The sequence below is a fragment of the Anticarsia gemmatalis genome, chromosome 6 (assembly GCF_050436995.1).
Source record: "Anticarsia gemmatalis isolate Benzon Research Colony breed Stoneville strain chromosome 6, ilAntGemm2 primary, whole genome shotgun sequence".
Taxonomy (NCBI): domain Eukaryota; kingdom Metazoa; phylum Arthropoda; class Insecta; order Lepidoptera; family Erebidae; genus Anticarsia; species Anticarsia gemmatalis.
In genome coordinates this window covers 11,866,501-11,927,448 of record NC_134750.1, presented here as the reverse complement: position 1 = coordinate 11,927,448, position 60,948 = coordinate 11,866,501, and the positions used below count along the sequence as shown (strand labels likewise).

The 60,948-nt window shown below is 35.3% G+C and overlaps 2 protein-coding genes across 3 annotated transcripts in view; one reads left to right on the top strand and one right to left on the bottom strand.

Annotated features, from left to right (window-relative positions):
- Positions 1-672: 672 nt before the first annotated feature.
- Positions 673-42,984, bottom strand: superdeath (Suppressor of ER stress-induced death). 2 transcript variants are annotated; one of them, XM_076115758.1, is made up of 14 exons: positions 42,853-42,984; positions 23,805-24,519; positions 21,233-21,388; positions 20,563-20,856; positions 18,706-18,889; positions 18,034-18,190; positions 17,407-17,666; positions 16,176-16,377; positions 15,625-15,905; positions 9,603-9,802; positions 7,570-7,737; positions 6,163-6,306; positions 4,406-4,484; positions 673-4,059 (listed from the first exon to the last, which is right to left on the bottom strand). In XM_076115758.1, exons 1-14 carry the CDS (start codon positions 42,872-42,874, stop codon positions 3,913-3,915), a joined length of 3,009 nt encoding a protein of 1,002 aa, XP_075971873.1. In that variant the 5' UTR covers positions 42,875-42,984; the 3' UTR covers positions 673-3,912. The 2 variants fall into 2 exon arrangements, with proteins under 2 accessions (XP_075971873.1, XP_075971874.1); XM_076115759.1 differs by lacking the exon at positions 42,853-42,984 and adding an exon at positions 42,757-42,817.
- A 13,663-nt stretch (positions 42,985-56,647) lies between these two features.
- The window catches only part of LOC142973760 (V-type proton ATPase 116 kDa subunit a1-like), a 34,938-nt gene continuing 30,637 nt past the window's right edge, over positions 56,648-60,948 (top strand). Inside the window, exon 1 of the mRNA XM_076115753.1 lies at positions 56,648-56,780. The gene's annotated coding sequence lies outside the window, so the exon portion shown is untranslated. The remainder of the gene's footprint in view (positions 56,781-60,948) is intronic.

The following is a 60,948-nucleotide window of genomic DNA, read 5'->3' as shown; positions in this document are numbered from 1 at the left end:
TGAATTGCACAAATATTTATTCCGTGTGGGGATCGGACCCACGACTTTTCGATGCAATAGTAGTGGCGTGGTGACCACCTTAACCGTAAATCTTATAGAGCATCTTAAGGAAGATTTCCCCCAAAAAAATACACGTTTGTGAGCTTTATTACAGACGGCAAACGTGCCTATTATTATTTCACTGATATATAGTCCAGACAAGATAATCAAATTACCTACAGTTAATTGATTACCATTGAATTAGTGTTTTGACGTCATATTTGCTTCGTCATTTTGCTGTCAATAACCTGCACGTTTGGCGCAGTGGTTAACGTGGTCACCTCACCGCAATATCCGTAGAACTCGTGAAGCGGGTACGAATCCCACCCGGGACAAATATTTGTGTGATGAGCACGAGTATTTGTTCTGAGCCTGGTTGTTAATGTATCTATATAAGTATGAATTTAGAAGTATTTAAGTATGTTTATCAGTTATCTGGTTACCGTAGTATAGCTCTGCTTAGTTTGGAATCAGATGACAGTGCGTGAGCAGAAACGCTTTGCATGCATTTAGGCAGTTATATCTCTCCTATTTACCAATATTCGACGGCGCTGGCTAGTTTCATTGATACTAATAGTATATTTTTTTAAACCTAGATAAAAGGAAAAGGCAAATAAAACAACACAATTATAAACCACATATGTATTTTATAAACTTTAATTTACGAAAATTATTATAAGAAATAGTTAAATAGTACAAAGTTTCATTAGATTTATTTACATACATTTAATTGTCTAGGATAAGTTAAATAGAATATATCTATGTGTTACTTCGCTAACTTATTACTAGGGTGTATGAGATGATGTACTTAACGTAAGGATAATTGAAATGTACTGACTAGCCAAATGTTATTATGTTCAGTTGGTTAATTATTTATTGATAGGTACCTGTAAGATAGGGATTCCCTTTCTCGGTTGTTCTCGCAAACCATTAGTTGTGTATAACATTGAAAAAAATTGCAGTGACACATTGGTACAATATTGTAAACACTCGTATGTTAGGCTGTCGCAATGTACGTTAGTGTCGTCAAAGTAGGAAGAAAGTAAGCCTAAAGTGGGGAATTCACTACACGGTCGTGCCCACAGACAAGTCTGCAGACAAGCCTGTCGGACCTTACAACTATAGATTGGTTGGCGGGGAATTCATATAGGCATATATTATGTAGGCTTACCCGTGAATATATACGTCTAGTGAATTCCCCGCTTAAGCCACTGATGTTTTAAATTCAGATTTTTTTATTTCTCCGGTAGCCGTAAACCTTGCATACTCTACTAAGTTGATGGACTTTAACAGCGGTATTTAATTCACGGTACAAAGAACAGGTTTGTAATTTTGCACACAAAAACACATTAAACCAGTAATGAGACTGATATATTGATAAGGAAAGAAACGTGAGATTGTATCAATGACAATCTCTTGTAAATCCATGCTTTTATCTTAAATCGTTTTGCATATCGAGATTGAAGTGAAAGATTAATGAAATAGTAGGTTGTATGCTCGTGCCAGTGTTGTTTAATTACTTATTTGGCACAAAATCAGTACTATTAACTTAATGACTGCTTTTTATGAAAGAAATATTCGTTTTTTAGTACATTTCAAAACAAACAAATTAAGCTTAGACTACGACACTTCACAATATACTTAAGTGCGGGCTTAGAAAATTTAGATCCTTCGAAATACGGTAGGGGCGCTGTTCAATGCTACACACAACTATTCTGGAGCTCTCGGTAATGATATCGATTCGGGACTCAAGTTATAATTTCAGAACTCCTGAATAAGTATCGATTAGCTCGTCGTCGGGTGAAAGTTTGACAGTTGTTTTCATACATTTTGCTGCCATTTTATCTATTGAATAGGTTATCCGACACTTGTCCGCAAAACTGGCCCTTAGTATGTGACATTTATGTCGTAATCTAAACTTGGGTTCAAAAGAACTACATTAACTCGAACACAATACTCATACATGTGACTATCGATTATAACACAATGCAACAGAGTTTAAAATACTGTACACTTATTACGTTCACATGACGTCATAATGCAGGAACAAGTTTTTGCGAAAGCGACTTAAAACATTCTACTAAAATAAAAAGATTAATTGAATATGCAAATTTTAAAAGGACATTGTCAAGTCGTTCTTAATGATATATACTTGACTACATACACTGTCATACGCCTGTTTGCGCGTTAGTATAATGCCTTTTACCTTTTATACCATAAGGTTTAGGCAGATTTATATAAAATACTCTCGAATTTGCCGTAAGACAGAAGTAATCTGGGGGCACGGAAGTGCCCCCGCAAGTCGAGCAAAAAAAAGCGGCACGGCCGTAACATCCTTTTCTCGAAGCAATTCGGGCTATTTTTGACACCCCTATAATTTCGTTGTGGATAAAACAAGAAGCCTGGATTTTCAGCAACTAATTAGTCATTGTATAAACACGGTATATTTAAAATTTCAGTCAATTTGAACCAGTAGTTTAAGAATGACAACTTGTTAAAATTTTGAATTTTGTCACTCACTGATTCACTGATTCACTGACTCACTGACTCACTGACTCACCGATCATCAAAAGTCTAAGGTACTTCTAGCAGACTAAGAAGCTTAAAATTTAGAATACAAATAGGGTTTAGTGTCTTAATCATGGGAAAAATTTAATATTTTCTAATTTCGGTCCAGTTTTCTAAATACACCAACTGCAACTATAACTTTGTAATCCTATATAAATGTATAAGATTACAAGGTTACATTTGCAGTTAATGAATTATTATTACTGTAAAAAATAAAATAAATAGGTGTAAATAGGTACCTACTATATGAGGCATAACGGGAGGGGATATAGGGTGGGTAAGGGTGTTTAGCCCATGAAACTGAACAACATTCCCATAGAAAAATATGTTGAATTATGAAAAAAAACGTCTTTCCATACAAATTGGACTTATGTTCGCTCTACAAAAAGAAGTGAGATGCCATCAAAAACATTCTGTAAAAACCTCAAGTCTCGCCGTAAAAAGTTGTGAGATCTATATAATACCAAGTCGATTAATCAATTTAGTCACTACTTAAAGGACCTTCTGTCTTAAGTTATTACGTATGTTATTATCATGGCAATTAAAAAAAATACCTTTAAAACAAATAGATCGACTTGGTCATCGCAAGAAAACACAAATTCGCCATTAACATTTCAGGAGCATTAACTTCTCGTCGTGCTGTGTAGTGTGATACATACTTATAATTAAATCATGCGATGACCAAGTCGATCTATTTGTTTTAAAGGTATTTTTTTTAATTGCCATGATAATAACATACGTAATAACTTAAGACAGAAGGTCCTTTAAGTAGTGACTAAATTGATTAATCGACTTGGTATTATATAGATCTCACAACTTTTTACGGCGAGACTTGAGGTTTTTACAGAATGTTTTTGATGGCATAAGTTATGACGTTTGAACTAAGTAAAATCTGGTCCAAATTATCATGATGGTTCTTCTTCTCGACTCTACCTTTCAACTTAGCGATACATTTGCCAACTGCCATAATGTATTACCAACAAATATAAAGGATTTTCTTTACTTTCCTGAATACATTATTCAATTTTAGCATTGAGTCTAGATAAAAATAATTTAATAATTATAATAATAATTTCCCCGATACAAGCTGCGCCTAGTGGGGTTGTCGTAGATATAAGCATAATTTTGTAATACTGGACTGGTAATAAATGATTTTTATTTTATTTTTATTTTTAAAACTAAAAAGTACCACCAAAAATACCAGCATCAAATGACCATGTTTAGTTCCTGCAGAACCGTCAATATGAACGTCAAACTGTCATGAATTGACTATCAAACTAGAATGTTCTAGAAAGAGTTAGATACTTAACTAGTCTTGTCTGCGGTAAGAAGCCAGTCGACGATAGTTTGATAGTTACGTTCTCTCCATTGAACGTTCGCTGATATCGTTTCTAATACCTGTTGGACTGGACGCCCTAGGTCGCTGCATGATTCTGTTACGAATCGTTTCAGCTGTGAACAAGATTAGCTTGATTTAAAAAAGTTTTAAAAGTGAGAATTTACTCAGCATATATTTCTTACAACGAGATCTAGAAATACTATGATAATATACCAGTCCCGGAAATTGAACCTGAGACCTCGTGAGCAGCAGTTGGATTCACTACCGACCGCACTCAGAGTCGATTTTTATATTGACAATTTAATAAGATCTCATCTTTATGTGAGGGGGGACGTGGCTTCAATTACCACACACCTTAAGAAATATCCGAACATAATCGAAGAAAAACAGAGGCAGGAATATATTTACAGCACTATTATTATATACTATTATTATTTGTAAAAGATCAGAAATCATTACCTCTTCATACTCGTGCGCCTGGTTCAATCGTCTCGTCACAACTTTGACTATCAAGTTGATAGTCGATATAGACCCCACACTGTAACAAAATTTACATTCACAGCATCAATTATTGTGAAATCCTACAAACTACATGAATTCCTGGAAATATAGCTACTTATCTGAGAATCTACACTACTTATTTACATTAATATGTGAGGTCGGGGAAAAATTCTTGTTATGAAATCTCTTCTCTACACAAAAAAGCTCGATATTTGGGTACCTCACGAGCTCACTGAATAAATCTAATGAACCGTGTACTCATGTGTGATTCTTGAAGCCAAAGAGATTTTATTACACGTTCATACATACTATAATGCGAAAAGACTTTTTCCCCGACCTAATATTATATCATTTTTATACACAAAGAAACAACTGGTCTGCTTTATTTTCGGTATTTGTGAATTCTCCCGGGACCAGTATATTATAGGGAGAGGTGAGATAATTGACTAGACAACTTAGAAAACTGCTAACAAAACTCTTGCGCAGCAACAACAGCATGGTACGACAATAATTACCGAACAATGTCGAAAATAGCCGATCAACTAATAGGCAGTTTGTAATATGCCTGATAACTGTTCACAACCCGTCGCGACAGATCGTCCTTGAGATATTTGAATTAGATTGAAATAGTTTCTGTATGCTGGAAAACCCTAAAACATTTTATATCGGATTATTATTTAAAAATATAACGGTTTTTATAGGACGTACGACGAGCAACGATTCCAGATAGTAATCAAAACAAACGTTTATTAGGAATATTCGATAAAAGAAGTTAAGACCATTTTTATCACAGTATTACTGATTATAATATCCTTGCAATTCCACGCCTTTCTTTCAAAACAAAACGAAAGTACCAAAGTACATTGCGTTGATTGTATGCGACCAACAACTTACTGTTAAGACTATTTATGCTGAAAAGTCGCAAAGCATACATTATAAAACAGAAACACTAACTCTATCTGCCTATGAACCGTAGCCTTATTTATAAGTTTAGTTATTAATATGGTTAACTAGCTGACCCGCGCAACTTCGCTTGCGTCACACAAGAGACAAAGGGTAAAAATTTTTCCCGTTTTTGTAACATTTTTTACTGGTACTCTGCTCCTATTGGTCGTAGCGTGATGATATTTAGCCTATAGCCTTCCTCGATAAATGGACTATCTAACACTGAAAGATTTTTTCAAATCGGACCAGTAGTTCCTGAGATTAGCGCGTTAAAACAAACAAACAAACAAACTCTTCAGCTTTATAATATTAAGTATAGATATCCATGTGGTTAAACTAGTTTTTTGTCAAATATTTTGCCCATTCGAGACTACTTTTGTAATGATATTATCACTACTTTTTTAATGAGCCATGACTAATATTAAGAATCACACTAAGCTTGAATTTAGTCACTAATTACTTTACAAGCTTAAGTCCGGATCTGACATAAAACACATATTTTGAATAAAATATTTATAAGGCATCAAGTTTTAAACTGCCAACCAAAAAAGGGTGAGTAAAAATTAACAATACATTTTACACGTTACCTACACCTTAACAAAAAACCAGGACCAATTTATTCGGAGCGAAATTATTGTTGTGTCTTCTATGCTGCGCTTGAGTGAATACTACAGCTACTTTCATTTTGCAGGTCTAATTCGATGCCATTCATTGTAATTAACTCATAATTACAAAATCTAAAAATATTGAAAGTACTTGGTTATACTTACAAAGACCGAAGCCTCTGCCAATTAGCTCTGATGAAGTTGAAAGCGATGGGCTGTCCGATGGCAGTGCCGGCGACGGCTGAGAACACCCGCACTATATCCTGTTTGCGGATACCACTGTCGTTGCGCAGGGACATTTCTAAATACCTGATAGTTAAAGAAAGAAATTCACATACAGAAAATACTCATTACCTTTATTTCACAAAGATCATATTAAAAAAAAATCAATAATAACCCTACAGAAATATGTAGTCTACTCAAACAGAAACTAGTATATTGTTTGTTTTTAGTAAGCATTTTTTGTAGTACCCTATGCAAATACATTAAAGTGCACAATGTCTTAACCACTCGAGAAATATCGATAAATACTTGTAATGCTTTTTTTGATCTGAACTACAATCTAATTAAAGCCGACGCCCAGTACCATTCACTTTTCTTTCGTACAGTGACATTTGTCTTGAGACAAAGAGGTGACATTTGGACGATGATGAACTTAGCTGTTGACCTTGAAGAATGCAAATACCAGCTTCCTGGACCTGCACCGGTTTTAGTTAACAAGAGCGCCCTTATTAGTATAAATAGTGTGGGAGATGTGGTCAGGGCATCAGTCGTTCATCCGAGCAACATCAACCAACAATGTTCAAGTTTGTAGTACTCTGTGCCTTCGTGGCTGTGACGGCTGGTGAGCCAGGTGCGTTGATCCAAGCGCCTATCGCTCAGTACCCGTACTATGCGCAGTACCCATCGACCTACTTGGCATCGACACCGTACATCTCTACCGCACCGATACTGCCCAACACCGCTATCCTGCCTGCTGCGAGTCCCGCTCTGCACTTGATCAAGAAGCGGTCTGCTCCTCTGCTGCCTTACATCGCGCCTTCGATCTACTCTGCGGCGTCTCCGATCCTGCCCACCACATACACCAACGCTGCGTTGTACCCATCTGCTCCTTTGATTCCCTCCACGCCTTTGATCTCTCAGCCCCTGGCCTACTCCCATTTCATCAAGAAGCGCTCCGCTCCTCTCCTGACCAGCTACGTGGCCCCCACTAGCTATTCTCATCAGTCCAGATTCGAATACCAAGCTACTCACACTCCCGTCGCCTCGGTGGCGTACACCGCTCCCATCTCCTACACGGCTCCCCTCGCTTATTCCCACGTGTACTAAACGAGATACTGAATTCTGCAGTAATTCAGTCAGCATGTGAAACATCTAGCAGTGAGTCTATAAGTTCAGTTAACACCTGGTTGTATATTGTTTATACATGATAATGACCAATAAAACACTTTCTAGATGTAAATTATGTTGTTTTTGTCAACCCTTTAACTTCAACACTGGCACTTCAAATCAGGCAGTTATTTATCTATTTATTGAATGTAACTAACGCTTACAAAACTAATTAATATATACCTGTGTAACAAAGAAGGTGATCTAGTACATCCCAGTACAGAGAGTAGCCGGTGTCGTTCGGAAGGTGCCGTGGCTACCCTGAACCGATCCCAAGCGAAGGTCCATTCTCTAGCGCCGCCAGCTCTTACACCAATACAGTACACTATGCCACGGACGTCGACATGGATCCTATGGGAAAACATTCATTTAAATTAGATACATGAAGGAAAAATCCTGATGAATTGTCAGTTTTTGTCTCAACATTTTTTTTTGTTGTTTACAGGAGTATCACAGTTTTAAAGAACTTTGTGCTTTTTTACTCGTACGTAGTTAACTCATTTTTTTAAAATAAGTGTTATATTTATTTTGCTTCTTATTTTGTTCATCTTTTTCTTTGTGGAAAATCTCCGCCACTAAGAATTTCTCTTGTGTCGCGGGGACTTTTACAAACATACAAACAATGGACACAAAGTACAACCAGACCCGAAACAACTATTACGGATCCGTGATTGTTCCGTGTGGGAATCGAACCCACAAACTCCCGACACAATGGTGTGATGGCCATTTTAACCTCTGCGCCACTGAGGCCGCCAATTTAATTATTATCATAAATATTTGCGTGTATTAAAAATTAATCACCGCGGATCGTTCCATGTTCAAAGTCACTTTTACTTAATTTTCTTCGTGAATCATCAGTCTATCAATTGAGCATATTAGTGATTCAATATTTTAAGTATGTCATTACTGTTATCATAAATGCGGATGTCTTATAAAACCGTGTTTAAGACATCCTGTTTTTGTACAAATATTAAAATAACTGAGATTAATTTTGTATATGATTCATCAGAGATTATAATATGATTAGATTCAGCTTTATAATATTAGTATAGATTTGACATCAGATTATTTTTGTACTAACACTTCAATGACTGCAAGTGACCAACATTGAAAATATAGAGCGATCTTTATCTATTAACAACATACAAAATTGTTTAATGTTCCTTACTCTGCAGATTTTCTGAAAGTAATGTAACTAATCATATTATTTTCTCAGAATCTGTTTAGATATCGCACATAGGATTATTTGAGTAATAAAACTTAGGTTATGCGTCAATAAAAATGACCTTTTCAAGGGTGTTTACTCGTTCGTACTCACATCGGATGCATTATATTGGTCTATAAACTCATGTATTAGGTCGGGGAATAAGTCTTTCCGCAATCTTCTTCTTCTAAGCGTATGGTTAGTGGTCAACCTAGTGTCAAAGTTGCTCAAGCCGCCCGAAGGCCTTTGACGTGGCTTAACGACTGTTATCTTAATTGACAACAATCGGGACCGACTTTTTACGTGCCCTTCAAAGCACGGAGACGCCCAGTTCAAATACCACTATGCGGTCACCCATCTATGGAATGACCGCGCCAAGGTTGGCTTAACCCACATATCGTTAACCGACCGGTGAGTGCAACTGGCTATGGGCGCCTCAAATTGTATGTATGAACTTGTAATAAAATCTCTCCAAAAAAAAAACTCCATATTTAGGTACCTCACGAGCTCACTGAAAGAAACCTAATGAACCGTGTACTCATTTGTGGTTCTTGAAGCCAAAGAGATTTTATTACAAGTTCATACATACTACAATGCGAAAAGACTTTTTCCCCGACCTAATATTAAGAGGTCTCATAGGCAAGCGTACTGAAAGGCAGGTTTATAATAAAAGAGCATGCACCTAGCTTGCAGTTTTGTTTAACTTATATAATAATAATTAAACGTCAAAAGTACTTTCTAGTTGAACTTCCAGGTAATAATCCTGGATTCGCGAGTGTCACATATATGTCACCTTAATATTTCCAAACTTACACCAACAAATCATTTGATTTGATTTATTAATACTGCAACTTAAACTGAAGAGCTTTTTACGGGATAAAGTACTCTGTAATTTACCAACTAGCCACCATGGTGCCCAATTAACTGTCCATCCATCATAGGATACACCATCAAAAGCAACTATTCCAATCCAATATCAGAAGCAAAGTATAAAAGATCCAAATCAACTTACTCATTATAAGCATCAGGGTTTGGCGCGAGCATCCAGTTCGTATACATCCTGACAGCATTCTCTAAGCAGTCGGGGTGTTCGAAATGACAGGCTGAAGCGAGGAGGTCCACTCTGTACTGCGAGTATATAACGCTTTCGTCTGGTGACACCTTCCAACCGACTTCTTTTACTGCGTCGCTTAGGAGGCGAAGGACGTAACGCTGGAAAATAAATGAAGTTATACTATTATAATAATAAATAAAAATAAATTTAGCCCATTAATGTCCCACTGCTGGGCAAGGGTCTCCTCCCTTAACAAGGGAGGGGTTAGGCCTCGAGTCCACCACGCTGGCCAAGTGCGGGTTGGGGACTTTGCATGCCCTAATAAATTAATGTTTTAAACAAATTTATAGGCATGCAAGGTTTCCTCACGATGTTTTCCTTCACCGTTGGAGCATGTGATAATTAACTCTAATACACACATAACTTCGAGAAGTCATTGATGTGTTGCCTCGGGTTCGAACCTGCGACCACAGATGGAAAACAGATGAACTCATATTTATTATAGTGGTTTCACTTTGTTTAAACAGGCTTACTATATTTTACAGTAAGTTTGAAAGTTGCTTTTCAAGTCGGTTATCCATTATTTTGTGCTTCTTTCAGTATTTTGTTTTCATATGGAATGGAAGACAAGCTAGAGCGGCATATGTTAAGAAGAAACAATGGGGTTTAGAATTTGAGCTTATTATATTATACTTAAATGTTGACCAAAAAGTGAACCGTATATTAAGATGAATCATCTAAAATCAAATTATTCAAAGTGTAAGAGAGTTCGCAAAAAGTCCTAAAATCGTTTTCTTAATAATTAAAACTTTCATTATAAATACTACTAGCGACATCTGTACATGTAAAAAATAATTAAAGTCATATTTATCATTAGGAAAATACATAGATAAATATCGATAATTCTTAATCTAAATACACTGGAAATTCCCTAATGAATTAAGCTCTACATCTATAATATGTTCATAATGATACAACTAGCGACATCTATTAGCAGAATAGTAAACTACACTCAATGCCGCACGTGCCTTGATCAATGTTCATTGACTGATTGTGATTTTGAGATATTAAGATTATAGTTCTTACAAACGAATGTAATTTAATCTTCATCACTACATCTTTAAAAACTTAAGTATTTATAACTCTCATCCATGCACCTATCAACGTAAACTTTTAAACATTCATTAGCCAAATTTACGAGTATTCTGGCCTTGACAGGTGCACAGAAAAAAAAACACGACTTTTCATAAGAAAGCTTACTGATTGATTGAGTTATTTACAGTAGCTGGTTAGGTATGCGATTGAAATGATTTTTGTGGTGAAATTACCACCTAAAATTATTTTTTTGCAATACAAACCCATCTTAACCTTATTGTTCCTAACTCTTGTAGTAAATCGTGTAGTAATTTGACGTGTTATTTTTTTTTCAAATGGTGTTCAATTAAGACAAGTCATGACAATCTAGAAAAGTTATTTCATACTTTAGTTTGTAGTTGGATACTTTCGACTTTTGGGGTTGTTACAGAGATTGTAATATTGAAAATGTATTAACATCCAAACGTCTTCTGTAAGAACTCTTGCTTCTAGTAATTATAAATATGGTACTACAATAGATAAGAAATTGAGAAATTGCGTTACATACTTTCTACACACATACATAGTTACATGAGACCAAAAAAAGACACTCAGTACGATCCATGATCCATACAAACTTCCCTTCCTTACAAACCTCATTCACATTAATACACCTTGTCTTACGAGTACTACGCATACTTTCTAGTGTTTAAAAACTAGCTACTTAAGAATACATAGTTAGACACCCTTGAACGCCCTCGATGATTCCAAAGTAGAGTGCACTCAGTCAGAGTTTTTGAAATAAGTACAACTCAAGAGCTTGAAAATCTACTTGTCTAGTAGGTATAGGTACTTATTTCAATGCCATTAGGTATTTACGATTCGCGAACCGACGATTTATGTCGAGATAACGAAGGATTAATACAAAAACCGGATATGTTACCTATTGCGATAAGTGTAAGTACAAATACTTATAATTGTGAATTAGAAAATCCTATAATTGATTTAAGTGTATTATTGAGATAAGCTAATCTAAAACGTTTTAGACTATGTTTAGTTGTCAAGCTAAACAATTGTATTTTTTCTTAATAATCATGTTTGTTTGCGAAATGTATTGTACTTAATATGTGTGGTGAACCTAAACTCCACCTAAACTCCTTCTACTCTATGGTAGATGCCATATATTAATCATATAACGATTTGGCATTCTCTGTCAATAAATATATCAAACACGTAATGCTCGTATTTTATTAATACATAATATTGGCGACGAGGAAAAACTGAACCTAAATGGAAAAGCTACGTAAAAAACGGAGCACCCTACGTGGGATGCTCACCAGACTCGATACCTACATCGAGCAGAGGGCGACGATGTCTGACGAGGACATCACCGCTCGCTCCGCAGCCTTGAAGGACACCATAACAGCACTGCGAGAGTTACAAGAGAAGATAGAAAACAAAACCATAGATGATAACGATGAAACAGCGTATTTACACGAACAAAATTACGGCTACGAATTCGAAGAACTTCACACTATTTTAGTATCAAAACTTTTAACAAAAAAAACCATTATTCAAGGTCAGCGACAGGAAGACCAACATAGAATATACCAATACCATAAGATTATACCAAAAATACAATTTAATCCTTTACATGAATCAGAAACGTTCAATAACTTTAAAAAACGTCTGGAAGTGTACTTTAGACTTAATGAATTTACTTTACAAGATGGATGTATACTAAGAGGAACGCGAGTCTTAATCCCAAAAACATTACGCGAACGAGTGCTGGACGAACTACACCTCGGTCACCCGGGCATTGTGAAAATGAAGCTACTGGCCCGCAGTTTTGTATACTGGAAAGGAATTGACAATGATATCGAAACAAAAGTTAAGTCCTGTAGAACATGTAGATTACAACAAAATGAACCAGAGAAAGCACCACTACACCACTGGGAACACCCAAAGGGCCCCTGGCAAAGGCTTCATATTGATTTTGCCGGACCTGTTTACGGATACTATCTTTTAATAGTTGTAGACGCATTTTCGAAATGGACAGAGATTATACCTACTAAATCAACGACAAGCTCTTGGTGCATCCAAAAATTGAAAGAACTATTTTGCACCTATGGAACACCTCTACTCCTTGTCTCAGACAATGGCCGACAATTCGTATCGGGAGAGTTCGAAAAATTTCTAAAAGACTGTATGATTTCGCACAAAACCTCTGCTCCATACCACCCTGCAACCAATGGACAAGCTGAACGATACGTACAAACAGTCAAGAGAATCTTACGAAGCTTAGAGGGAGAAAGGGGTAATCTTCAAGAGAAACTTGTCATGGTAAAAACTCGCCTCAGACGGACACCAAACTTGAATGGTCAGACACCTTATCAGTTAATGTTTGGAAGAGAAGTTCGAACAGCATTACACTGCATGTTTAGAAACACCCATAAAAAAACTACATCAAAACATCAAGAGATCAAGGTCAGACAGTTGGAAGTCGGCGAACGAGTACAGGCCCGTGACTACACGAGTGCTAAGCACCATTGGCAGTTTGGTACTATCACAAGACGTCTAGGCCGACTTCATTATGAGATCCGCACCGACAACGGCGATGTCTGGCGCCGACACCTCAACCAGGTGTTGGCTGCATCTTATATTCAGCAGAACAGCTAAGAGGTTAGGAGGGGAGAAATGTGGTGAACCTAAACTCCACCTAAACTCCTTCTACTCTATGGTAGATGCCATATATTAATCATATAACGATTTGGCATTCTCTGTCAATAAATATATCAAACACGTAATGCTCGTATTTTATTAATACATAATAATATGGGTGACTTTAGTTAATGTAGTCCAACGACTTAGTAGAGAATTTAGCATGCACGTGTATTTTCCAAATAAAGTGGCTGTATCAAACAGACCACCGTCAGCTGCATGAACCTAAGGGTCACTGATGACGAAATTTTATATATCTTCGCCAGCTGCGAACCCTGCGTAAGGCTCTCCACTAAGTTGTTTGACCATTGTATTAAGGCCGTTATACTCATGTTATATCCCAAGTTATGCTATTGTTGCACTCACCGATTGCGAATTTCATTAGTGAATTAAGCAACCTTTGACGCTTACAATCTAAAGATGCAGAAGAAGAATATCTGTCTAGCGGTATTGAGTTAGGCATCTCCATGTTTCGAAGAACAAGTCGGTATCGGCTAAGCCATGGCAAAAATCTACGTGCCGACTTTGACACTGAGTAGACTGCTAACCATACGATAGGTAGGCATAATTACTTAGCAACATTTATTGAAAACCTAATATAAGCTAACGGTAATTCAGCCGTTACATTTTTATCAGAGAGTATTATGATGTTTTTCACGTTTATCAAAAGTAAATTATTACCTACATTACTTGCATTGGCACATTCAAAAAATCCCCGATAATGGACAATAAACGACAGGCCGTTTTCAATTGCATATTGTAAATACTTTCAAAGCTATATAAGTAAAATGTTGTAAACTGTATTTGTGTGTGACACGTGCACAACTTAAACGTGAAGTTCTAACTAGTTATGAATGTATAGAAACCTTAAAATACGGGTCATGAACGATCCGTTGAATTATTTTTTCTATCAGTTGTCAGTCAACTACAAATACCTATTTATTAAGTAAAGTGAGTTCTCATCAACTTGTTATTTACTAAGTCATTACGATAATGCTACTTATGAATTACAAAGGAAACCAAAGTTCCCTTAGGAGTAGTAATTATTATTAACCGACTTAAAAAAAACGAGGCGGTTCTCAATTAGCGTTCGTAACATTTTACTATTATACTAGTACGATCAAAAAGATCTATCGAAAATTCTCAATTCTAAAATCTTTTTACAATTTTCGCGGAACGACGCGAATGTTCGCATTCCATAAGTATTTTAGGGTACTACCTATAACATTTATGGCTCGCTAATACACGTTTTTTTCGTTATCGTCACGTAACGTACTTTACAATAAGATCTAGTTTTAGGTATTAGACGGAGTGTCCGTTTGATAAGTTATCGGTTTATTACAGAACCGGTTTGATACTATCTAAGGGATAAAGACAATGTTGCGCCCGTGCTTCTAATGATGATACTATCGAAAATCTATTGACGTCATTTTGATATGAGATGATACAATTTCAACGATTCAAGCACCATTCGATCTATAAGATAAACAGATATAGGCAATGAAAAAAATAATTAAGGGATAAGAAAAATTTAAGATTACCAATCTGTAAATTCATCCTGACAAGAAATTATATTTGCCGTTTGTTTGTAACTTCAAAGGCTAGTTTATCGGCTTATGGATAAGTGTCGGATAAACTAACCGGTAGATACAGTAACAGCAAATGTACGAAGATAACTGTCAACATTCCATTTGATAAACTAACCGATATTTAATCAGAAGTATTGAAATTGGTACTTTAAAAATTGACATTTTGAAACAGATTACGCCATCTATTGGTTTGTATGTATTACCAAAATTTTATTCTATTCGCCAAAGTTACAAGCAGCACCATCTGTCGAAAGTTTGTGTTAATAAAAAATATAATAAACTTCTAATCCTTTTATCATTGATGATTATTATAATCAGTATTATTTTTATCGTTCCAGTAATTCGGATCTAACTGGTTTCCTGATATTAATTGTACCTAAAGCCTACAGACAGTATTTACTGACAAGGACCTACTTTCAAAACCTTTGTACCTGTATAAATTAAATGTTGTAAAATAACTCGTTTTACAAACTTAAAGGTATTGGAGGAATCCATAACTTACTTCAGTTGGTGTTTATGAAGCTCAAAAGCACATACTAAAAGAACACAACCACAAGATACTACTAAATAAGTATTAAAACCTCAATATCACTCACCCCATACTCCAAATAATGCGCTCCTTTCGACAGCATAGTATCAATATACCCAAGAGCTGATAGTCCAGCCTTCCACGGCACATAGCTCCTCTCATGAGCCAAGTAACTTGTGACGTCTAGCGCAGTTCTATAGTCCAGTCTCCCTGTAAGAGCCAGGTTCATGGCATCGTCGACCATTTGCGCTCGATTGATGATGTGGATCTCTTGGAAACGTGATGGATCCTTTAAGATTTTGATGAGAAGCTCCCAATTCTTCTGGTCGTAATTCACGCGGTAGAAACCTGGAAATGTTTTTTTTCGTGTAGAATTATTTACAGCAATTTTCGTGTCATGTTGTTGTAACCTTATGGTGATTAACTAACTCATTCTTGGGTAAATAAGTAAAGTTAAAAATACGGTGTGACTCCCTTATTTGGGCGACCAAATACCTCACTCGGGAGTCACTTTTAACATAAAAGAAAGGAAAAGCAGGGAAGACAGTTTGGCTCTAGCTACATCATAGCAATACCTGGAGTTACCTGGTTTAATAAATATCATACTCATTTGCCTACCTGTCTGTTGAACATTAGCAATGAACCAATCATCCTTCTTCATACTGATATTGTGGACAGTCAAAGACTTTTCTCCTTTCAGCCAAATCTTGGGTCTGGTTGACAAGAAGTCTTTCTCCGCCGCAGTCGTGTATGATACAGGGATCCACCATATCGGTGAATTTTGGGACGCAAAAGTATCGTTTATGAGGACAAAACGTTCCTGGAAAGAACATTTAAGGTTTTTTAAACTTTCGTTAAATCACATGTTTGTTATAAAAGGGGCTTTGGGTTTGTATAAAAATAGGGTAATCCCCACAATGAGATTACCAATCAAGAGCTACAAATTTAATTACTGATCTTATTTAATTTTGATCATATCTTATATTAGTTACTGTTCTTATCTTTGTACAACTGTGGACTGTTTAATAAATGATTTTATTAAAATAAATGATTTCGTGATAGTTTCATAACTGTATGAAAGGTAAGTAAGGCAGGATTCAAACCTAAGGGAGGCAGCTTTACGACCTAATGCAACAGTCATTCTTTTCAACTGTGGTACTTAAAGTGGGTCCAGTTTAATACAAGACCAATTACATCTCACGTACAAATATATTTTTTTTCGAAGTCACCTTTTAATTTTTATGGAATTCTTAAATGTAACAACGGGATTGGATTTTGGTACCAAAGGATGCAATTGTTTGTTGTTTGTACTTTGGACTATTTTTTTATACAAAACAGAAAAAGCATCAGCATCGTGTGCAATATTTGCGACATATTACAACACGTACACAGACATACCTACACAATAAATCAAAATCATCGTTATCAGCGGCTAATGACTCAATAAAATAATGTTATCAAGTAATTATCTTCTAGCCAAATATCGATAGCAGCTGTTATCGCGATAATGTAATCCGTTTATGATGATTATTCAGACTAAATTGTATTAAATTGATCGGCACGTGAAATAAATTTAGCTTTATCGCGTGCCGAGTACACCTGCTCTATAGAAAAATTATTTTTGTAGTTTGTGCATAGTAGTGACATCTATCGTCCACGTATGAAAATTATCGTGTTTTATTGCACCGAGTCGCTTATGTTTACCAATAGATGGCGTTTTGTAAATATTTTACCTAGACGGCTACTAGCCTAAATACCCTTTTATAATTTTAGGTAATTCGATAACTGTTACATACAGTTAAAATTTATCTTCAGAAGATCGTGGTAAGTATATTAAAAGAGAACTAACCTGTGTAAAGAAAACAGTTCCATTCTCATAGTTCCTAGTGACAGTGAGTACAGGGAAGCCAGTCTGCAGCGTCCAAGAATCCATGACTATAGCGACATCCGCGTCGAAGTCTCCCGACATCCTAGCAGCAGTGGTGAGAGCACTCCACAAGTCCCTCTGTTCCGCGTTACCGTACATCTTGGAGTTTAGGTAGTTAGTGACACCGGCATTGAAGACGTCTGATGTTAGGATGTGGTTTAACATTCGAAGGAGGGCTGAACCTGTGATAAAAGAAAAAAAAGTTTTGCTTGACTTTAGCTAAAGAAACAAATCATTTTATATCAAAAATATTGAGGCTGATAGTACATTAGGACAAAGAGAGCTATGGAATAAAATTTGTAGATTCGATCAATAGTTTTCGCTTTGGATTAGATGCGCTCTAGGAAGAAGAGTAGACAGAGCCTAATGCCAAAAAAAATAGTATAAAGTTTGTTACACTAAATAGAGATAAGGTGTTGTCCGTGAACCCACCCCCAAAAATACACGCGTAAGAAATAAACTCTAGATCCACCCTTCTTTATTGTCTTATCCTTTTCTTATCCCTGGATAGACCATCCTTTTAAATATAATATATATTTAAGTAAATACCTTTTCCATAAGATATCTTGTCAAATATAGCATCGGTTTCTTCAGAGGCGCTGACGTCAACAGACAACTGATGCGAGGAGTTCAAAGCGTCCAGTTGGAACACGTTGTGCACTTGGTCCAGGATACATATCTCTGTTATATTCCAGGACTTCTCCACCTATAAAGGAAAATAATTTAATAAAAAAATACACAACATGATACAATATTTTCAAAATAATATTAACACAGACCATTGCCGAATTTGAATTTTTGTGTTAGAACTCATTTCTCCCGGAAAGAGAGTGATTTCACCATAAATCTATCATACTGGCCAAAAGCCGATTGAAGATTTCACAAACCATCAGAAGCTATTTATAGCTCCTCAAACATACAAGACTCCGACCCAGTATCATTCTTAACTAGGAACTAAACAATAATTTCTAATACAGACTTAACTTCACAAGTCAGTATTTTCCTTCATAGGTTCCTCCTAAGGGAAGGTTCATATCTGACGGAACATACGTCGCGTATTATCGGTCGCGCAACGCCAGAACAGACAAATGTATAGAAAAATACTCGACCGTTCGCACTCAACCGATGATGCGTCGCGTTGGAGCGAAACCCATACGACGCATCCTCCGTCAGATATGAACCTTCCCTAAATCCGAAGCTTAAAGTAGACTAGATACTCACAGCATCAACAGCTACATACTCCACGTAAGTAGCGAATCCTTCGTTCAACCACAGGTCTCTCCACCAGGACGGAGTGACCAGGTTGCCGAACCACTGATGAGCGATCTCGTGAGCCACCACAGTAGCCACGTGGACTTTATCTGTGCTAGCTGATACTCCTTCTTCGTACAGCATTGCTATTTCTCTGAAAGATCATTATAATAGCTTTAAAAAATGTAGAGATGTAGTGACTAGTTTTGAACTTCTTAACCTCTACGAAGGAATAAATTACAACAAATAAACAATTTGATTACTCAATTTGGTGATTTATTAATTTGCCTTTTATTGTTATATAATTATTAACTGTTTTCGTCCCAAAACAACTAATTTCAAAAATGAAACATGCTGGAAAGTATTCCTATTCACATTGAAAACGATACGAAACATTATTCAACGAAGAAGTAAGTATAAGTGAAGAAAAAGACAAAAATAGTAAACGTTCAACTGAAAAATATTCAAATTGCAACCAAAAATTCTCAGAAATAAGTAACAAAACCAAAATTAGTATCCGCAACCCCAGTAATAATAACAAAACTTGCTATTATCTGGGCCATAATTCGTCACGCTCGAATAAGCACAATATGTGCAAACGACCCTCACCCCAAATTAAAGGGATGATAGATTGTACGTCGGGCCGTATAATGAAGTGTGTGCGACTCAACCATCCATCAAGAGATTTGCTCTCACGAAACATTTATTTTATCCCAAGCTTATGGTATAAACGCTTTGGTTTAGGTGTTGAGCGGTCAAGAGGGATTTTGCTACGATTTATGTCATATCTCAACGTAGATACAGAGATAACTTTTTGAAGAATTTGGGTCATATTTTGATTTCAGGCTTGCTACACACACATTCGGTTCGGCGATATTTATCGAACAACAATTCGACTCGACTCATTGTTCGGCTTGTGCTGATCGGGTTCATCTACACATATACGGTTTTGCCGCCCGGCTAGGCCGATCAATGCCGAACCGAATATAATATGTGTAGCAAGCCAAATATTTTTTGTTAAAGACTTCTGTAATCATAATTATTATTTTTAGGGACTTTTATAAGGTTTAGCAGCGAACACATGGTAGAAAAAAAACCGCAACAAACTAGTGGATGATGGTATAATTTGATGGTAGAATGATAGTAAAATTTAATTGACTATGATAATGGTGTGTGTTTCTCTTTAGAATTGGATCTACGATCTACAGTCGCAGTTATACAAAGTCACTGAAATGTTTAACATAAGAAATTGTTACTTCATTTCAGCTTTGATAACACCGCACCGACACCTACTTGGATCGCAAGATACGTCTCTCTAAAACTCAGTTAATTAATTAAACATCTGTTCTTACCGCAGCGAATTTCATAATTAAGCCATCTTGAACTTAATCAAATTACTGTCATGGTACAGCTTTACTTTGGATAAAATATAAGGGTAGAGGGTGTCAATTTTGGTTAAAATATATAGTAATTAAAGGGGAACATAATATATATATATATAAAGAGTTACGATCCCGTGAAAATCGTTATATTTCTTTTTTACATTGTCATAAAATTACGGTAATACAAAGTTTTAAAGTAATATAAAAAAAAATGTATATTTTAAACGTAGCTAGTGTATTAACCCGAACCGCAGAATAAACAAAGCGTGCAAGAACCTTCCTCCCTAACATTATTTTTAACTAAGGTATCTATTTATTTATTTAGAAAAAATACGCGTGTAATATGGTTTTACCTGACTCACAAACTACTAAACAAATATTTTTTTTTGCCCTATCCATATCTCTTTTTCGAAAAAGCCTAATGTTATTATAATTAAACACTTACCTAAAAGTAAGCAACCCCCAATTCTCCATAGCTCCATTCTTGAAATCCGGTAACGCAATCATATCGATCTTTGGCAGAGGGAACTTTATCTTGTAATACTCTTCAAGGAACTTCAAGATCTTGGGGCCAATTTCTAGAGAGAATGCTGCAGACTCTATAGCTTCACTTCTAGCCCAAACTGAGAAGTTTTTATCAGACTTATTCTTGAAGTCCGTGATGGTGAATGCTACGAGGTATGTGGACATCGGAAGGGATTCTGCGTAGTGGTCCCAGATGTAGTTGTCTAAGGCAGTACTGTGGAAGAAGAAATTGATGATCAGTTTATGCTGCTGCCATTTTGATCCTATAGTATGTATCCCTAGTTAAGTAGCAAAATTGGAAGTAGGAGAATTGTAACTACTATGAATAAACATTTATTTTTTAAATAATTACTTCAATTTTGAAATTATTTTTATTTGTCCAGCTCAGCATAAATTCTCAGTGTAATTTCCTTCGAATATGAACCCACATGCAGCCAGATCATTGTTAGAGAAAAATATGACTATTAATGCTTTTGGTTTGAACAATAGGACAACAGTTTAGGCTAAGAAAAAAATCATTCTCGTTTATTTAAATAAAGGACCTTCAAAACCACAATCTAAATATTTTATTATATATAATATTTACGTACTGTGGTTCGCTCTTCACGATATTCATATTAGACAAGGACGTCATATTTTTGGGTCTCGCAATGCTGATGGTGAAGCGAGCTTTTAAAGCTGGCTCGTCCCAGCAAGGGAATGCTCGTCTTGCATCCATAGCCTGGAATTGGGTCACTGCTATCCATCTGGAAATTAAAAATGATATTAATGATAAAATTTCCACTGCAGTCTGCATGGCAGTTGACACTGCCGACATCTTTGAAAACAACCCCATAAATTAAGTTTTAAAAATTAGTTATAGGAGTGTAGAAAACAGTAATTAGCCATTACAAGCAAATAAAATTGATTTAATTTGATTTGATTACGTTTAATCTTTTCATTAACATTCATTCATTAATACTGTATAAAATTTCCCTATAGTGCCCAAAAAATCCTAACATTAAAAGTATGTTTTACAAATACATAATTGTCTTTATACATACATAATATTACGCCTGTTATACCCGAAGGTTTAGACAGTGAATTAAATACACTCACATTTTGCCGTAAATAAATAATTAGCTTCAATGATTTAGATCATCTCAATATCCACCTAATACATATAAATATAATTAACAGCAACAAGTAACCGACTATTACTTACAATTCCCTCTCTTCCCAGAATACGTTAAGTTAACGTTTGGAATTTCACCAAGGACGCGCGAAACTCCTTATGATAACCAAAACTCTATTAACTATAGACTGACAACTTAGTAGAGAGTCTTTGTAAGCACGATTTATCCTTAACACAGTAAACAATTCTATGGCGCGACCACGTATCTCAGTCAAAGTCGTTCAGGCCGCCCAAAGTCCTTTGACGTGGCTTAACGATTGTTATCTTGATTGACAACAACCGGGACCGACTTTTTCGTACCCTCCGAAGCACGGAGACCCCCAGTTCAAAAACCACTATGCGGTCACCCATCTATGGAATGACCGCACCAAGGTTTGCTTAACCCACAGAACGTTCTCCGACCGGTGAGCGCAACTGGCTATGGGCGCCTCTGCTGCAAAGCTGCGTAAAGTACATAAGCCTGCCGGTTACTGATGTTTTCAATTCTGAATTTTGTTTACCTCTACCAGCCGGGATCCTAGCTCTTTACTAAGTTGTTAGACTGTATCAAGGAAAGCTATTAGAAGCATAATTACACTCGTGACAATATCGTCACATAGTTTTATTGCTGTTAATCTAACATTTGTATTCACGGCACACGTCGATATGTTTAGTTTAGATACACGTGACTTTTGTATGAAGTTTCTATGTTGTGATCGTTTGAGTCTACGATTTAATCATTTTGAATTATTTTTAGTGTTTTATTACAGCTGGTTATAGGTAAAGGACTGGCTAAACGTTAGTGTTCTAAGCCCATAAAATAAGCAAGAGTAAGATTCATAATTCTATGTATTTTTAATATAATATTTAATATTTAATAAATTCGCTATATCATAGTACCGTCATACATCATGTAACAATCATCATACGACTACTGTTAGTTGCATAAACCTGTGGGTAACCTATGATCTAAAGTTTGAATTGTGTATACCTCCAGCAGACGTAAACCTTGCATACAGCCTTAATCAAGTTAGTAAAAAGCTTCATCTAATAGATTTTGATACAGTGCATTTAATTATGTGTTTGCGTAGCGTCTTGTTTTTAAGGGAAATACAAAAGCTTATCCATAGAGTATTAAAAATATGTACGTTTTTAGTAATCAGAAGAAAAACAACCTTATAGTTGTGTATGAAACGGAAGACAAAACATAATACCAAAAGCTTTTGTTAAGAACAAAGTTGTTTTTACGAACAATGGAGTAATATTTCTTATTCTAGAAAGCACTAATGAACTCCGAATAGTAGGCAATTTAGTGGACACAATACTTATTGTCTTAATAACATAACAATTGAAAGAATTCTGTAAACATAATAAAGTAAAAGTTTTTTCAGCTGTGTGGAAATATTATCGTTTGTTACTTTTTTACTCAAAAACTACTGAATAAATAGCGGAAACCTTTAAACCGCAAAATGTACATTTGTACAACTTATACAGGCACAAAATTTACTCATAAAAGAATATACAATCAAACATTAGCATTATATTATAATAAGTGACTCATTTATAATTGCGTTGATAGTAAAAAAAACTGCTATTCCTAGTAAAATAATAAGGTGAGTAAGATAACATGAGTCATTTGGTCCAGAGTTAATGCAGTTCCTGTGTTATATTACATAATTCTCTTTTGCCGGCTTTTATCTGTTAAGTGCATTAATCCTAGTAAGAGAACACGCACATACCGCCGTCACCATAGACTTGAACATTTTGTACTTGTGAATGAATTTAAGAAAATACGTTACGCTTTTACCTGAGCTAATATATTAACGGAAACGAATATATTTGAGAAATCATTACTTGTACTATTTGCAAGTCAAAGTGATAAACAAGCTATATCGACTGACTTAATTTAAAAATGTACGCATACCAAAGAAAATCAGAGAGAAAGATGATTTAATTTATCCTCCACTTTGAGCTGAAAAACAAATGCAAATAAATAAAAAAATACTTACTTTTTCTCTCCCTTATCTTCGTAAGAGCTTCTGTAGAAACCATGAAGATTATCATTAAGTATTCCAGTGTACGAAATATTCAATACATATTCCTTTCCAGCATCTATTTTACTCGCCAAAGTCAACACTTGGAAATGACGAGGCGCGTCTTCAACTCGCTTAACAATCTCTATTAGTTGCCCGTCTTCTTTCCCATAGAACTTAACATCATGTATAGTTAGTTCTACACCATGAAATGTGATCTCTTTCGTTTCGTTCAGTGCTACTATAACTACGCTGACCTCTCCATCAAAAGTGAAGTTACCTTCGTAAATGTACGGTGTTATTTTTAAATAGTATTTTTCAGGTTTGACGTTTGTAGGTAATCTTAGGTCTAGAACATCTGGTACTGGCGGCATCGTTGTCGTTTCTAGCGGGATTACATGTTTGCTACTTTCTGTGGTTAGCGGTAGAACTAAAAGTTTTGTTTGATCACAGTGACATAGATCATATTTTGTAAGGTTTGCTAGTTGATCCGTCGTTGGGCATGCTGCGTAGTTGTACACTAAGAGTGAAGCCGTGACCAGTGCTAGTATAAAGATCACCAGGATCACGAAGGCTAGACACTTGGAGAGGTAGATGCCCCGCTTGGTCTTTGTTGAGTAGTCTGCTTGTGTGTTGTCCATTATGTTTAGTGGTTCATGGGCTTGGGTCATTACGTCACCGTTTACTCGACCTGAGAACAAGAAGTTTATAGTTTTAACGAAACGAGGATAAATGGTTATAGAATTATGTTTTTTATTCAAGTCCATTGTGTGGTTGTTAGGCATGCTTCGTTATGTTTTCAATCCACCCACAGAGTCTATGGAGGAATAATATATTGAAGTCGTAAAAATCATCACTTGCCTACAGTTGTTTAAATATCAAATATTAAGTACATTTCATGACATATCGGTACCTAAAGACAAACTGCATCCTAGAAATCCAAAACCGAAACAGAGCGAACACAAACAACAGAATTGTACAGTAAAAGTTGCACTACAAACTAGTAGTTCAACATATATTCATGAAACCGTATCTGTGAAAAACTCATTGGAAGTAAAACAGTGTGAGCGCGGAACAACCGCATCACAATCACAGAGATATTTGCGGGCGAAGCGCGGCGAAAAGCAATTTCGACAAGTTCCACAAACTCATCAAACCGTTTGTTTGTTTGTACGGAACTTAATCATTCGCTGCGGCGTGTGTGTATTTACCTTTTTTACAGTTAACCTAGAGAGAATTTTCATTCATTTCATTGGGATTATCGTTATTTTTTTTCGTAAATCACATGATTTGTTTATATTTGCGAGTGTATCTTACTCAAATTAAACCACATGTTTCAAAGGAAAAAAAAATGTAAATGCAGGTGTATGTATTGTCAACCCTATATTAAATTTGCAACTTGACCTATATATTTCAAATTAATTTATTGCCATTGGTCAAAATTCTGATCACGAGCTTTCGTACTATAAACTGCAATAAATTATTCAGTTCAAGTAAATCGTTAATGTTTTGCACCTTAAGCAAAAAAATCAAAAGAAACATTATAATTGTAACCAATTTATAATCTTAAATAATAACAGTCAATCAACGATACTTGGCTTTAACAAGATTTCCTCCAAATAAATAAAGCAACTAAATTATCGCGTAATTCTGACATACGTAAACAATTTTCTTCAGAAATTCGTTTGGAGCTAAAAGAGGAATAAACAAATTTATTTTTAAACATATTTAACTATTATATAAACATGTTAACCCTGAGATATTTGCTCAATTGAGAAGCAAAAAGCATAAAGGATCGAGTATTGTTGCGCGTCATAAAGCAATTTGCGACAATGTAGCACTATAGTACTAGACTGGAAGACTTATACGATAAAATGACTGAGATCGTTTCAGTATACGATTGGTCTTTTTGCAGTAAACAAGGTATTAGTGCCTTTATAGAATAGTATAGTAGCGAAGTACGAGTTTTTAGTTACCAGAATTGTTTCGTCCTCATTGGGTGACGAGGACTACGGGTTTTCCCCATTTGAAAAAAAGTTTCTCGGAGTCTGTAATTGAGCTTGGTGATGTCAATTTTTTACCCTTTATTAACATAATTTCACTATTTAAACTCGTAACACCTGTACGCTCTATAAATAATTTGATATAATAGTTTTACGAAGAACCTACTTCAAAACCAACCCATACTTATATTAGAGCTATGAAAAATATTTTATACGATTAGTCTCTCGTATCAAACGATAGTACAAAACAAGTAATATCATAACATATTATAATGTCCTTTAATAAACGTATGTACAGTGTCAACTGGTGGTGCCACTCCCTTATACCTGCATCGTAATGATACGGCGAGGTTACCAGAGCCGATGACACGAATATGCCAAGTAAATATGTGATTCTAATATATTAGTCAAAGTTAGCAATCGAGCTAATAGTTAGAGGTATATTAGCTAGCTTGATTTTTAAAAAGGTACAACTTAAAGTAATACCTTACCTAAATATTACAGTTAATAGTAATACCTTAGACTAGAATTAACAGATTTTTGGCAAAGCTACAGGTTTGGACAGAAGTTACACCGCACTATTTGACTTTGTAAATTATAAAGGCAAGACATGGTAATATTGAACTTCATTCTAGCTCATTACCATGCTATCTTACTTCTTACTGATCAATACTATCAGTTCGAAAGCTTGCAAAAGTATCATACTGAATTTTAGTCGCATTTGGCATAAAAACAGTGTATTTTTCAACCCCGATAATCTTACCCACACGATCGAAGTCACTAGCAAAAGTTAGAAAGAAACTCTAAACGTTTTATGTTTAATAATTCCATGACCAAATTAACTAATGTCCCAATCGCCTTACACAATTTTCCTTGTAATAAATTGTATCTAAATTAAGTAAACAGATCAATCACAACTCTCTATGAGTAGGCTCTAGACTGGTTCAAAAATAGAGCAGCCTTGACTAAGGTTATGAGGCAATTAATTTAGCTACAACCATCAACTGGCTAGAGATAGAACACGTCTACTTACATCTTGTTTTCTTATCTATAAATCACTTGTAACTTATAGGGTGTATGTTTTTGTTGGCCTGATTTAACGGTAAGATATTATAAATGGTGAATTGATTTAGAATGGTGGTAGATATAATTATTGTTTTTCTACTACATAGTCAAAGTTTAGGGTTCTAAGGTTATCCCTTTTAATCATTTTGTTAGGAGACTCTTAACTTACAGTGGGACAGTAATAGGTCTTAAAATTTACAAAAAAAAATTGGGGTTTTTAAGTTATGTGTTTTAGTTTCAATGCACTCAAAGATAATTCTGCTTTCAGGATTAACTTAAGATGTATAAGAAATCGTTTCGTTTTACGTTTAGTCGTTAGGCTATAATAATATCTCCCTTGCTAAATAACTTTTTAAGAATCTTAATACTGGGGTATACCAAACTTGATATTTCACATTTAAAATCCGTTCAACCATAATCGTCTTTTAAACAATGCACCATGCACCCCATAACTCCACAAATCCATTAAATACCGAAAACCTGTAAAACCAGTTGCAAGTAATAATGTCAAAAGCACAGCATGGTGTTGATGGTGGTAAGGGCAGTGATGGTTTCAATTGTCATTCTCTAAGCTTCGGGACCGTTATGAAGATTTTGGAAGGGGTGAAAAGACAGGTGTTGAAAATGCAAGTAACGGCTTTTTGATAACATTACGAACCCTTTTAAGCCTGTAGAAGATATCTGATGCCCGGTGTCTGAGGTACATCTGGCGGTAGTTTATCTATTCAATAGCGTTTTTTTATGTGAGTTTTGACGCTATTGCATAGGTGAACTACCGCTAAATGTTCCTCAGAAACCGGGGGTGGTTTTGGTGGCCCGCCATCGACTTTGACCGTAGAAATATATACCACTGAAGACGTTCTAAGTACAAAGAAATAATTGATCGCATGGAGTACTTTAAACAAGCTAAGTTAGAGGCCATGCCTAGTTAAAATATTTGACATGATTCATCACTCATGTCTGCTGTATTATACTTCAAAACTGAGATGGACCTCAACAGCTTTGAATTTTTTTTGTTTCTAATTCTAACCTCACTATACTAAATACTTAAGAATGGTGCTTCATCAATTTGAGATGACACATCTAATTTATGATACAATATTGGAACTAAAACCAGCATCAAAAGAGCAAAGGGGGAGAGTGCACTAAACAAGTCGTAAAATAAAGAAGAGTTTGTACCACGCGCCCTCGTTCAGAGCGAATGTACTCGAGCGCCCTATTTCAGGCGACAACGCACAATCAACATTGTTCGGACTCTGATTGAAATCTGTACAAGTAATCAGTGTTAAAGTTGACTGTGGTACAAGTGACGAGAGATAAGAGGATGTATAGCAAATACAAATAATAGTACAGTGGCTCGAATTAACCATAACTATACGATCTTTCGTATAGAATAGTAACAAGAAAGCGTTGTTTGAAGAAATTTACTGTTTCCATGTCTTGTCATGGACTGAAAGAGAACACACAACATTAATTATTAGGTAAGCACGTATTCGAGCGAAGATCCGTACAAAAACCACACAATAAAATAATTAAACTATTTACCGGATTGCGAAATGACAAGATAGTCACATGAAGCTATCTTAAAAAATAAACGCATGCGGCATAGCTCTCACTTTTTTTTTACAATATCCCATAATACACTTTGTTTTTAAAACTCTAAGCAATGACAGTCCTAGTATTCAGTCTACTTCTTAACAATGAGCTGTACAATATAAATACATTTATATTTTCTTTTAAAAACGCTCACAGCTTATAGCTTGAACTCCCAAACACTCATCCGTTCCCCGCGTTGCATAGATGCAACTTAATACCAGTGAGATGAACGTGATGAAACAAACAGATCAGTGGCACAATGCCACAATACCGAGCGTGGTACTTACTGTCGGGTCACGGTTCAAACAAGGGTTAAGTCAAAGAATAAATAATGAATAGTATGAATTGGCTTGGGAAACATAATAACTTAAAATTGTGCGGTAGTGCGATGCTCTTCAGACGATGCTTTCGAGTATCGAGATTTTGATATTTGATATGTACCTCAAAAATAGTTTTTGCGATGACCGTCAGAGGTGCAGATCGATTGTTATTCAAAATTATCGATAGTTAGCCGGTTGTCAAGAACCGATAGTGGTAAAGATTCGGTGTACTAGAGCACAATTCTGTACTGTCGAGTATCGATAGTAGACATTTAAAACATATTGCAAAAATAGTTTGTACGACGCCCGCTGGAGGCGCTTACCGATTGTCATTAAAAAATTCTCGAAAACTAGCCGGTTATAGATAGTGGTAGAGAATCGAGCTACTGATCGGTAAACGATTGTGGAACAAGATGCTGCGGACAATACATACATATATGGTTGGTCAATTAGTGGTATTCGGACTAGAAGAACTTTTACACTAGGTTTACTACTAACTATACGATAAAAGATAAGCCTAAATTTATCTTATATACATCTGATATCTACAGGAACGTGATAGAATGAACTTAACAATATTGAATATGTAGACTAGAGTACCCTAAAGAGTGTAGGGTCACGATTTAAACAAGGGTTAAATAACGGCTTTATAATATTTAGACTAATTTAAGTTGAACGTTCAATGGATTGGCTGGGATATAAAGTTAATTGGTTTAATTTAGAGAAAGGGTTTATAGGATTGAGTACGTATTGGAGCTTGAATCAAAACTATGCTGAATATTAAAATGGATTTTCGAGATTCAAGTACGCGCAAATGTGTTTTATGAAATCAGGTTAAGAGTTATTATACTATATTTAATTGTATGTTTTAGTTGTGATTGGACCCTAAATTTCTTCTTATTCTGGAGGCCAGTGGTGGGTGAGTAATATAACTTAGCAGTAAAGGGTGTTATTATACCTTAGCTATACTTCAATCGACATGAGACGATACTGCATAAAAGGAATATATACTTAACTAGCTGACCTGCGCAACTTCGCTTGCGTCACCTTAGAGAATGGGTGAAATTTCTCCCGTTTTTGTAACATTTTTTACTGGTACTCTGCTCCTATTGGTCGTAGCTTGATGTTATAATCGATAAATGCGATATCTTTCACTGAAAGAATTTTTCAAATCGGTCCAGTAGTTCTTGAGATTAGCGGGTTCAAACAAACAAACTCTTCAGCTTTATAATATTAGTATAGATGTAAATTACTTAGGCAAAAGTCAAGCTAAAGTGCTTGGTACTTTACCTCTCGGCGACGTTGCCGTATCAATCATATCATAATCGATCACAAACGACATGTTTGATAAAATATAAAGAGTTTTTCCATTCATCCAATTACTATGTTAATATAAGTACTTAATTTTTATAAAAGATGTTTATTTCAGCTCTTATTCTCAGCCATTTAAAAGACAAACAAGCAGCATTTATTTGTAAGAGAGATCTAATTCGGTATTATTATGTCAATGTTACCATTTACAATAATTGTATGAATATGTTATATCAAATATTGCTATTTAAATAAAAGTTTATTGGGCTATACTTCTTCATAAGTATCCCATTAATAAAATGATGAAAAAACTTCAATATATTAGTATAGAAATTTTTTTTATAGTTCATAATGCAGGCCAAGTGCGGTTTGAATTTGGCTCCTTTTCAACAAAGGCCAAGGCAATCTTGTATCATTTCTATTTTCTAAAAAAATTAGAATATTTTAGCAATACGCCGGTTATACAAGACAGGAAATCTCTAATGCACAAAATCAAACATTGTCATGAATGTGAACAAAGTATAAAAGTAAAAAAAGCCTTGCGTGGCAAATGAATGGTTTAATCTATAACTATTGAACAAATTCCTTTGATTTACCCACGGTTTCTGAGTACATTTAGCGGTACTTTATCTATTCGATAGCATTTTTTTGTATGAGTTTGAAATGTACCTCAGAAACCGGGTGTTAACCGTTTACCGATTTAACCAAAATACCGGCAGCAATTCACGATTCAAGTAAAGTTATATAAAGTCCCACGTTCTCTGTCCCAAATAACATTATTAGGTGCAAACACAAACGGCAAATGGACTACCAAATACCCCTTTTGCAAGACAACTTAAGGACATAAGGGTGTGACATGAAGCGAGTGAGTTTTCTAGGCACGTGCCCGTCTCCCTTCGTGAAAACGTAATGAGGCTGTAGGCACAAACGCCTTTGCTCTTTGTATGTGGAGCTGAATGCCGCCTGGATTTGCTGAAGAAAGTGGCTTTTTGTGTCAAAGGACTGGACTGCAATGTTTGGCCTGTGTCTTTAATGTAGGTTGTTTGAAACGCGGATCTTTATTCTTTGAGAAGTAAGGAATCGGAGTGAAGGTAAGTATTGAATTAGCCGTCGAAATCATGAAGAAAAACCAAAATATAAATGCAATTCTTTACAATATACCCTTTAAGAGACAGTTAATCAAGACAGAAAGCTGATGCGTCGTTTTATTTTTAAAATGTAAAGTTATCCAATACGCTTTTTCTGTTTTTTTAATCTCTCACAAAGTAACTCCTCCATAATACATTTTAATAAAGAAAATAGCGTGTATTTTCCGTTCGAAAAGCGAACGGAAGCATCGTTTATCCGAGCTTATGTAAAACAGCAATATCGTCAATTGGTGTCCGGCGCAGACGGCCTCATTGAATCGCAAATGTGTTGGATAGTTACTCACAGTACTAGATACGCTGCCAACCTGTAGCCTGACCTTATAAAGGACATCGGGCTTTATAACTAAACCCAGTTGTCATATAATTCAAGAACGAAATGGTATAAAAGCAATATTGTATTCAAGTTATAGAATTATATTAAAGTTATGGTAGAATTCATTATTTTCTCGAAAACTGCGAGCTATATTTTCTTTTTCAAAATTATATGTTTTGACCTCTATTATTCGATGTGAGAATCTGTATTTAATGTATTGTTAGAGGAAGAAAAAGAAATGCCATATGTATTAGAGGAAGTAAAAGAAATGACGTTGGTCACGTGACCGAGTCCATAAAAGGGCTGCGAGCTCATTCTGAGCTCTCTTTTCCATAGGATTCACTAGCTAAGGGGTACCTCTGCCCGTTTGAATGGTCACGCTGTATTTTTCTCATTATTTATTTGTCTGTAATTGATTTTTGAAGTGATTCAGTTTGTATGTGTAAAGAGCTTGTTAATTTGCTAAAGATTGTGATTTATAGTAAAACTGTTCTATGTGATTAGTATTTTCTTTTATTTGCTTCCACTTCTGGTTATCCTAAAATCAGAAGTGGGATACACCATACGCCTTCTATTCCGCTCTGACCATTGAATACGGCAGTTTGACATTTCTTTTGACATTTTCGTTTATGAGATTTTACAAAAGCGTATTTTATTGTTATAAATACGGATTACGTGAGTTGTTGAGCTACATGTAAGTATCGTGTACCTCCGTGAGATCTGGTGAGTGTTCCAAACTTATTCTTGTGCCCAACATCGCTATTGAAGCTAATTGTAATTGTGTCCTAAACTTTCGCTTGCTTGGTGTATAAAGAAAAATGTTGTAAATATGCCCAATAGCGGTTGTGAAAGCAGGAGCCGCCCTGGAAGACCCGAGTTGCGTTGTCATTGGCGTGATTTACGCTCTAGAAATGGCGAGTTCTGTTCTAGAAGTCGCGATACGTGTTGCGGCTGTCATAATTCAATGGCAGACCATATGTTTCTCTAATCCACTTACTAATTCAACAAATTTAACATGTTCTAGATCGTTTGTCGATGTCTATGATGGTTGGGGAACAACAGCGTACGCCTTGCGAGCCGACGGCTGCCAATGTGTCACATGCAACTCCATCGCTGCAATCACCGCGGCTGCGGCAGCGCGCGTGCATGACGCAAGCACGGTTGGGTGTGGTGCGGTGCTTCTTCAGGTTCATGAAAACGGACTCAAGCGAGTGGTTGGCTATTTTAGTAAGCGAATTTAGGGAGCGGTGTCTTGATACCATTCGTGTGAGCTCGAGACTCTAGCAGCTGTTAAGATCTTGCAGCACTACAGACATTATTTAGGCTGTATTCTCTTCAAAGTGGTTACTGACTGTAATGCACTTAAGTTCACGCAACAGAAAAATAAATCTATTGCTACGTGTTGCCGGATAGTGGATGTATTTACATGATTTTAACTCTACCTTGGAGTACCGTTAGGGTAAAGGACATGAATGTCACGTGCAGACTATTTTAGTCGTAATCCAGTTAATGTTTAGTCTTCTTAGAATCTTCCACGATGAACATGGACTTTAGAGATTGTTAGAAATAATTTTTGATTCCCTTGCTTAAGATCATTTGTGAAGAAATACACAAATCATTGTCTTATTTGTTACACGCATAGAAAGGTACCGAGTGCTCCACAACAACCAATACACTCTTGGTATAAACCTTATGTCTCTTAGACATACATAGTTCATGCAGATGTATTAGGTCCTCTACCTCAATCAAATGGTTAGCGATATGTTCTGATTGTAATAGATGCTTTTTAGGGTTCTTACCCAAAGGGTAAAACGGGACCCTATTGCAAAGCCTGCGCTGTCTATTTGTCTCCAGGCAGTATCTCGTAATTAGATCAGTAGTATTTGTGTGAAAGAGTAACAAACATGCATACATACGTTCATACGTACATGCATACATACACGCATTCTCACAAACTTTCGCGTTTATAATATTAGTAGGATGGTGGTACGGAACCCTTCTTGCGCGATTCTGACTTGTATATAGCCGGTTTTTAAAAAATATTATTCGCTGTGTCCTGTGCTTGGTCAAGGCACTAATGAGTTAAAGCGACTCTTTACAATTGTTGTTTCTTTATTCGGTACACCAGAATTAATAGTAACAGACTGTGGTAGAATGTTTCAGAGTTCAGTGTTTTCGAAATTTGTATCAGAGTTAGGTAACGATTCATATGTCATTATACCGGAGATGCATCATTCAAACAGGCAGGTAGAACGTTGTCGTTGAACGTTACTGAACGTGATCGTAAACATTGTAATTATCGTCGAGATGAATGGGCAGACATGTTGATCCTTAGCTACTGCGACGATAGTAAGGAACCCTACAGCAATATCACATGACGCGACGGGCTCCATACCCGGCCTGTCGTGGGACGAGGGGCGGACGAGCCTTCTGTGCGATGGAGATCAACTCGGTTCGTCATGAGGTTTTGTTGACAAAAGACTTGAGCTAGCTGTCCACGGTCCATGATGAACGTTGACTATGGATTGAGTTATTAGTGTTTAAAAAATAGGGCAGTATGTGTCATCATTGGCCTGTGTTCATCTATTGCAGATGATTCAGGTGGCGTCAGATAGAGGAATGAATTAGTAATGAGGGAACATCTTCGTTCGTGACTTAAAAATGTCGTGGTGTCCGTTTATGTGCTAACTTGTTGAGCCAGGTGCTGTCGTGAGTAGTGACGCCGTCAGCTAGTGTCCTTTTCCATGCATTATGTTCCTTAGCTTGGCTCACCCAGGTCAAGTGATCAATGCCAAGTGATGCCATGTCGCGTTTGGTGCAAACGAGAAACGTCCATCCGATGCACGTGTCCTAGCCAACGAAGGTGTCTTTGTTTTAGTAAAGCCATGACACTAGGTAGCTTAGCGATAGCAAGTATCTCGCCGTTTGTAAACTTCTCCTCCCATTTAATGCCCAAGATTTTGCGAAGACAGCGCATGTGAAAGTTATTGAGCTTTCGTTCCTGCTTAGCATATGATGTCCACGTCTCAGCTCCGTACAAGAGTATGCTTAAGACGCAAGCTTGGTAAACAAGCATTTTTGCGATTGTGCGATTTGTTAGATGTGGCTATGGTCGCCACGCCGCTATCATTGTGACGAGAGATTGTGAGTTCAATCCCCACACAGAACAATTATTTGTGCTTTGCACGATTAGTGGTTTTGAGTCCAGTTATACTTTGTGACCGTTGTTTGAATGATTGCAAAAGTCCCCGTGACACAAGAGTAATTCTTAATGCGGGAGTTGTCTTTTAAAAAAGAACTCAGTAGGATAATTAGTCCATCGCGTTCATATCCATCACGGACGAACGCGGACCAGCTCGCGCACGACACTCCATGGGAAGGGTCTTGTCCGTGGTAGCGCAGATCGTCTGTGGCTGTGCGCCGGTATCCGTCGCGAGGCAGTAACTTCAAAGGTGTGGTGCGACGGGATCCGAGTGTGTCTCATATTATGATAAGATTTTCCGAACCCTTCTCCATGATCCCACTGGAAGGATCACAGAACAGAGAATGTTATCTACTGTGATCAAACAAGGTTTCGTTTTAATTTTGTTGGAACGCATAATAGTTTAGTAATTGTTAATTGTTATTACAGCCGCAGTTGCTGCGACGATATGTACTTTCATTTTGGAATGAAGATTTACACAGACCAACGTGTACCGTTGAAAGAGCCCTGTCTGTGTGTGCGTTGCCGTCCGTGGTCGTCGGCTGTGAGTGATCCAGAGAACCACGTACCGTGGCAATCCAGCGTAAGAAAGATGGGTGTCCGTGTGGCGGCTGTCCTTGCGGCACCGTGTGGGCCGTGCGCACCCTGCGGTCCTTGCAGGCCTTCTGGACCGTGCTGCCTGTGTGGCTCAGGCGGTCAGTGCAAACCGAGGTGGAGTGGCTAATTGCGGTTATGCGGCTTTGTCTTCGTTCGGAAGTTGTGTGAGTGTCGTCACTGTACACGATGTTAGCCTGATTGAGCGACTGATCGACGCAATACTTTTTGGTCAACACCACAGATGATAAAAGTCATGTTTTTTTTTCTGGTAAAGAGCCAATGCCATTGTTTAGATAAACGTTTCTTTCTGCTTGTGTATTATTTTCTGGTAACGGAGGTAATGTAAGGTATGGTAAGGTATAAGGTATTCTGGTAATGATGGTAAATAATTATGGCTACAGCTTATTTAAAGCTACTCTCTTAGTTTGATACCTACTGTGCTACGAGTAGGATTTCATCATCTATAGAATGACTGCGCCAAGGTTGTTTGTTTACAGTTTACTGGCTCGCCTCACTGGAGTGACAACGTGTTTGTCTCGCAATGGTGGTTGCGAGTGGATGGCCGATGCGGCGTTCTAGATGACCTGATGAGAAGTGCTTTTCTCGCATTGGTGGTTGCGAGTGGCTGGCCGAAGCGGTTTCCCGGATGACATGTTGGCGTTTGGCTGCTGTCTACGTCTGCTGTTGTTGTGTGAAGTGAACGTGCCTCTGTCTATATCTTCCCTCGGTGTGATGACCTGAGGTGGTAACCAGTGGTTGGTGTTGGTGAGAAATATGCGAGTGGCCTCTATTTCTCACACCGGAGATAGCGAACGCAGGGCTTCCTCTCTGTGGTTTGTTTTGACTTTATAGACTTTATTGTGTGTGACTTTATTGACTTTATTATGTATGACTTTATGACTTTGTATATGACTTTGTATATGACTTTGTGTTTGGCTTTGTGTTTGGCTTTGTGTGGCTTTGTGTGGCTTTGTGTTTGGCTTTGTGTTTGACTTTGTGTACGGCTTTGTGTACGGCTTTGTGTACGGCTTTGTGTACGACTTTGTGTACGACTTTGTGTACGACTTTGTGTACGACTTTGTGTACGACTTTATTGTGTATAACTATATGTCTAAAACATAATAGATTTTGTCTTCATTGTTTTACAACTGGTGTTATGTTCTCAGATGATGTCAAGGTGACCTGAAATCAACGTCTAGGCTAGCTGCCACGTACGAGAGATTGACTAGGCCTATGCCTAGCACCTCCGTAGCTGCGGAGCCCCTGCGGTGCCCCTGCGGAGCCCCTGCGGAGCCCCTGCGGAGCCCCTGCGGTGCTCCTGCGGTGCCCCTGCGGTGCCCCTGCGGAATCTAAGAGGAGTCCGAGAACGTCCTCCTGTCAGGAGAGGCCGTGTTAGAGGAAGAAAAAGAAATGCCATATGTATTAGAGGAAGTAAAAGAAATGACGTTGGTCACGTGACCGAGTCCATAAAAGGGCTGCGAGCTCATTCTGAGCTCTCTTTTCCATAGGATTCACTAGCTAAGGGGTACCTCTGCCCGTTTGAATGGTCACGCTGTATTTTTCTCATTATTTATTTGTCTGTAATTGATTTTTGAAGTGATTCAGTTTGTATGTGTAAAGAGCTTGTTAATTTGCTAAAGATTGTGATTTATAGTAAAACTGTTCTATGTGATTAGTATTTTCTTTTATTTGCTTCCACTTCTGGTTATCCTAAAAGTATGATAAATACGAAAGTACCTATTTGCCTATTCGTTTCTTGAGATAAACAACTAATTGGGAACCTTAGGGGAAAGTAATGAATTTATCACTGCATAAAATGGTCATAAAAAAGTCCATCTAAAGATTATAAAGACAATAACTATTAATTTGGGCAAATATTGTGGCTCTCCCATTTTCAAAACTCATCTTACTCATACTGCTTTTCCACAATAGCACTTATGAGACAATAATGGAGAATATAACTGCCATAGGTTTTTGCTAACGTATAACAAACCGTATACTTGAAACAAACAAAAAAAGACATACTTTAACACTGAGTACCTACATATTAGCTTCCAAAAGTTACTGATTCTAATAGCTTTAATGTTCTTTTAAACAACTAATTAAAAAACTTTAGTCTTTCTAACAAATTAGTCTTGAAAAACTGCTAACTTGGGAATTGCAACTAATTTAATCAAGAGCAAATAGCAGTTGGAAAGTAGTTCACTAGATTTTATTAAGCTCTGACCTTAAGAGCAGTGAGTCAGTCTTATTAGATACATATATACAAGACACATACATAGTAAAAACATCCGATGCAAATAAAACATCGTATTGAAACGATTGATTTATTTCAAACCATAAAATTTCGCTTCTGCTAGTATTGAAATAGTAACAAATAAAATATTTATAAAACATCTGTTATATAATTTTGTAAACAGTTTCGTACCTTAGGATTTGTCTACATGACTATGTTTAATGCGAAATCTTTTTATACATTAGGTTTTTTGGATATTGTTAAAAATTGTATAAAATAAGAAGTGTGATAACACTTAAGCCCACAATATACATATCGTCTACTCTGAAACCATTTATTCATAAACACATAGACCAACTATAACATTTTTAGGATGGGTTGAACATAATATTTCGTACAATACAAAGTACTCTGATGATTTTCTAATGCTAAAGTGTTTGTAAAATTCTCTCAAATATAAAAGAGAAAATAACGGTCACATTTGACATTGAAAAAAGCGAACAGTAAAAGCAATAAAACTGACCCTACTCACATAAAATTCAAATGATCACTATTGATCCCGGGAGACGTGTCACAAAGAATTGTTACAGCCCTGAGTCTCAAGGGCGAGCCCGGGATACTCTGATATCCTTTTCCTCAACGGTGAACGAAGGCTTCCTTTATTATTTTCTATATAAATCACTTGGCAACCGTCGACAGATTGCTCTGCTATTTTATTTTACGTGAATTGTATAGGAAATGGTATAGAATATAGGTAATACAATTGAGAATAGAATTTGTAACAATTTGTCGAGACAAATTCAGCAGTTTGTATATAATTTTGTTCATTTGGTAAGGGAATTGTTAACTACTGCTTGCTTAGTATTTATCTATAGGCTGTTTAAAAACTCTACATCAATCAGTCTGACAGTACCGACTAGTAGATAGATAGTGGATAGTATTATTCATTGATGAAAAGTCTTAAAACCAGTATAGATCCTTAATATGAATTTTAACCTTATCTTATTTCAAATGCTTAAATTCCTAAAAAAAAAGATCACATAAGCTTTGTTATAATAAGAAAATAATTTAATTAACTATCTCACCAATAAACCATTCAACTTATCAAGAACCATCTGCTGTACACGAAAAGCGCAACAACCACACCAATTTTCTACCAATAAATTAACTTATCTGGTAGTAAAAAAGGTCGTATATTTTCAATCGATAAGATTAGCCTAGAAAGCCAATACACATTGCCCAAGGGTACATCCGAATGCACCCCTTATGCAGGGTATTTCGTGACCCTACGTGATTTTGACAAAGGGTTTAAAAGAACGGCTCTATGACAACAAAAGGGCGCATTCTAAGGGTAGATTGAAACGTACCTTTTTGTGACATCACAATACAGAGATGTAGCAATAAATACGTTGTAAATTATTTTTAGTTTGATTTTTATAACGTTTATTTTGAACAATCGAGTATTGTTGCTTGTATTGTTTTTTTTGGTTTTAGTATTAATGATGTTTTAAGAGTTATTGCGTACTGTCTAAAATATTATTTGGCTATTTATTTAATGGCTATAAAACTTTAGACAGTACGCAATAACTCTTAAAAACATCATTAATACTCAAACCAAAAAAATCAATACATGGCCCACTTTATTCGCCTATGTTTTGGGTCTCATTCCACCCTTTAAACTGCTTCAAAGATCAAACAGTCTTCACATTATTTTATCGAAACCAATACTTCAGTAAACACGGAAATTTATCAGTTTTGGAAGATTAATAGCATTATTTATTGGAACTAGTTTTCTTATTTTTGTTTGAGTAGTTGGGACTCCCTACACTGTTACCCCTATCTGAGGACAAGATATTAACCCACCTTAAAAAAATATTTTAAACTTAATTGTTAATCAATCAGTAAGTCCACGTCTGTACCACAAATACTAGGTACTCTCCTACATTCCATTAGTTCCTTTATTACCCACCAGGGAATCTAATCACCACAAACAAAGTTACTACTTCTCATTTCTCTAACTTAACAGTTAGTGTTCTTATCGTTCCACTATTTTTCTTCCTCCCCTACCCTATCTGAAGACAAGATATTGACCCAACTTACCCCCGGTTTCTGAGGTACATTTAGCGGTACTTTATCTATTCAATAGCGTTTAAACTCAAAAAAAACGCTATTCAATAGATAAACTACCGTTAAAAGTACTCGGAAACCGGGGGTTAAAGAATTATTCTGAACCTTAACAGACAATCAATGAGTAAATCCACCTTTGTACCACAAGAACTACTAATACATTCCATTAGTTCCTTTTTTTTAAACACAACTCCAGCACTGAGACTTGCTCTTTTGTCGCGGGGACTTTTACAAACCCGAAAGAATTATTTGTGGACTGCACAAATCAATTGTTCCGTGTGAAAATCGAACCCATGACCTCCCAACAATGGTAGCGGCGTGGCGACCTAAACCATAGCACGGAGGCAGTTAACCACCAGGGAATCTAATCACCACGACCTTTACTTCTCATTTCTCCAACTTAACTGTTGGAACTCTTATCTTTCCACTATTTTTCTTCCTCCCCTACCCTATCTGTAGATGAGATATTGACCCAGCATTAAAGATGATTTACTTCTTCTTCTTAGCGTGTCGATGGCAAACAAATTATAATATTAATTTAAAATAGTGTATAACACTTTCTGTCTTGCTATACACTGCCAGCCCAGTATTCAGCTACGTGTATAGCGTTTATTTGATTTACTTAAAACTTAATTATCAAAATCAATGAGTAAATGTCTGACGGCCTTTTTCGCGTAGAGGTTAAGGTGGTCACCACACTACTACCATTCCGCTGGGAAACCATTGGTTCGATTCCCACACGGGACAATTATTTTTGCGGTCCACATATAACTGTTTCGAGTCTGGTTGTACTTTGTGTCCGTCGTTTTTATGTCTATAAAAATCCCCGCGACACGAGCAATTCTTAGTGCGGGAGTTGTAATAAAAATATACCTCCGTACCAAGCTCAACTTCCACATTCTATTATTTCGTTTATTAACCACCAGGGAATCTAATCACCACGACCTAAGTTACTTCTCATTTCTCCAACTTAACAGTTGGTGCACTTATCGCTCCACTATTTTTCTTCCCCCGGGATTTACGGTGACACGAAGCTTTATAACTGAGTTTATATCTTGATGGAGATAACACCGAGTAGGGCGTAATCCCTTTGGACAAATATTGGGTTACTAGCTAATGCTGTCGACTTCACTTGCTTTAGGTTGAGCTTTTATTATACAATGAAGTGTATTATAAGTATTTTGACTTAATATGGATAAGAATAAGTGTGGTAACAATTTTTTTAATACTACTCTCGCACTTAGCATTGATCTTGTGTTGCAGGGACTTTTACAAACTTACAAACAACGAACACTAAGCGCAACCAAACCTGAAACAATAATTTGTGGATCGTTCGTGTGTTTGTACCCAACAAATGATGATGAATCAACTGAAAATGTTGATGGTCTTCTGCGGTTAGGTTCCTGGGATCAAACTTATTCACACAAAAGTTCAACACTACTTATTCAAAGTCATTTGAATAAAGGAATAAAAATAAGACCTGCAATACCCCTTACGATCACCAGAATGACCTACGCCGAAAAATCATGAAGTTCAAAGTAAAATACATTTTAGCGTTAAATCCCGTGCATAACGAAAATTAAATTCAAAAGTTTAAAAGTTATGATTTACGTATACACCATATTGATTATATAAAAGAAAAAAGTTCAGTTATAGTCCATGTCCCGAAGTTTCTACACGTCCATATTATTCCATAAATAGGAACAATTTAAATCTCAATAATGATAGAATACATAGATAATTATTGTCGCGACCACATTGCCACGGTATTTAACTAAACAAATACAATCTCAGAAAGGCACTACCTCATACAAATTATGTACCAAGTTTGTACTGTAGTATATATTTCTAAGCGTATTCCATGTATCGAAGATTATCTCAATGTCACAGTTATAATCGAAAACGTGATGGCTCATAAATATACCTTCACCTGTACATACAAAATGTCTTATTTGAAATTATATTTGTTACAATAGAATATATTTGCATCTTGAGGAAAACGTGTACAAAAAAATCTGTATTCAAAAGATCTTTATAAAACAAATTATGTTTATCGTTTAAGCCGACTTATGAGTGTCAAAATAACTATCAATGAATTAAGGGCAGGTCGGAAGGAATAAAGAAAATTCAAGTGATAAAGAGTTTAGCTAAAATGGGAGCTAACTTAATCTGGCCAAAACTAAAGACTAGCGACGGCAAGGGTAATTTGTGCCGAAACGTCAAGAAAATCCCGTTAACCAAGCTATCAAGACGTTATGAAACCGGGCCTTTCTGTTATAAGTTATATAAATTGTGGAATTAATGGAAGAAGTAATGTAAATAATTAAAATAATAATAATGTTAAACTTTGTCTTTTATACTTTCTCGATTGTTGCACGGATTTGGGTAAAATGCAGAAGAGATAAAATAATATTCATGCTAGGACTCAAGAGATTGAGAAGCCTCCTTGTCAAGAAATAATAAAAAAGTTGCATAAATAAATAATTAACATCTTATAGTTTGGTTTAGATTACACTTCTTCTATTGTTTTTCTTGGATACACTTATTTAACCTAACTTTCTTTGTAAGAATAATCTCTAAAACTACTGAACCGATTTAAAAATGAAACTTATAGCTAATACCTAGTTACAAAATTTTAGTACATAATAAAAATTATGTAAACCGAAAGATTGTGAAAAATATATGTATATTGCAACAAAGTACGGACTACTACCGGACACAAAAAAATTAAGCTTTGTTAAACTTTCATATTATTATTTTTTTATAAGAAAAACATTAATAATTTAAATATTAACGTATAAAATTGTAAAAGTTATCATTAATTAATTTTCCTCCATTTCGGAAAAGTAGACTTACTAAGAAGAACGAAAAAACTCTCTGTATTAAGATCAAATAAACATCGAATTTATTCTGCGAATTTCTCGTACACACGCACACACAAAACTTTCCTTTCCACAGAATTTTCCGACGACATCAAACAGAAAACCTGTGATCTCAAGAAGCTACTCACCGTAACCTTCGCCGGGAACATTTTTGTTTACACCTCACACAACCACACGACTTGACAATTGTCGAACAATTGTTAATAAAAAAATATATCTTTTACCTATTTGTGACGTATATTCCATTGTGTTGATTTAATTGGTTGTAGTGTGTCGTCTCATGGCGACGTTTCGTAAGGCGGGAAGGGAGTACTTAGTGTTATAACACGCGTGGTTGCGCTCCGGGTGTCGAAACGAGACTGCGGCGTCCCGCCCAGCGCGCGGGATGGGGCTAGGGGCAGATATTTGCCCTTATAGCTAGGGTGAGTAACGGTTCACGGTGGATTAGGACAGTCTTGACAGATGTGAATACAGAATTTATACTCCATACTAATAATATAAATGTGCAACTTTGTCTTTATAGTTTGAATTTCATTCAGATAATTCCCGAAGGCACGCTACTTCTTTGCTTAAGTCAAATTAAAAGGTTCTGAAATAGAATATAAAAGCTTGCTAGTCTTACGGAGCTCCGTCGGCTAGTTTACGATGATTCAATTAGATTTTTAAATCTCCTTATACCATAGGTACCTCTTTAAATAATTTAGTTTTTGCAGACGCTAATAAGTATTCATTTTTTGACCTCGGGGTGTTATTTACATAACAATGAACATGTGCGCAAATATCTCGCGGCCGTGACCGAGCGACCGTGCTGATAGATGGCCGAGGCAAGCAACATCGGACGGTCAAGTCCATTGCCGGTTGTAAACGATGACCATTTATAAGAAACCACACCTACAGACTTGGAGAGTGCTATTATTGCTGTCGCCAGCCAAAAGTTATGTGAAAACTATCCCTAGTAGCTGTACATACATTTTGTTACGCATTTAGAAGGAAAAAGGGGTTTTACGTTTCATAAAACACACATACAAGAAAATTTGAGAGAAACATTATGTTCATTGATTCACCTTGCCAGCTGCAATATTATTAACATCTAATCTAAAAGAAAAAACGGGGCATAGGGATAAGTGTTTTTACTAAGATATAAAACGAGTAATTTTTTCTGGTCCTTAATGCAGTCCATTCCTTGTGAAATTTGATACAGCCAGAGTGATATTATCAAACTTAAAAATCAATCACTGGTACAAAGACATAGACAAAGTAAATAGAAATTAATTACAGATCCACTAAGTAGTATTACGGAACACCTTACGTAATAACTTAATCTGTGTAATTATGGCGGTACAATTGAACAGATCTCGTTTGAGTGCGAGGCAATTATCTGCACTCTCACGGTTTATTGAGCACACCGGTTCAAGTCAAGATGTAGTTTTAGCTTAGTAATAGTGTTGAAGCTATAGAATTATTTATGCGCCTACAACTGTAGCTTGATTCTCTACTACTATCGACTACCGACAACCGGCTAGCTATTGAGAAATCTAGTATGAAAACATGATCGGCGTCTCTGACGGACGTTTTAGGAACTGTTTTCGCAGTACATTTTAAATGTCATACTTTTGATACTCGATAGAACCGACTGTAGAGAATCATACTACTGATCATAGGCCTTCATTACAGTTGTTTTAAAAAACAATATAATGCCAATACGCTATATAATAACAACTGAAAAAATAAATGAAAAACACTTGTTATTTACAGAAATTTTAATTAGCCTTTTTCTTTTACATCGTTGACTACCACTGTGGCGTGGTCCGTAGCGTACCCGACTGCAGATCATGAGGTCTAGATTTGAATCCGACCCGGGAATTCAGACCTTAACCTCATGCTTAAATATATAATGTAAGTAATATACAAATATAATTTCATTAGTAACCCAGTGTTCAATAACGTGCCCATTTACTGGACAGGCAATAGGCTTACCCCCGAGCCTCAAGCCTTTCCTCAAACTATGTTGGAGTCAGTTTCCAGTCATGAAACAGTCGAGTCAATACATGGAACGCCTGTCTTCCGAAACATGGAAGAATCGCCCATCCAGAGTATAATCTTGGCAAGCATAGCTTAACCTTAGAGATCGATCCTTGTAGCTGTTGTTACATAGTCACAAGCAGTCTTGTGATTGTATGTATGTATGTACTTTGTTTCAGGATTGTCCGTGAAAACCCAAAAGGCGTTGTTTCACTAGTTATAATGAAATCAACCGTCAGTTTCGTATCCCCACAAATTGCGACTATTTCCCGCGGGTCGCGTCTTCTGTTCTTCAATGTTCAGAAATAATGTTATTTCACTTTTATTTTTGAATAAAATCTATTGAAAATGTTATTTTAATATAAATGTTTTCGAAACTCCGTATGCAATAGGTATTATTATCTATTGTTAATGAAAACTGATCTAATTATATTGCTATATTAAATATTAAAAAAAATATCCTTAATATTAAGTTTTTGCGAAGTTTTATACTTAAAGAATGATAAAAAAAATCTTGTTGACTTAATAAATTATATTTATTAGTAAGCAATAAATAAAAATTATAAACACAAAATGAAAAAAAAAACATAGGTATGATTAATAAATTGATTTGTATCTACGTAAATAATGTTTTGTTTGTTTATTAAAAACAACATACAAACTGGTAAGTATAGTATTTTTTGAGAGAATACCGCAACACATACATACATAATAAAAGAGAAACATTTCCAAAGTAACAAAGTACGGAATATATTAAACCCTTTTTGCACATTCGTGTACCCCATTAGAATCCTTTTACTGGTTTATACGCTCGATTGGTTGGCAATAATATCATTTAAAAGGGTAGCCATTAAATAATACTTATTGTTACTATAGAAGAAATAAACTTTTAGCTCTACAATATTGCATGAAATTAACAATGGTATTTTAAAATGTGTACAATATTTAGAAAATAGATACATGGTTAGCGAAACTTTTATTGGATAAAGTAACCTATATATACTATTTTCACAAATAATATTAGTCGTTTATCTTATCATTAGTATTTAGTTAATTTACAAAATCACGCTTTTCTTCCCAGAAAGAGTAAGCAGAGCACAGCAAGCCTATAAAACTATGTGACTCCACGTTTGACAATATTTTGAAAGTAATAACATGATCGAAACATTGGTGAAAGTAGTGACAGTGAGTCGGCCGTCGCCTATAAAACACCAGGACCCTCGCATTGTCTTACTAACTTTTACAGTTTTTTCAGTATATAGAAAGAGAATCCGTTGCAATTTTTTATGTTCTACCTACTTTCCTAGTCCAACGTGAAGGACAGCAGAAAAGAACAGACGCTAATAAATTATGACACTATTGATAACTTTATTACTCCTTAACTAACTTTAATGTCCTTTAACTTATATCTTATTTAGAAAAGCATAAAAAAACATATTATTATTTCATTCTTACGTTATCTGATTGACGGGCTGACTATAATTATTTTTTTGTTGCCTTGAAAACATTTCCATTGTGTATTTGTGAAAGCCGTCTCCCAAAGAGTTTGCTCAGAACTTTGTAAACTACGCAGACTTGAATGTTGCGGTATAAATAGTTGTACCTTCTGCAGTAAGCTTAATAAGGTTTTTACGGCTTAAAGACATGTGCCGGATAGACTATCCAATAAATAAAGTGGCGGACAGCGTATTAAAAAGATCTTTCAAATTCATAAGCCTATGTTGCCTGTTTAACTGATATCTATTCATGAAGATAAAAAAGCTTTTCAGCGTTTGAAGAAATTATTTACACTCCTACACCCCTCATCGGCTACATTTAACTGATGTAGAGAGGGTAAAAAGGCTACATTTAACTGATATAGAAAAAAGGGTAGGGTAAAAAGAGTTGATAAATTTGTGACAAGTAACAACTAAGTCGCGTACCCTTTCGTGCCGCGGGCGGTCTTAATGTCGAATATAGTAGTAGGATAGTAAGTATATGAGCTTTAACACGATTCTGTACAGTCGATAGTTTCGTGTATCGAGAGTCTGACGTTTAAAACGTACTGCTAAAATAGTTTCCACGACGCCCGCTAGAGGCGCTGAACCGACTGTCATACAAATTATTTCGATAGCTAGCCGGTTGTCGGTAGTCGATAGTAGTAGAGAATCGCAGATCGGTTAAAGTGATTTACTTTCATCAAAGTATCGGTAGAAGATAGAGGAAAATAAAATATCGATTAACCATTCAGAATACGGTGGTCTGATACCAGCGGCACAGAGAAATAAATAATAATATTCATTCAGCTTGATCGAGGCATTAACCAGGTAGAACATGAATCCAGGTCTTTAAGAGGAAGAAAAATAATTATTGAACACTTGAAAGAAGCTAATTTATAGGTAAATTGGATAAACTTAACTAGATAAATACATAATTTTCTGTTCAATGTAAATACCTTTAATTTGTCAGACCAATTTCTTTCAATATCTCCTACTACGTAGCAAGTTAAGTAAAGCTATTCATATTGTTTCATTATTGTGTTACAATAAATAATTTATCTTTATTATTAGGCTTACTTGATTGACGTGTAACCTTCGCTTAGATCACACCGAAATAATGATGGAAGGATAAATTGATACTTTTGCTATAATAATGTGATATATTTTGTTAACATATAGTAATACATAAGTAATACAGCCCTTGAGAATATTGATTATAATTGCAAAACTACTAAGGTACCGATATTTTACTTTAAAAGGCGGGATTTTCAATATAATATATTTCCAAAACTTTACTTGTATAGACTAGTAAAATTATACGAAAAGAAACTAATAAAATGTTTGTCCACTTACCTTTTAAACAAAACCAATTTTGCTTGCGTCCATCCATAATCAACACCGTTTAAGTTTAAGATAATAAATGAATACAACGAGAATACAAGAATAAATAAAAACTGAATAACTTAATTAGTATCACACTTTACACAATAGAACTTAAAATTATTTTTTATAAAAAACAAATGAAAAATTATCCCGCTGAAAAAAAAATACAACGTGGAACGCTCGGCGTTCATTTCAAAATGACCTGACATTCGAACCAAATTTAAAATCGATTTAAACAGGACCTCGTTTGTCTATTTATTTAAAGAAAAAAAAACTTCGCACCTAATACTCAAGTTCGTCAAGCACACGTTAAAATTAAATTACGCTTTAGTTTTGTTTTAAAATGTTTTTAGTTTGAAAATCTATTTATTTTATTATGTCACGCATTTAAGAATAAACCTGTACTTCTAAGCTCACGGTTGTGAATTAAAAGTGAAAAATTTAATAGCAAAAAATGTGTATGTACTTTGATAAATATGATATGATATTGATTTTTAACGAATTTTTTATTCATTTTGAAAATACACAATCATGGAGACTGTCTAAATTTCAAAACTGGAATTTACGTGAAAATCATTCAATGTCTCATTTATAGGTTAAAATTCTTAATTTTCCGGACAAATTAACTTCATTACCTACGTAACTATAAAGACTTAATCTTATTTATGAAAAACATATTATCGCAGTTAAATCTAAGGAATCACATGCATTTGTAATTTTATTGTGTCGTCCTTATATTGTTTTGAAGACACAATTTTAATAAGACAGAGTAAATATACAGATGAGACAAGAGTTGATTTCAGAGCTGTAATTAACTATAAATACTTAAGTATATACTTCAGTTATGTCGCGGTATTCTCTCTAAAAACGAAAAACCGCAAAACAAAGCGTTTTATTTGGTGTTTTGTTAAACTGCTCTAACAAAGAGAAAAGTTAGTTATTAACATCAAAAGCAAACTTTTTAATCGCCAGTACGAAGGACAATCACTTTATTAAAATTTTGACAAAGTAGTTTAATTTTTATAATGATTTTTATGAAACACGATTTCATTATAATTACTGATTATTTTATTCATTCGATATTCTAAAACAACTGAAAAATCTTTTACCAACTGCGCAACGCATAGGAAGCTAATGTTCAGTCTTGTACTCTTTTGTTTGTGTTCTATTTATTGGTACAGTTTCAGTGATTACAATTTGTTACGTTCTTTTATCTAGATAAATATTCATAAGAGAAATATTTATAATTTATTTTATAAATTTATCTTAAATTTAATCATGCTTACAGTGACATCTATTGACACATAATAGCATCACTAATGATTTAATCATTGTCAAAGCCTGCATTCATAAAAGTTCGTGTAAGTAATACTAGATGGCGCTTTCTTAAACATTTACTTCACGTTAGAATTTCATGAAAGAGAAAAAAAAACATTATAAAACTCATTAAATTCCATTTGAACTACATCTTTCCGAAGATCTTAATAATATTATGTATTCACCTCTTCATTAAATGTTGTTTTACAGATAACTTGAACAAAAACAATATTTTTCAGGCTGAAGCATTACCTACTGGCTCGATGTTTTATTTTTTGAGGTGATCTTAACCAGATTTACAGTAAATAATGGTTGTTTATTGTATTTTGTAACTATTCTACAGTTTCTGCAGAACACCAGTAGTCTTCTCCGAGTCATCAATTTTTGAAGTGGCCTATGCAGTGTAGGTATAAAAGTACAAGTTCCGAGATTTTCTCCTGTAATTATGTTTTTTTTTTATTCTAATAAGTTATTCATCGTTTTCAAGCTGTGGCTCCATCTCAGGACTAGGGGGATCTAACATTTAAAAACTGAAAATCCTGAAAATATCCATTGCAATACTTATTGTGTTATTGAATACTAAAACCGTATGAAATACAAAAGCAGTGCTGAAACAAATGCAGAACACGTTTTTGTAGAATATTTATTCAGCTTGTCAACATACAATACAATTTCTATACTTAGTAACTCAGAGAAAACGCATACTATTCGCTATCACTAAAATTATTAATACACGAACTGTTTCCAATAATAGATAACTATACTAGTTTGACATCGCCACAGCTAAAAGAGTCACAGTAAGGCGGTTATACTAATTATACCCAATAGTACATTTAGCTGCTAACGTATATGACCCGACCCACATAACAACGACACCAGTTTACTTGACCTTCCAACCCTCCCACATGCTTCAGATTTCAATAGTGAACAAGGTATCTAGTACATTCGCAAGTGTCAAGTTATATTGGTCGTAGTGCGTGACGTCTCTCGCTGGTTTATTCCCGATTCGACCGCTGAATACGCGCTGGTTAGATATTTATTTTAGTTTTATTATCTGTCTATAATTACTGCAGTTAGTTTTTACGATTGCCAGTTTGTTTTGAATACAGCGTAGATGTTTTCTTTTATAGTATTTAGCGGGCAAATAAGACTCGTTTTACGGTTATTAAATTGTATTTTCCTCAATTTTTGCAGTTGTTATGAAATAGTTTGATGGAGTAGATTTCCTGGGCATGTTTTCATGAACATACCTATCATATTTTAAAGATACACAAATGTGTTATGGAGATCATTAATTAGTACGTATTTGCGCATGTTTATTTATCATGGTTTGCTTGACGTTTCAGCAGATAGCACAGGTCGTCAAAAAAACCCAAGAAGCTGGCTGAATATTGAAGTCTATTGTAATATGTAAGTATGTCTATAAATGCAATGGGAAGATAATCCATGGCATAAACAAAAAAAAACATTAAATCCTTCTAAAATCGTATCCTATCAGAAAGTTATCAGTTTCTCGACTTCCTTAAGTCGGGTATAGATGGTGTGACACTTAAAACGTACTGCAAAAATAGTTTTGAGTGCGCCCGCTAGAGGCGCTGATCAGTTTTTCATACACATTTTGTCGGATACTAGCCGCTTTTTAACAGTCCATAGTAGTGTATAGTTTAGATTTTCGTATATATATTAGGAAATGACATTTTGTGACAGTGCATTACCCTTAAACAGTTGATGAAATAATTTTCATAACGAAGAAACAATGACACGATTAAGTAAGCCTGGCTTACTGATTGCAAATACGTCGATAACTTACCAATGATTCACAATATTATCAGTCAGAAAAACTCATAAATGTTATTGCTCGTTAATTACTTGGTGTTATTTTATTGCTACTGATAGTTAATGTTCTTTTTCATAATGCAACGGTGACAATACCACAATACAGTGGGTATTTACGTCATAATTAAGATAATATTAATGTCCTAACAAATCAACGATGTGGGTTTTTTTCTAAATAGGTGATTTAATACCTATTTATTTGTCTGTTATTTATTTAAAATCAGTTGATCCTGGCAGTACTGCGTATTAACTTATGAAACATTTTTTGCCCACTAATGCGTTTACTACTTCGCGATCTGGGTACCTTTAGGTCTTAAATATTTAACAACTCCGACGCAAAAATGGGGCCTCGTACTTGCGACATAAAGTTTTTTCGAACAAAAAACTGCTGATCTGCCTCATGGTGACGAACTGAATTCATGATGGCGCTTTGGCCAAACAATATACGTAAAATAAACCTCAGAATACAGAAACTTAATAATAATCGTTTATTTTAAAGTAACAAAGACTCACTGACATGTTAGTTATACAAGAATCTTAATCTATGTTAGTAATTATGCTTATACAATGTAGTTCAATGTAGTTAATGGCGAAACGTAGGTATATTTCATATTGTTCTGCTTTTTTGTCTGAAATCTTGTTAAAAATGTCTGGATATATTCTCCAGTACAGTGCGAAATAAACCAGTTACAACGCGCAGTTGAAAGGTCGCGACCGATGACCGATTCGCTCAATCTACCTGCTCTAAAGATATGACAGTGTCGCTCATAAATACTGGTTATTTCTTGTTACGAGTATTTTGAGCACATTGTCGTTCCATCTATTTAATATTAGGTCGGGGAAAAAGTCTTTTCGCATTATAGTATGTATGAACTTGTAATAAAATCTTTTCTCTACACAAAAAAGCTCGATATTTGGGTACCTCACGAGCTCACTGAAAGAAACCTAATGAACCGTGTACTCATTTGTGATTCTTGAAGCCAAAGAGATTTTATTACGAGTTCATACATACTATAATGCGAAAAGACTTTTTCCCCGACCTAATAATAGGACGTTTTCTTGTATATCATTTCCTTTATACATACATAATATAACGCCTGTATATAACCGAAGGTTTAGGGACGAATGCATGAAAAGCACCCGCGTTTTGCCACTAACAAATTTATTCCCATGTCATAGGAGACGAGCCTATTGCCATTAAACTCAAGAGAATTGTAAAAAGTTACACATTAGCTCTTTTATTAACAAACGAGGCGTAAGCTTAGATTAGTTATACAATATTTTGTCTTTATCTATACTAATATTATAAAGCTGAAGAGTTTGTTTGTTTGTTTGATTATTTGTTTGTTTGTTTGTTTGTACGCGCTAATATCGGGAACTACTGATCCGATTTGAAAAATTCTTTCAGTGTTAGATAGCCCATTTATCGAGGAAGGCTATAGGCTATATATCATCACGCTACGACCAATAGGAGCAGAGTAACAGTGAAAAATGTTACAAAAACGGGGAAAATTATGATTATCTTAAGTGACGCAAGCGAAGTTGCGCGGGTCAGCTCAGCTAGTCACTCATATACAGCTTCAAAATTGATTGAAAGCGACAAAACAATGTTTAACTAATCAGAGCTGACACAACAGTTTTATGTAAGACAGTTTAGTATACAGACATGTATAATGCTCTAAATAACAAAAATTGTGCTAATATATTTCCAATTTATTTCGAAGATACAGCTGTGGTCTCTTTATAATACTATTTTTAGCTTCAGCTTTAAAAATAGTTGTTTACTAACAACACAGTGGCGCCAGCTACACCTATACATTTTTCATTCATTTACAAAGACACCCATGGGAAATCAACGATGGTAGTAAACTACTACATAATAATACGTACTCACTTATTTCCATTATATATTATAATGTTTATGAATTACATTTATAGTAATTTCTTCGTACCGAATACATAATCATGTAGAACATGATGCCACTAATATTGTAAATTCAAAAGTTTGAGAGGATAGATGTATGTTTACTGTTTTTCACTAAAGAACTACTTTACAGTACTACAGGTTAAACATCTAAATAACGCAAAGGCTCAAATTTGTAATCGTTTTCGGTAATATTGATGGTAACTCCATTATCAATGTATTGCAATGCAAAATTTTAAAAAAATATTTGGTGATTAAAGGCTGACTAGGAGTTTCCTGGCAGCTCTTCACATTAGATTGGCCTTACTTTCCGAACTGCCGTTAAATAGCTACTATAAGTGTCTGTATCTGCCCTAAATAAAGAAATTATTTGCTTTTGTTTTCAAAGCACCAATGAGTGTTCCTAAACAAAAGTTATTAGGTAAGGTAGCAAACAGAAAAAAAATACGGTCGAATTGAGAACCTCCTCCTTTTTTGAAGTCGGTTAAAAACAAAATATTCCAGACTGCTTGAATCTTTCTACAAGTTTCTTAGAAAATAACTCCGTTGATAAATTTAGTCTAGTGACACATTCACTCTTGAAAACATGATAAATGAAGAACATCGTTACGTTAGTGCTTCGAACGATTACAAAACGGAAACTCATTTCAATCTGTTTGAAAAATTATGTATTTAAATTGTTTTGTCGTTTCTTAGAAAGTGTTTTATTTGAAAAACATATATTATCTAATCTATGGTTTTGGTTTATTTCACTGAGAAGAAGGAGTGATTTATTTAAACGTCCCTTTGTTTTTACTAACCGACAATGAGGCTTAGGTTCCGAGTCAGATGATTTAAATGAGATTTAATATTAATTAATTTTAAATTGAGTCGCTTGATGAAATTAATTACGCGTAGTAACTTTCACAATCACGCTATAGATACTAGTGAGGAAGTGAACAGCAAATTCTTAGTATGGCTTGTTTTCTCACTATGAGTCGTGTCGTGAATCAAAGGATTTTAGTAATACAGAAATCTACTATTAGGTATACTGATAAACATGTCGTACGCTAGGTTTAGATTAATCCATATTTTGACTTTATCTTTTTCCCTAACATATAATTTAATCTTGAATGAAAGTGACATACACAGACTAACGAGTACGAACTCACTTCACGCTTAATAAGACGGTCAAAATACAAATCAAACTTTTTTAGATCCCAAAAAAATCTGCACAGCAACCAAATCTACGACACAAATCGATTGGACTTTATCCATTGCGTTATATGTTTAATCATTATATGGAATTCAGTTTGTTTATACGTAGGTGTACTGTTTAGCAGTAAAACCTCACACGTCATGTAATGTTTAGACAATTACTTGAAAAAACGTCTATTTTAACGCACTATTTACATATAAATTACACACAGTGTGTATGGCGCCATTCCGCTTGAATCACACCTGGTGTCGTGGGTTCGGTTCCCACGCAAGGTGTAATATTTTGCTGCTTTTATGCGAAGTGCTATCTATTTTATGTTGGGTGATAAGCTTGAATCGTTATTAGAGAGTATTTGGGAGTTTTTCTAAGTCTACACTGTTGTTTCGTCTTTGTGTAGAATTAAAGATTTTGTTGGTACCAGTTTCTTTGCTTATGATGTTGATTAATCTCAGTTATTGTTATTTAATTTGAGAATAATTCTAGGCTAGGGCATTCGCTTCTTAAGAGCTACGTGAAGATGCTGAACCACATTGAATTCTCAGGTCATAAAAAGCCTCGGTGTTTAATTTCTGTCACTCCATGGTAGGGAATTATACTGTAACGATTTGGAAGGAATGAGGAACTGCTTCTTGCTCCTGTGTACTCCTAAAAATATAGCAACCCAATAAATATTACCAAAATCTTACTAACCAGATCGATCTCCTACGACCGGATTGCTATCGACAAAATTTTTATGAAAAACAGAAAATCTGAACAGCGCCTGTACTGGGTGCTGTAGTAACCAATTTTTAAGTACATTATAAATGTCAAATTTTCAATATTTCCTAGTACCGACTGAAGAAAATCGTGCAACAGAACTCAAAGAAAATTTACTCACTGTAATAAAATGAAAGATTTGTCGCATGAAAACAGTTTCAGGGTTGCAAAAGCAACGAAAGCTCATTTGTAAGAACAGTATTCATTTACATCTCATTATTTGACTGTCTTTGTTATAAGTACAAGGTAAGACGGTTCAAAGCAGAGTGGTTCCTTTGACATGAAACTTCGTATTTACGACTTGTGCAAGTTTCAGTAATTATGGCTGAAAATGAAAATAAAAAAAAAATCTGCTTTTTGTTACAACAGTGGGTGGTTGTGATTGGAGTCTCCTTTTAAGCAAACTTTTAAAATGCCCGTGTAAAGAGACTCCGCTCTTCCATAGCCAAATAATATGAAAGTAACAAATGAGTCATCATATTTTTCAGTTGTTCAGTGTGAGTTCATTTGCTCCACTTCGTACTTTTTCTACAAAAAGAAAGTGATCTACTACGAAGTCAAGTGCTGTTGTTTCAAAGGTTTTAGTCCCGAAGATTTCCTTCACTGTTAATGCAAGTGAACTTTTCACACTTTTGGATTTTGAGTCCTTATTCATAACTAATACTATTTGAAAATAACTATCCTCATTCGCTGGCAGTCGCAAGTACTCATCCTTAACGAATACTAACTTGAAAGTAACTCTAGCTATCCTCATTTAGTCCTCGGAAGTATTTTTTTTTTCAATATTTGACAACTTACTATCTTATTCCAAACTAAGCATAGCTTGTACTGTGTTAATCAGACAACCGATAACCATTATTTATGTGCTTTAAATACATGCTTGTATAGATAAACTAACGGCTCGGCACGACTTCGTCCGGGTATAGCTCATACTCATGTTCATCACACAAATATTTGTCCTAGGTGGGATTCGAACCAACACACACAGCGCTTCGGTTATTGTGGGACCAGGTTAACCACTACGCCAAACGTATTTTATCTAGCTGTAACACATTTGAGCCGTATTTTTCTAGGAATTTAATTGTAAAAAGTACTGGTACGTGTGAACGGCTCAAAATAGGTCATCAAGTGATGATAATGAGCTGATGAGATCACCGGACACACATTCTCTATTTTATATTAGTTAAATTGACGGCACGCGGGTGCCACTTGGCTGCTTTGGACCGGCGACGGATGTAGTGATGGGATGATACTGCTCGATAAAGTTATCGATAATGAGCTTACGCTTGCAACTGAGTTGAATGTGATAGTGAGTGTGTTTGTCGTTAAGTTTAATATTTGCACATGGGCCTAATTTTCCATTGGTGGATAAATAATTTTGGAATTATTTTGAAACGTAAAGTGCGTCATTATTAATTTTTGGATAAAGGGTGATACGAATGTTTCCTTAAATCACGTTGTTCTTTTGACCGATGCTTTAATTTAATAATGTTTCTTTAAGATATACTTTATAAGCATTCGGACATAATTACTCTCGAAAATCAGAAAAGTTTGATTCAAAAGTAACTTGGATATTCATCTTCAAAATCATATTCAAATCCAGCAGTTCCCTGAATTTTTTGACTACTATATCGAAGTAGGTGTGTCGTTTTAATATGGTAGCATTGTTTAACTATAACAGTTTTGTATTACTTTTATTATTCTAACTAGCTGACCCGCGCAACTTCGCTTGCGTCACATAAGAGAGAATGCGTCATAATTTTTCCCGTTTTTGTAACATTTCTCGTTGCTACTCCGCTCCTATTGGTCGTAGCGTGATGATATATAGCCTATAGCCTTCCTCGATAAATGGGCTAACTAACAGTGAAAGAATTTTTCAAATCGGACCAGTAGTTCCTGAGATTAGCGCGGTCAAACAAACAAACAAACAAACAAACAAACTCTTCCGCTTTATAATATTAGTATAGATTAGTATAGATACAATACCCTCAACTAACAACACAGTCTACAATGTTTAACCCTTTACAAACTTTGAAATACATCATAACACAAAAATTTAAACATAAAACTATCGATACGTTCCCATCCCTACAAAGGTACATACACAATAAACTGCTGCAGTAGTCGCGACACTAGCGAGCAAGGCGCACGCCACACGCGACGTCATGATACGAACTAAATGATAACTGACTAAATACAAGTGATACAGTGTTAAAGTTCAGTGATTTAACAAACACGGTAAGTTTGAAAAACAGTCATTTTATCCATTATTACTAATTACTTTAAGACTAATATTATTGGTGATTTGTCAAATGTAAAAGAAATAACAATCATAGTAACAATTACAATTTAAAAATAAAAATTCACCATATTTGTGTGACGGTATGCATTCGTATCAATGGAAATTTGGATTTTTGATAACTCGGGAGTACTATTTGGAATGGTTCCAAATGTAAAAATACAATACCTAGCGTGTCATTGCAAGTCTGCCTGGGAACGTGGCCTGGGCTAATTCATCCATCCGGGGCGAGACGACCGCTCCTCACATATGAACACTAACTGTCGCAAACATATATTTGAATATCCTACTATATACTAACGTTAAGATGTCTAGTTTGTTTACCCTTTAACCCAAAAACTAAAGAACGAATTTTGATTGAATGTGACGCATAGATAGTTTTTAACCCGGATTAACACATAAGATACTTTTTTAAACCTGTTCACACGGATTCATTCTTTAAATTAAGCTTGTTTCTATTGCTGAAATAGAACCAAAGTCACAACATTCTTCTTTTAATTCTCCAATAAAAGTCATTCATTCGAACACAGAAATGTTAATAATTCGGAACTTTCGGTCGTTATCTCAAGCGTTATCAATATTGTTTGATGACACTGTGTCGTAAATATAAACAACTGCCAAATATGTTACAGTTCGATACGATACAATACATAATATGAGTTGTATGTTAATACATTTTAGGTTAAGGAGTTCAAGAACAAAATAAATATCTTACCCCCGGTTTTTGAGGTACATTTAGCGGTAGTTTATCTATTCAATAGCGTTTAAACTCTTATATAAAATAACAGTTTGACTAGATAAACTACAGCTTAATGTGCCTCAGAAACCGGGCATAAGTTTAACAAAATAAGGCAGTGATATAAAACCTTAAGAGAGGGTTAATCAAAGCAGATAAGTATGAAACATGGACCTTTATCTTAACCTATTTGCGGCAGAATTTGAAACTAGGAGGTAGTGTGCGTAAAACGATAACTTTATTTCGTCTATCGTCTATTGCGATAAACATAATATTTTAACCATTGTTCAAAGGTTCCACATTCTTAAGTCCATAAACTTGTTGACTATTTCTATTTATTTTAAGACAAACTACCTAAGTTTCCAGGAAGGCAGGAATAAAAGCTTGTTAAAAGCTTTTCAAAAAAAAACATACTTCGCAAACTACAAAGATTGTATCTTATTTTGTAATTGTGTGTATCGTATTGTGTGTCTTGTATGTTTTTTTAAAGTCCTCGCAATAGAGAAATCTTTATCTGTAGTACTGGATACATTTCCATAATCCAAAAACTAAATTGTTTACAAACCATTTTGGCCAATCGCATCGAAGCTTTCATACATTCTTTCCAATCAAACTAAATTCCACCCAAATTCTGAATGTCGAGCTTTTCTTTCTAATTTCCTTCGCATTAGCAAACAGCTGTAGCATAGAAGCCCCGGTTCATGTTATATATTATACTGCTGAGTGCCAAACAGTAAGCCTCGCCTCGATACTCTTACGATTGGATTTGGCATACAACTCAGTCAATTAGAATTCTATACTATTTTAAGTTAAGTCGTTTTGATACAGTCATTATTGTTATTGTCTGTTCAAAAGTCTCCACACAAAGAAGGTTAAAACAAAAAATATATCCAGTGCAGATTGGACATAATCTATACTATCTATACTAATCTATACTAATATTATAAAAGCTGAAGAGTTTGTTTGTTTGATTGTTTGTTTGTTTGAACGCGCTAATCTCAGGAACTGCTGGTCCGATTTGAAAAATTCTTACAGTGTTAGATAGCCCATGTACCTAGCACGCTACGGTCATTAGGAGCGGAGTAGCAATGAAAAATGTTACAAAAACGGGGAAGATTTTGTCCCATTCTCTTAGGTGACGCAAGTGAAGTTGCGCGGGTCAGCTAGTTGGACATATTAACCACTACAGATTGGTATATAGATATATTTATTTATTTAACTCAATAAAGCTAACATATTGTTATAACATAAATATATGTACAAATGTCAATCAGTCACTCGTAAAATTATTTTTGAAAGCTCAATAATTGGCATCGCAACCAAGAGTGTATCGCCATTCCGTGATTTCGCTACTAAGTTTTGAGATAGTGGGATAACTTCAAGTTTACAGCTTCCAGCTACTAAGCTGAAGCAGTCTTCTACTGTCATAATTTTTACTGGTATTCTGACTTCTTTGCAGGGGGAATGCCCCTGCTAGGATCGTTGCCGGTTTCCAATCTCGTTGAATTCATTGATTTTAAAACCACTACCATTATCATTATCAGTTTTTCATTAAAAGGTTCTCTATTTATATTTTTGAAGTCTTTGAAGGCTTTACTATTAACATTGTTATCAGTTCGAACAACAATGTTATAAAACTTTAGTCACCTTGTCCTTTCATAACAGCCATTGTCATGATATTGTATAACATTATATTTTCAACCTACTTTTTATTGTAACAGTTACTGCTATTTTTCAACCACGTGGTATAACAATTTACCTTTGAGCAAGTTATAATAGTAATCTAGATGTTCTTATTCGTTAGGAGCCAGTAAAGGTCCTAACCAGTACTTGGAGAGCGTAGTTATCTCAAAGACTAACCCTTCCATAATCCCTATATCCGCTATGGCTACGGCTGTCTGTTGCTGTTCAAAGTGTGACTGAAAATCCCAAATTCATGGTTACACGTTTCATCAAAACACGTAACTAGAGTTTACAGGTCAATAAGTATGTAATAATAATCATACATATATTGTTACCAAGATGCATGTAATTTATGTGCATCTATGATAGTAGTAAAACATAACAAACATAATTAAAATTATAGTCGTAAGTAGTAGAGTTATAAATATAGTCAATTACAACCATGGTCACAAAATCTATCTACATAGTGAACTATCTCTAAAAGTATTTACCTCAGTTTCATTTTTCAAAGACCAGGACCTAACTAATATCACACAAGGGCAGCTTTGGATGAGGACTTTGACCCAAATCAAATCAAATCAAATCAAATCAAATCAAATCGTTTATTTGTCCATGTAGGTATTTTACAAAAGGTGTTATATATAAATAAGGCCGCTACATAGTATCCTAATGGATATACAAATGTGTTTTACTTAGTGTCTACTTACATCTAAGGTTATTTATTATACAATACAGTTATTGCACTACAACACTAACCTAATTAATACTGACAAATATTTTAAATATTAACTTACTTATTTCTTATTTATTACATAGGAACATAGTAATTCGTCATCAGTCATATATTCATTGGTACTATAATAGCATTTTTTAATTAGGAATAATTTAAGTTCTTTTTTAAACTCCATAATATTTAAGTTTCTTATATTTTGTGGTATTCTATTATATATCTGGGGAGCCATCACAAAAATACTTTTGCGGAAAAGAGCTGTATTAGCTGATTCGAGTTCCAAAATATTATTTACTCTTTTTCTTAATCTTGAATCAGCTGGAGGTTTAAATTTAAATAAATGATTGTTCATTTTAATAAAAACAGCAACTTCGTATATATACAAACATGGCAATGTTAACAAATTTAAAGATTGGAAATGTGGTTTGCAGCTGTCCCTGGGGTGTAAGCTGCAAATAGCGCGTATGCACTTCTTTTGTATTATAAATAGACGATCTATGTCTATTGAGTTACCCCAAAAAATCAATCCATATCTCAATATTGATACTACATAACTGTGGTAGGCTATTAGTACTGTATCACGATTTGCAACCCGAGATAGTTTATACAGAGCATAAGAAAAACTATTTATTTTTGCACATGTTGCCTCTACATGTGCTTTCCAATTTAATTTACTATCAATTGTTAATCCTAGAAACTTTATATTATCTTTCTGTGTAACTATGAAATAGATTTGTAGTCAGTCTAAATCCGAAGCTACCTACTGCCTTACATTCACTACTATTCCCAATAACCTTCCACCCTAACCATAAATATTATACCCTTCGTACAACGAATTACAACCAAAAACAAACGTACCTTCACAAAGGTAGTTTATATTTCAATCAAATACAATTCAATGATTCAAATAATATTTCTACATCGTACAATAACAGGGATACGAGCAGGGGTGTATTTA

What these genes read in the sequence shown, in the direction of transcription:
- superdeath (XM_076115758.1), bottom strand. Translation starts at nt 42,874, where the DNA reads ATGGAATATACGTCACAAATAG. An exon ending in TGGGGGTTGCTTACTTTTAG is followed by an intron (nt 18,890 to 20,562) that starts GTAAGTGTTTAA and finishes ATGATCTTTCAG; the next exon opens with AGAAATAGCAATGCTGTACG. An exon ending in AGGCGCACGAGTATGAAGAG is followed by an intron (nt 4,060 to 4,405) that starts GTAATGATTTCT and finishes TCTTGTTCACAG; the next exon opens with CTGAAACGATTCGTAACAGA.